General features: G+C 35.0%; 3 protein-coding genes across 3 annotated transcripts in view; 1 reads left to right on the forward strand and 2 right to left on the reverse strand.

Moving 5' to 3' along the window:
* LOC125678528 (ubiquitin carboxyl-terminal hydrolase 20-like) overlaps window positions 1-5,947 on the reverse strand; it is a 26,809-nt gene extending 20,862 nt beyond the window's left edge. Inside the window, exons 1-2 of the mRNA XM_048917051.2 lie at window positions 5,798-5,947; window positions 3,964-4,055 (exon numbers count right to left, since the gene is read on the reverse strand). Coding sequence (XP_048773008.1) covers window positions 3,964-4,044 — 81 coding nt within the window. The 5' untranslated portion in view covers window positions 4,045-4,055; window positions 5,798-5,947. The remainder of the gene's footprint in view (window positions 1-3,963; window positions 4,056-5,797) is intronic.
* Window positions 5,948-12,424: 6,477 nt separating this feature from the next.
* LOC125678535 (delta-aminolevulinic acid dehydratase-like) lies at window positions 12,425-28,725 on the forward strand. Its single transcript, XM_048917075.2, has 7 exons — window positions 12,425-12,621; window positions 16,944-17,091; window positions 19,571-19,706; window positions 19,849-19,932; window positions 20,218-20,362; window positions 21,876-22,050; window positions 27,701-28,725. The coding sequence occupies exons 1-7, from the start codon at window positions 12,509-12,511 to the stop codon at window positions 27,893-27,895; spliced, it is 996 nt and encodes a 331-aa protein (XP_048773032.1). The 5' UTR covers window positions 12,425-12,508; the 3' UTR covers window positions 27,896-28,725.
* A 16,549-nt stretch (window positions 28,726-45,274) lies between these two features.
* LOC125678534 (uncharacterized) lies at window positions 45,275-60,695 on the reverse strand. Its single transcript, XM_056155248.1, has 9 exons — window positions 60,546-60,695; window positions 59,504-59,738; window positions 58,265-58,342; window positions 54,707-54,883; window positions 52,177-52,496; window positions 47,762-47,944; window positions 47,161-47,302; window positions 46,660-46,737; window positions 45,275-45,505 (listed from the first exon to the last, which is right to left on the reverse strand). The coding sequence occupies exons 1-9, from the start codon at window positions 60,684-60,686 to the stop codon at window positions 45,354-45,356; spliced, it is 1,506 nt and encodes a 501-aa protein (XP_056011223.1). The 5' UTR covers window positions 60,687-60,695; the 3' UTR covers window positions 45,275-45,353.
* Between the last annotated feature and the right edge of the window lie 253 nt (window positions 60,696-60,948).

A 60,948-nucleotide genomic window follows, 5' to 3' on the forward strand; every position in this document is an offset into this window, starting at 1 on the left:
CATTAGTAAATAAATCATGATAATGTTAACATTTACATGCATTTCAAAGCTCTAAAATTGAAATATACATGTACGTGTGCAGTGTATTTGCCTATATGCTTACATTGTACAATGTATATGTGTATTAGCACTACAAATAAATATACAAAACTGTGTACCGTATACACTAAAACAAGTAATGAAGCATTGTATGTAACTATAAATAAATCATTAGTAACTAGCATAATCATTTACACTTCAAACATTTCATCACACTTTCACTTCTTAAAGAGGCTGGCCATTTCCATTTGTCACGATTCACGGGTTCGGCGGTCTGTCTAAACAATATTCATCGTCCACAGTTGTTATAAGAATTTCGTGTTTGTCATGTCGGTTGACAACATTCTTTAACCAAAATTCCATCTGCCAGAGTTTATATTTCTCATTCTATAATTATCCAAGCCAATATCGGGAGAACAAAATCATTTAAGCTCATAATATCAAGACCTACTACTGCTTTGATCTAGCCACGCGCACCTATTATTTTCATGATGCAATAATAACGGAACAAAACTTGGGTGAAAACAACATTACGGGTACATACAAAATTTAATTGTCATATTCCTTAAAATGGTAATTTTCTCACTTCTACCCAGAGTTTAAAAAATTGAAAGCAATAAAACTCTACAACATCGCAACAAGAAACAATTGTACACCAGTACATTCTACATGAGTGACATTCTAAACATTAAAAACTTACTACATATACATGTGCATGAACATGCATGTATATTTCACGCCAATCAGCAGTATAAAATCCAGAATCTAGCAGGGATCGAAATTAACTTTTTTCACTACTAGCAAATTTTGGCTAGTGGATTATTTTCCAACTAGCAAAATTGAGATTTTACTAGCATTTTTCAATCGATTGCTGTTTTACATGAATTTAAGAAAACAAGCATGTCTCTTTATCAAAATATTGGGAAAATCTTTTAAAATCTCCTTTAAAGTGCAATACTAAAAATAAGATTGTGAATTCTTTCATTCAAAATTTAATGAATTATCAGACAACATACATGGTGAGGGTCATAGGGTACACTTGTGCGGCGTACTCGCTGTCCAGAGATCTACCACCTATTTACAACATCATGTGGATTGAAATCTTGAAGACTGTTTGCGCCAATTCAAACTATATGTTCAAAACTTTTGGAAATTTAATCTAAAAAATTCTAGTTGAAAAGAAAACCCTGCGAACTCGAAGTATTTGACTATAGAGTACAGAAGGACACCGCGTGAAACGGTGACACCAACACTGTCATGTGTTGTTTTATGTAGACACGGACAAAATCATCATGCTTGCTATTTAAATAAGACGAAATTGAGACGCCTGAAGTGTGCTTGAAGTAGGCCATCTTCGACATCACTGACTGAGATGACCTTGGCCTTAGTTATTTATTCGATCCACGTTTACTTTTTCAATACTTGTATATTCATTCTGTAAAGCGTTTCTATGCTCAAAACAAAATTATTGTAAACTTCAAAGTACAGCCAATAAACCAAGGAAATCCGGGAAAAAGATGGGGGGTTTTTTCACTCGCAAAAAGTTGCAATCACTTGTGATTTTTTACTCGCAATTCCATTTTTCAACTCGCATTTGGCGAGTATTTCCCCTTAATTTCGTTGCCTGTCTAGAAGTATAATCTACACTCTTTAGATTTGAATAAGCCGATATCAATTTACGAATCAGTACAACTGATATGTGTAGCAGTTCAACAGCAAAAATATCATTAAAGCATGATGTTTAATTTATTTTAAAATATTAATAGGTTATTGATCAAGACTATAAAATAATATGCTACAGATTTATTTACAAAATTCAACACTACACGCAATACAGATCTTAGGCCAATTCAACTTAATTAGTAGATTATCATCCAGGGTCAGCAAAAAGTATGGGGCGGGTGGGAGGATTTTATTTTTTTATTTTTATTTTCTGAGAAAAATATTAGACAAACGAGTTTTTTTCCCCAACAGATCCGCATCATTTAATGGCAGATGGATATCAATCTATGCTATTTTCATACACTAATACCAGGTTAAGCTTTAATTTAAGGATATAACAGAAATACACCTAACTTCTTCAAGATTTACATCTGTAAGAACGCGAGAAATTAAGAAAACCATATAAATCTACTTTTTTCACGTGACTTTTCACGTTCCTATACCGGAAATGTAAACAAGAAGTGTAAATACCGGAGTCGGACATGAAAATATTCCGGAAATCACAAATTTCGCAAAACAAAAAAATTTGGGGCGGGCCAATTTTTGAGGGGCAAGCGGGGATGATAATCTATCAATTAAGTTGAATTGGCCTTATGTGCAAAAATTGGCAATACAATGTCTCGATCAGCATGTGCTATCTATAACTGACATATCATCACACTCCACTTAATTAAAGGGAGGTGTTGACGGGGCACATATAATCGCTTCAATTTGACAGTTTGGCTTGTTTTCTTTATAATTTACGCCTAGCTAAAATTGTCCGACACAGACCTTCCCTAAAAATAATTACCGTCCAGATTAATGGTACAAGTTTCAATGTATTTAAACGTTTTGTAGTAAAAAATGACCGTCCAGATCCGGAACGCGAATTTCCGGATTAATGATGCAAAATAACGTATAAAAATTCAGTTCCCTAGAAAAATCGTCTGGAAGGTGAAGCATCCGGATTAATGGCGTCCAGATTACTGAAGTTCCACTGTATATCTTTCAGCGGAATTTTATTCACTGATCTGGTAAACTATTGGTACTGAAAAAGTTTATATTTTACATAGATTGTTTATAATAAAAATAAAATGTTGTCAAGGGCGATAACTCCTATGCTGGTATTTCTTCTACTGCATATCTATTATACAATGATTTCCCTAATATCCACATTCAATTTCTACATATTTATGAATTAGCAGTTTTTTTAAACTGTTGCCATTTAAAATTTGTCTGACATTTCACAAGTTTTTATCTATTCTTATTATTCTGTATAATGAAAATGTGTGATTTTCTTATATTAACATATACTTCTGTTTAATTTGCATGTCTGACATCTTTTAAAACGTGGCAACATACACATTTTCTTTGGTTATTAATAAAATTTAACTACAGTCAACTCTCGATAAACCGCCACCTTTTGTTCTTATGAAATTATGGCATTATAACGAATTTGGCGATGAATTGAATTACTGCCATCTTGAAGAAATAGAGTCACTGTTCTTTTATATGTAAGAGTTATTTTTCCTCTATTTACAATACTTATGAAAGTGAGCGATCCTTTGCTGCTAAGATGTCGCCCACTGTCCTTCTTCTTATATAGCCTTTTCCCATAAAACAGAAAAATGATTTGCAATATCCGGATTGGTACATTTTTGATGATGTCCTTGGTACGTAATGATTCGCTTTTTCTCATCGAAATTTAACAGGACCCTCTTTCGTGGCAAAGCCATAGCTAAATTGAAAAGTCTTTCTTTGATGTATAAACAACTTGACTACAGTTCATCTCGAGTATTTTTCTTGTTTATTCAATACAACAATTACTGGGATCCTTCTGTCCAGGTGTACGCTGGAGAATGATAATGACCAATTTACTGCTTCACTGACCATGTGCACCCATGGCGGTTTATCGAGATAATTAACACATTGAAATAGACTTTTGTAATGAAAACACTGTGGCAAATGGCGAGAGCGAATTTGGCGTTTTAACGAGAGTTTTAAGTAACAGGAAAAATGTTCCTAGAAAACTGCAGCGTTATAATGAAAATGGCGATGAATTGAGTGGCGATAATTCGAGAGTTACCTGTATATTGAGTGGAAATTAATACAGTTTTCCCCCTTTCAACCATTAATATTAATAAGCCACATGAGGATGGAGCTACCTTAACTGCTATATTTGTTAACCTTCGTATATGGTAAACGATATAACAAAACTAAAACCTGCTGTTTTCTCCGCAGTTCCTCCCATGTAACACTGTCCACCACATTCACATGGGAACACGTCGAGTTCTTGGCTGGCATAGTGTATAACACTGAAATCATAACCAAAAAAATATTTTGAAGATAAATGACCTTTTTTTGTAAAGTAGACAGTCATGGATGTAATTATCCTCTGGTCTACCTGAAGCAATCTTTAATGGTGTTTACTATTTGAGGGTAAGTCTTTACAAAGGATGCTGCAGGAAAACTGATGAGTACACAACAAAATGAAGATAATTTATATGAATGTGTAAGTCTGTCATCTTCATTTTGTCAATGTGCTCTTGCCATTACAAACAGCTAACTAATATCTATCCCAATATTAAAGTTTCTCTGCATATATCAACTCATTATCGCTGATTTAGCGATTTTAAAAAATGTTTAAAACGTATTGTACCAAAAGACTGCAGTCCACTACACTTTCACGTCACAATAATCATTTACTTTCTAAATTCAGTTTGCTTATGCCACATGATCATCAATATTTCCAAAATGGGACATTTATCATCTGATTCAGGGAAAAATAAAAATATTAAATAAATAGAAGACAAACAGTTAAAGCTCGATAACTTTTTAATCCAATCCAGATAAATTGTATAATTTTTGCATAAGTGCATAACTTATATTGATGGAAAACGGTTAAACCACACATTTCTATACACATATCAACAGTTTGCAAGTTACATCCCTTGTCCACCATCTCTCAGTGAAAAATCGTATTTGCCTACATTGTAAGTTGGCCTTTGTAATTTTCTGATCTATAGCTTTGACATTTCAAAGTTATTTTTCCATCAATTGCAGTGAACTACACCAATACCCCAGGATAGGACAACCCATTAAATTGTACTGAATTTTGATAATCATATATTACTTGATTGTTATATTCATTATTATGTGTACAAAAACCAATAAAAAAAATGAATTAAAAAATTGGATAATTAGCAATAATTCACAGTAGTAACATCTTACATTTGGTAAAGAGGGAAAACTTGGCTTTTCAGTGATTTACGTTTGGCTGACCCCGCAATGAGATGTAACTTGTGGCAAAATGCTGATATGTGTATTCAGGAGCATAGTAATATCTAATTTTAAATACGGCAAATATAGTTTTCAATTGGGGGGAGGGGGAAAACAGTCAATCTGTATCCTAACAACAAGATATATATAGACAGTTAGACCAATAAATAAATATGTTTTATTTATTTTGTTAACGACAAGACGTACAGGGACAATTAGGCCTATTGAATTTTTCCAAACTTAATTTTAGAACTGAGAGTAAGCCCCTATGCTTCGACTTTGAACTTGCCCTGGGTGACCTGACATCAAAATTCAGCGTTCCATTCACATTTATTTTCACAGACTTCCAGCTTCCTAAGCTATGCTATTGAGCATAGCTTACGAAAATCTATTAAACAAGCTCCTGTGGTTGCATTGGTGCATAGCCTTATATGTACATGCATACGACAGAACATAGACTTTGTGCAGGCCTGCTGTCAAGGGGAGCAGAGATCGGCCTCTATGATAAAGGCCGATCTCTCCTACCCTTGACCACAGGAGTCGGTAATTTTATCAATAAAGTAGAAATGTATGAGAAATGGGCGTAAATACTACCACTGAGCTTCGCGAGCGTCGCTCGCGAAGCTCAGTAGTAGTATTTATGCCCTTTTCTCATACATTTCTACTTTATTGATAAAATTGCCGACTCCTGTGCCTTGACTTGACAGCAGGCCTACACAAAATTTTACAACATATAAGCATATACTGTACTACAAACTAACTGGATATCAAAGGTTACCTAAATCATGTGTGTCTGGCTTCGTAACGAATACTTGGTATCATTTGCAAACCGGTACGACCACTATCATGATGATAATTCAGCTTTGATCATTACAGGAAGCAGCGTCATTGTAAGTTTTAATACAGGGTTACGCAGGGTGGGCGGTAAATCTAGTACTGCCGACTCCCGACTCCCGACTGTCCCGGATTGCGATGTTTTATAGATTATATTAAAACCGGCCAACAGAATAACTTCATATTTCTTGGGAACAATCTTTATGTCCAAATTGATTCATACAATTAAAAAAACAACAATATTAATAGGTATAAATACTTAAACTGGAGATGCAGCATACTCAAAAACGGTAAATCTAGTACTGTGTTTTAAATGCCAAAACCGAAAACGGACATTCTTCATTCTATGCATGATTTTACGATGAGAATGGTGTTTTTTAAACGATATTAAACAAATCTTTGTATCTAACAAGAAGTATTGTTTTCTTTTTCACAGTTATTATACTTACATATACAGGTATTTATGATCAAAGCATGGTACAATCCAATCTAATTAAAATTAGATCTTCCATCCGCTCCCCAGTTTTCGATACGTCGCATGAAACGTATCGAAAACTGGGGAGCGGATGGAAGATCTAATTTTAATTAGATTGGGTACAATCTAAAATAGCAATCACATGTTCAATTAATACTTTTGATATGTGCAATTATCACCTCATGTGCGTCAGTGATATCGACAAGAAAGATAAAATTTAATCAGGATTATTCCAGTGACTGTATACATCTTAATGAAAGTGGACAAAAAAAACAAACAAAAAAAAAACTCTTCTTCTGTGTAAGAACTGCTGTATTGTCCACAAAGTTCCATTAATTCGAGATACCATTAAAATGCAGTTTTTTTAATTAATAAAATTTCTCATTATTAGGCATTGTTTTGTCTCTCTAAATTATGGCAGAACTCTTAGCCACATAAATTACGTGTTTCCAGGCTCTACGACGTGGACGTATAGTTCTACCTCAGAGCCCTTATTTATTTATTTTTATTTATTTTTTTTTTTTAATTTCTGAATTTAATTACACGTGTTACAGAATGTCTATGAAGAAATCCATTTAACATATTACCCGATTTGTTATATTTTTGAAGTCAAAATAAAGTTCTGTTTTTAATGTTCGCAAAAAATAATTACAAAATAATTAGATTAACATAAAAGATACGGCAATCAGTTTTTGACAATAACAGAAAATAGTATGGTTTTGTTGGGAAAGCAAGAAACTTTGAACCTGAATTTAAAAAATGATAAAATATTTGATATTTATTACATCATATGATATCTTGAAAATTAAAAAATCTGTGATTTTTAACAATTTCAGAGCTTTAATATAGATGAATTTCAGTCACTAGAAAAGATGAATTGATAAATTTATATCAATATTAAAGCTCAGAATTTGTTATGTAACTGTTAATTAAATAGTTTTTTAAAATAAAAAATCTTCTTCCCCAACAATATTAAAACCAAATTTTACAAAAATTACGCTATATTTTGTAATTATTTTTTGCGAATATTAAAAACAGAACTTTATTTTGACTTCAAAAATATAACAAATCGGGTAATATGTTAAATGGATTTCTTCATAGACATTCTGTAACACGTGTAATTAAATTCAGAAATTAAAAAAAATAATAAATAAAAATAAATAAATAAGGGCTCTGAGGTAGAACTATACGTCCACGTCGTAGAGCCTGGAAACACATAATTTATGTGGCTAAGAGTTCTGCCATAATTTAGAGAGACAAAACAATGCCTAATAATGAGAAATTTTATTAATTAAAAAAACTTTGCATTTTAATGGTATCTCGAATTAATGGAACTTTGTTGACAATACAGCAGTTCTTACACAGAAGAAGAGTTTTTTTTTTTTTTTTTTTTTTTTGGTCCACTTTCATTAAGATGTACAGTCACTGGAATAATCCTGCTTAAATTTTATCTTTCTTGTCGATATCACTGACGCAGATGAGGTGATAATTGCATATATCAAAAGTATTAATTGAACATGTGATCGCTATTTTAGATTGTACCATGCTTTGATCATAAATACCTGTATATATAAGTATAATAACTGTGAAAAAGAAAACAATACTTCTTGTTAGATACAAAGATTTGTTTAATATCGTTTAAAAAACACCATTCTCTTCGTAAAATCATGCATAGAATGAAGAATGTCCGTTTTCGGTTTTGGCATTTAAAACACAGTACTAGATTTACCGCTTTTGAGTATGCTGCATCTCCAGTTTAAGTATTTATACCTATTAATATTGTTGTTTTTTTTAATTGTATGAATCAATTTGGACATAAAGATTGTTCCCAAGAAATATGAAGTTATTCTGTTGGCCGGTTTTAATATAATCTATAAAACATCGCAATCCGGGACAGTCGGGAGTCGGGAGTCGGCAGTACTAGATTTACCGCCCACCGTTACGCAGGCGCTTTGATGAAGGTGCGTTGGGTGATGTTATAAGGAATACGAGTCTCTTTAAACAGAAAGAAGTGCAAAATGTAAAAATAAGAATAGAAATACTGTTCAAATGCAATATAATAGAAATACTGAATGTAACAGAATATAAAAATAAAAACGGAGCAAAAACAATATGTCTCCGACACTTTGTGTTCGGAGACATAATAATCAATTGTGGCCTAGCTAAGCTGTCATCAAAATTCAGATTTGTCTTGATGCAACTAAAATGGTTCAAATAAGTCAGTGGCGGATTAAGGGAGGCGCAACCGCCCCCCCCCCCTAAAATTTTCATATTTAAGGTAAATCGTGATCTCTTGTTCAGAAGAATGTAAACGATAGAAGAAGCAATGGTTTCTTTCACTCTCGGATAAATAAATGACAAAATCTTTTTATTTATTGAATTACTTTTATTGGGAGAACTTACATTTTTTCCAAAAACCCTTAAAATTTGCGTCATTTTATTAATTTCACCTTATCAAAAATGATAGAAAGTAATAAAAATGATTTCTAGTCAACTCGTACCCTGACCGACTCGTACCCAGGTCAACTCGTACCAAATAGGTCAACTCGTACCAAATAGGTCAACTCGTACCCAAAAGGCAAAAGTCAACTCGTACCCAAGAATCTGCCCAAAATGCAATATACCCATGCGCATATAAGTGACATATCGCTTAGGTACGAGTTGTCATCAATTGAAGAAGAGGAGTCAACTCGTAACCAGATTTTTGGGTACGAGTTGACTTTTGCCTTTTGGGTACGAGTTGACCTATTAGGTACGAGTTGACCTGGGTACGAGTCGGTCAGGGTACGAGTTGACTTGACTCCATAAAAATGACTACATAGGAGACATGTTTCTAGCCCTTTAAAATCTGCAAAATCCAGGAGCTTCCGGGGGCCCACTGGGGACCTCGGTTCATTCTCACTTAGCTAAAATTCTGAATACATTATATATGTAAATATGTTTAGTGTAGACTATATTTATACAGACTATAGGTTACCTGTCATTATTTTCCTTTGTTCTTTGACACTCTTAGCTGTGTACCATTCCCGTCTAGCTAGAACCAGTCATCCGTACAAATTTCAGAATTTTAGCTAAGTCACCGGGGAAGACACCGGGACCTCAAGTCGGGCCCCAGACCCCCTGCCTCAAAAAAGTTGCGCGCCCCCCTTAATTGCAATTTCTGGATCCGCCCCTGGAACTGCTAGTAAATTTGAACTCACCAAGATTTTCCCAAATCAATAGCATCAAAACGTATGACTTTTGAACACTTTACACGAACATTTATCATGATAAATATTGGACAATCATAGACAGCTATTTCTTCATTAAAAATGTAACAAGGATAAAAAAGTTACTTTGTTAAGCTCAAATCTAATTCTTCTCCAGCGTCAACTTCCCAAATAGTCCATGATGTTTATGTCTATCAAGTGAATCGATATGCAAGAACATATTCTGCGTATGGTTACTTTTTAAATCGAGCCAAGCTACTGACAAATAACTTGATATCAGGGGTTTCAACAGACTCGTTTGAAGTCAGCATTTTGCAAATTCTATGGTCATTATATTGGTTCAATTTGCATATATATATATATATATATATACATATATAGCTAGAGATTCTTGACATCTTCACGTGGGATTTTATTATGCCACCTTCCTGGAGGAGAAGAGGTATTTAATTTGATTTGATTTATTCATTTCATTGGCAACCAAATAGTTGAAAGTACATTACATGGTAAATATAGGTTTGGTTCAGATTATTTACTGGTATTTTCATACTATCAGAAAAATTGTAGTAAAAATTACAAACTCAAAGAATATTCATGCATTTTAGTTTCATTTTCTAGATATTTTTTTATTAGAATACTAACTATCAGAAGAGAAAGGAACAATTTGAGGCCGTTCTTTCATGGAAACAAATTTGATCTGTAATGAATTTACACAAGTCAATGGGAAGTGTCTCATTGTTTCATCGATCTTGTTATTCTTTTCTTGCAAATGGACGTGCACGCATGTAAGTACGTGCGAGCCCTATGTCTCTGTACGTTGCATAATCCCCAGTGTACGACTGTTAATAAATGTGAACCTCGGGCATGACATGACTATTCCTTTAACGTAATCAAGAATATTTTCTCTATGTATGCGCAGTTAGCTAGTCATGCAGTGCCGAAATTGTATAACACAGATATAAATAGCACAAAACCACAATTTACACAGGACTATCTCTGGACAATGACAAATTAGGTAAAAAACCATATAGACATATTTCAAGAAATTCATTCATTACACACGGACAACACAGGCATTGTGCAAATAATATTTAAGATATATACTTGTATTTGAATACAAGCTGAATTTCAACACTGCACTCGTTTTCTATATAGGCCTATGTGGACATTAAATTAAATCATCATATTTCTAAGGTTGGTTGTAAAGTTGCATGTCAAAATCATAAAAAGAAACAGGATTTTCTTATTTCAAACTGTTTATTTCATCCTTTGCATCACTAAAAGAGCACTGTTATATGTATCAAATATATATGATAAGATTTTATCAAAACAATTGTTCTGGACCTTTGAAGGCATATAAAGCCACAAAGTAATAAATAAAAGAAATGGACAGGAAATGTCCAAATAGATAGCACCAATTGATACGGAAATACCCCCCCCCCCCACACACACACACAAACACACACACACACACACACACACACACAAAATCAGACAAAGCAAATAATAATAATAATAATAAAATAAATAAATAATTTTTAAAAATACCCAAAAATAAAAAAGAGGGAAAAAAATGGGGATAAAAAAAACCCAACAAACAACAAAAATCCCAACAACACTTTGCCTTGGATCTCTCATTTTTATTTATTTAGTAAAGTTAATTAGCGTGTTAAATATATTACATTAATTTGTTAATCGCACGATAAAGGAATCGTGCGATTGTCTAAAATTAAATCTAAATATACGAGTAGAAGGAAATTAAACCTTGAGTTTAAATGTGGCTATTGATCACATGAGTCGCAAGATGTCCCACTTAGGAACATACATGTATATCATATACTATATTTGTCATCCACCGCTGTAAGAGGTCGAGGTGGGTAAGAAAAAGGGGATGGGGGATCAGTAATACACGATGAGTGAATCACCTCTGCGTTGTTTTGTTTTGTTAAGATATTTTATCAAAATAAAGATTTCGGTTCTATATACATGCACATACATCGTTGCAAGCCATGAGAATTGCACTGATGCTGTGTGTAATTTTGCTTCATTTAAAGCCTCAAAATGGACGAGTTTTCTAACACAAATATCAGTAACAAAAGATTATATATATTTTATTTTTTCTGTCACGGAAATAGTATATAGATAAGATAAGTTTATCCCAATTTTGGGCCCAGAGGGCATAACAACAAGACAGTTTATAATTAGAAGGAAATTTAAAAAAGAAAAAAAGAAGAAGTTTACAACACTAACTACAGATTACATGAACTGTAAACTACATGTGGATGTAGCATGTGGGGGAAATGAGTACATACATATATGAATTGCAAATCAGGTATATACACAAGTAAATGGACAATATCAGTAATATACCAACATATGAATAATAAACTATGATGATTTTTGCACTTTTAAAGCATCACAACTTTTTCTGAAAGTTTAATTTTAACTAAATATTCACTCAATTTGACAATTACTGGTTTGTCTTCATTAACCATCAACCAAGTAAATTTGTCCTTATTTGTTAAATAGATAAAAAAAAAAAATTGTTGAGTTTGTATATATCATGAAAAAACACACTCCTCTTTTCAACATAGAATGGACAATCAGTGAGGAAATGAAATTCATCTTCTACACAATTTAACTAGGTTACATATTCACATATCATATATATCACAATATTTTACAACATAATTTTTCGACGCCATTTAAATGACCAGTTAATATTGCTTTTAAGAAGTACACAAATTTAAATTTTAGGCCCAATCTTATGTCTAATATTTATCTGACCCTGAAAAATTTAGTCATGTGCCGTCCACAATACGGCATAAAAATACATGACGCTCACGTCAATACTCTCACAAAACGCGTCAAGGTCAGATTTCAGCGAATCGAGTAAGCCTCTCAACCGGATGTCAACAAACCTTTTACATTTCTGTCACTTGGCCATATCGCATGGTAGTAGTTGGACATAATGTGTGAGCATGCGATTTTACACAGCGGGTACCACCATCCCGTTTTACGTTCATGGCAAACAACAAACACTCAGATCAAAGCGGAGAATTTAATATATCCATTATTTATTACGTAAGTAATTTTATTGACTTCCTCTTTTTTTAACAGATGTCTAAGGATTAAATGCAAGATGTACGTTGATGTTAGATAGAATGTTCTATCGTTAAAATGATAATGTCCTACGGACCCGATTTAACGATAGAATGCGTCCTATATACCTGCAATGTAGCAAAATGAAAATTGCACACAGTGCATGTTTCGGTAAAATTATGTAACACATCACTCATATGCATTTGGAAAGTTATCTTAACGGCCCACTTGGGCCGTTCTTATTTGCAAATTAGGTAAGCGTTCGTTTTTGGAAAACAGCATGCAGCAGGGTGTTCCGATGGCAGTTTCCGGTAAAATGGCAGTCAGTTCGAATCGAGAAAAGTGACATTTCAAAGTGTTGAGTTTACAATATTATTATACGATTTTTTACAGTGTTAAGGACTTACAAATTACCAATGAGGTTAGTTGTATATAAATTTAACTTTAAATGTACGCGTTTATTCTTTGATAAGTTTAAAATCGTTTTGGAGCGATTCCGCAATTTTCTGCTACATTACGGGTATATGGGAGGTATTCTAACTGTGGTGAGGGCCTGTCCCGAGACACAGTTAGATTATTCTAACTACGTTGATGTTTTCTTTATATGTTATTCCCTACCAGCATTTTATTTTTTGAGACATATACTTCTTCAACTTTATCTTGGATATTTACTCCCTCCCCCTTCACGAAGCACGGAAAGTGTGGAGCGTATGATTTTACCTGACTAACCCCATTGAAACATTAAATTGATAACAAGCTTTTAAAAGTTTTCACCGTAAATGGATGTTGTTGTTGTTTTTATCATCATTATTTTTGGTGTTAACACTATTTTGAGATATGAATCTTCCATTTTTTAAAAATGTTAGATTAAAATTTTCAGTTCTGATGAGTTTGTTGAGTTTTCCCCCCACTTGCATACTACTCTATATTCTAAGAAATATATATATATCGGAGATTTATTAATCAGTTGCAAATTTAAATAGAAATTATAAGTGCTAATTGACTGGATTCTTAAGTTTTTTTTACACAGATTGACATTCAAAACATTGTCCTTTTGAGTGTGGTAAGCTCAGAAATTTCATGTTCAGAAGTTTGTTAAGCATTTCCTTTAACTGTAAGAGACAGAAAAAACCCATACTCCAGAGAGAAAACTACAAGATTGATGGTTTTACTTACTGAAGACTAACTTGAGAATTGTCATGGAAAGTTGTAATATAGCCATGATAGCCTTTTGTGATTAAATCAATCTGTTTGGATGGTTAAAAAATACAAAGTGATTTGCTCTCCTCCAACTCTATCAAAATAGTAAATAGGTTCATTTCTTGAAGAACTTACCATTTACATTCAACTGGTGCTTGTGGGCTCTAGATTAGGAAGGAAAAAATGTTTTGAGATTTATTTCTGTCAGTAGGGTAATGACAAATAAACAACTTTATGATTTTGTCTTAGCTGAATTAATCATTGTGAATGTTACGATAGTGGTTATGTGCAGAGTTATTTTCCCCCCAGGAAATTGTTTCTCTAAATTCATTGAGAGGTAATATAAAATAAGACACTGGTTGTAATATCTGATGAATAATTTGATTAAGATTGTTCATGATGGATGGTTTCTGGCGTGAAGATCATAATCACTGCATTTCTGTCAAAAAGTAAATTTTCATCTGGATGTAAAAATATTTTGCCGCAAGCATTCATTTTCCCATCAATAATCACATACATATCAATCACAATCGCGGTACGCATCTAGTCAATATAATTTTTCTTAATTTTTGTTTTTGTATACATGTATTAAAGGTAAATTCTTAGGTGTGTTCATTTCTTTTTTTATTTAGAATTTTAGGTTGTCTAGAATAAATTGACATAATTTGGTAAAATGAATGTTATTTAAGATATTTGAATGAGGTATTAAAAGTGTTCATGTATGTATTTATGTATGCACTATGCAAGAAAATTAACTTTTAACACTTTGAAAACAAAATAAACATAATGAAAATCAGGACATTGTAAAATAGATTATCTTTATTCTAGTTTGTTAGTGATTACAGAATTGACACAATAGCTATGAATATCAATATTTGGAAACATTCTATTATTTTGCTCAGGTCTGAAGATGAATTTTAATGCTTTTTGTCAGTTATAGCTTTCACATTTTGTAAAATAACATGTAAACCAACTTGACTGAGCCTGTGATGTAATTCATTACATGTTCATGTATATATTAAAGAAGAAATGGGACTTTAAAATATCTTGTCACATGACTTTAACAACTACAAAATCACCTAACACACTTATCAGTGGGTCATACCAGATCCTGTCCAACTGTAAACATTCTTAAAAGCCAGCTTATAAGATAATGAGTACAGTGATACTGTGTAAAATTTAACAAACAGAATATTTTGCTAGAACTTGGTAAAAAGTCTGTGTACTAGATATATTTTTGAGTGTCATTTGATCATTCACGTGATGCAACAACCTTGAGGATTGATCAAGTTAAAACATTGCATGTACGAAGGGGGGGGGGGGATATCAAAAGATAATGTGATATAAGCTTAAACGTTCTACATATTACATTTTAAAGACAATAATATGCCAGAGAAGAGATTTTAAGGTCTCGATTGAATTCTTTTATGAAACCGTATATTGAAGGTCACTTGTTGCGCTGATCATGTGAGTCCATGAAGTAATGTGGACTCGGTCTTATGACTTTTTTAAGGTTAATTTCTTATAGATACCTGTAAGCATAGATCTGTCATATGATGTGGTCTAACATATACCCAGTGAGAAAGATCATTTAAAGGCTATATATAGCTACTATGTTAAGGAATTTGATGTGATATAATCGCTAAAGATACATATTATTCTTTAGTATATTTCTTATCATACTTGGTTGATATTTTAAAACTGGAAATTGGAAAGAATCTATTCATATTTATTATGTTTAAAACTGATTTAAAATAAAAATTCAAGGTCTAAATTTTGACTCTTTTATAGCATGAATAAAATTGAATGTTAATTGCATATCATCATGTGGGGTTCTAGAATAGTGTGGACATGGTCTTGTGACTTTTGTAAGTTTTTCATATAAATACCGGTACATGGACATGCATGTATAAATAAACAGGACAATAATAACAATTGACCTGTTGCCCAAAACCTATACTATATTGCCTGTTAGGCCAAAATAAAATATATGTGTGTATACAGATTTCTCGACCCTACCTACTTTTTTGCTGCCAACCCTAAATATTTTATTGACAATATATATAAATAAAATGAAAGTCTGCAATTTTCAAACTGAATTTTTTTTCCTTTTAGCATTCAAGTTTCTTTGATTTACATTTTTACTACTATTGATCTAAAATGTTTGAAAAGTAATTGTAATATATATAGACTTGTACTCAAAGTGTATCAAAAACTAAGATTTCTAATAGAATGTTTCAATAAAATAAATGTTTTACCTACCTACCCACCCTACCAAATTTTTGAGGGAGTGAAATGGGAAACACACATGTATATTTTATATTGGTCTTACCCAAAACCTGTATTGTCTGTTACCCAAAACTTGTATTGCCTGTTACCCAAAATTCGTATTGCCTGTTATCCAAAACTTGAATTGCCTGTTACCCAAAACTTGTATTGCCTGTTACCCAAAATTCGTATTGCCTGTTATCCAAAACTTGAATTGCCTGTTACGCAAAACTTGTATTGCCTGTTACCCAAAACTTGTATTGCCTGTTACCCATAACTTGTATTGCCTGTTATCCAAAACTTGTATTGCCTGTTATCCAAAACTTGTATTGCCTGTTACCCAAAACTCGTATTGCCTGATATCCAAAACTTGACATATTGCTTGTTATGCAAGACTGGTGCTGCTTGTAACCTAAGACTAGCTTTGCTTGTACATGTAAATTTAAGGCTGGTGTTATTGGTAACCTAAGGCTGGTATTGTAACCTAAAACTAGTGTTGTAACCCAAGTGTGATATTGTAACCTAAGATTGGTATTGTTACTTAAGTTTGGTATTGTAGCCAAAGTGTGGTATTGTAACTTAAGTGTGGTATTGTAACCTAAGTGTGGTATTGTAATGTAAAGCTGGCATTGTAACCTAAGACTGGTGTTGTAACTTGAAACTGATATTGTTTGTAACCTAAGACTGGTGTTGTAATTTAAAACTGATATTGTTTGTAACCTAAGACTGGTGTTGTAATGTAATGCTGATATTGTAACCTAAGGCTGATGTTGCTTGTAAAATCTTTAATATACATGAGTTTTGTTGATGTATAAAAATCAAATTTCTGTTTACAGAGATGAGGATGATGAGGTACAGCCAGTTGCCAGTATGCCAGGTGTTGCCAGATATGGCATCAACACATTGCGAGAAGCATTGGAACCAATGGTGAAAAATGGCCTGAAATGTGTGCTGATCTTTGGTGTGCCCAGTAAATTACCAAAGGCAAGTAGTACGAGTGCCATGGATGGCCACAAGAGTTCCTGACTACATCTGATGATGTTTAAAGTAACTTTTTACTGATTGTGTGCACTTGTTGAACATGTTTAGAAAAACGATCTTAATTTTTCAAATCTTTATGAGCTGGTCATGTAAACCACTCCATAAAACATACTGATACATGTATTGGTAAACATCACAGATTACAAAGAAAGTTCCTTGTACATTTCTAGATGACAATTAGAAAAACACTTAATGATCTTCCACAGGTGACCTTAGTCTTGAATCTGTTGCATCAAGGAAGTATTTCTCTATTATTTAAATTAAATTTTAAGAAATTTTGGTCAGTAAGTGTGACCCAGGTAGTGTTCCTCAGACCTTGGCACATATATTGATTTAAAGACTTAATAGTTACAAGTGTGTCAAAAACCTGTGGAATTTTTATGATGTGTGAGTAAATTTTAGTGTACCAGGTATTTTGATGAACAAACTTCAAATGCATACAATAATTTGCACACCATTTAAAGTATTACATAACTTGGGAATGTAATTAAGAGTACCAACATCTAGTCAATGCCCTGTAGTTCTCTCACCATTATCTACGTATGTTAGTCCAGGAGATACATGTACAGAGAGTGTATAGACTGAAAGAAAGATCTGTAGTTCTCTCACCATTATCTACATGCAAGGTGAAGATAACGAACAGTGATCAATCTCATAACTCCTACAAGCAATACAAAATAGATAGTTGGGCAAACACGGACCCCTGGACACACCAGAGGTGGGATCAGGTGCCTAGGAGGAGTAAGCATCCCCTGTTGACCGGTCACACCCACCATGAGACCCATATCCCGATCAGGTAAACGGAGCTATCCGCAGTCAAAATCAGTGTGTCAAGAACGGCTTAACAATCGGTATGAAACACGTCAGACAGCATTTGACCCAATACGAGGTTGTATTGACGAACTAGATCATTATAACAACCATAGAATTTGCGAAATGCTGACTTCAATCGAGACTGTTGAAATCCTTGTACCATCAACTTGTTTGTCAGTAGCTTACCTCGATTTAAGAACTGACTATACCCAGAACAAGCTCTTGCATATCAAATCAGTTGAGATATATAAACACCATATGCAGGTGATAATATGTTAGTCCAGGAGACACAGAGATTGTATAGACTGAAAGAAAGATCTGTAGTTCTCTCACCATTATCTACATATGTTACTCCAGGAGACACAGAGAGTGTATAGACTGAAAGAAAGATCTGTAGTTCTCTCACCATTATCTACATATGTTAGTCCAGGAGACACAGAGAGTGTATAGACTGAAAGAAAGATCTGTTAGTGCAAGAAAGCAGTGTCTTATCAAGATATGATACAAGTCAAATGCTAGACTGTACTATATTTAATACACATGTAGAAATTAAATGATCTATAATATGAATTAGTGTAATAAGAAAGGAGAAAATTTATGGCTGGACTGGGAATTGAACCTGGGACCCCTGTATTACTAGTCCGGTGCTCATACCATTAAACTAACCAAGCTGATGTCCACAGTTCGTATAGCCCAAACCAATAGAAAGACGTATACACCAGTGTGTTCACATATAGACGTGTGAGGATATACTGCTTTCATGCTTACTTTATGCATATCTCTATCAGTTTTTTGTGAGCACTTTAGTAAAATTAATTGCTCTAAGTTACATAAATCTTTTTAATTACATAATGCGGATTGTAATGTTGGAATCCTTAACCTGTTAACACAGTGATAATAGTAGAACTGATGTCATGGTTGGTAGTAAGTCGTCAATATTGATCGTGTTAAGGAACACTTCCATATGGGCTTATCAGGTGCACTATTAAGTCTTGATCAAAAATGACGTTCATGACAATACCAGTTTTGACTTAAGATGTCAGAGATAGCTTCAAATGTTGTTGGCTGAAGAATTCATTAGTTCACGTAGGTGAGAAAGAAATGGAATAAAACTGAAAAAAAATATTTATTGATGAACTTGTGCATTGACTATTCTCCATCTCGCTCACTAACACTGAGAAATCTTGCATTTACTGAAATACAGTCAAACCTTGTTATCTCAAACTCAGCAGGGCTAAGAAAAACCGAAGGCTCAAGATTTTGAGGTTAAAATACATGAAGAAAATGTAGTTGGAACTTCTAACTCACTTTGACATATTCATGGGAATCGAGATATCAATATTTGAGATTTCCAGGTTCAACTGTATCACCAACCTCAAATTAGGTTATGTGTACTTTAAAGAATTCATTTTCAACCTTTGTGTTGTAGGTTATGTGTACTTTAAAGAATTCATTTTTATCCTTTGTGTTGTAGGTTATGTGTACTTTAAAGAATGCATTTTTAACCTTTGTGTTGTAGGTTATGTGTACTTTAAAGAATGCATTTTTAACCTTTGTGTTGTAGGTTATGTGTACTTTAAAGAATTCATTTTTAACCTTTGTGTTGTAGGATAACAATGGCACGGCTGCAGACACGCCCGACACACCTGCTATCCTGGCCATCAAAATGCTGAGAAGCTGGTTCCCTGATTTACTGGTGGCCTGTGATGTGTGTCTCTGTCCGTACACCTGCCATGGACACTGTGGTATGTTTAGTTTTAGTGTCAAAATATTAGAAATATAGTGACTACGTTTTATGGATTATTTTGAATTTTATAAGGGATGGTACTTTAGTTTTGTCTTTTTCTGTGAAAGGACATGTTTGGATTGATATGAAATATTTTGCAGGCATTTTACGTGAAGATGGTAGTATTCAAAATGATGCAAGCATAAAGAGACTTGCAGAGATCTCTGTAAACTATGCTAAAGCTGGTAAGTTGTTATTCCGAATAATAGATATGTCATTGTCTGCTGATTCCTAAGTTCATACTATATTGTTACTGACCTATATTTACAAATAAAACATTTGTCGCAAACAGTGTCTTTCAACTGAAATCAAAGGAATAAATATTTGGTAACTACTCTCTGATCAGAGGAGGTAGTTGTTTGAGGGATTAATACAAATCTTGAAAAAACTGTATGGGGAATGTATAGCATATTTTCAGGATAACATCAGTGATTTTCTTTAGTTTAGATCTTGTCTACACATATTTTCAGGATGCCAGATCATAGCCCCATCAGACATGATGGATGGAAGAATTGGTGCTATCAAAACAGCTCTGACTGAGGCAGGTTATGGAAATAGGGTGGCTGTGATGAGTTACAGCGCAAAATTTGCCTCATCATTCTATGGACCATTCAGGTGGGTTCTGCTACCTGGCATGTACCAGTGTTCTCCAGAGGGTCAAGGTCAACCATTTGAAATTTTGGCAGATCTGATATTTTGACTGTTGATAAATCTCAGCAACAAACTGTTCATTTGATACTTCATTTAAGATGTGTAAAAAAGCCTGAATACTGATCACAGCATTTTTTAGCTCACCTGAGCTAAAAACTCAAGTGAGCTTTTTTGATAACCCTTATTCCGGCGTCCGTCCGTCTGTAAACTTTTAACATTTTTGACTTCTTCTCAAAAACCACTGGGCCAATTTCAACCAAAGTTGGCACAAAACATCCTTAGGTAAAGGGAATTTTAAATTTTTAAAATAAAGGGCCAGGCCACCTTCCAAGGGGAGATAATCAAGAAAAGGTAAAAATAGGGTAGGGTCATTGAAAAATCTTCTTCTCAAGAACCACTGGGCCAGAATAGATGAAATTTATAGATAAGCTTTATTAGGTAGTGCAGATTCTAAATTGTTAAAATCATGGCCCCCGGGGGTCGGATGGGGCCACAATAGGGGATCAAAGTTTTACATACAAATATATAGGAAAAATCTTTTAAAATCTTCTTCTCGAGAACCACTGAGCCAGAAAAGCTGAGATTTATATGAAAGCTTCCTGATATAGTGCATATTCTAAATTGTTAAAATCATGGCCCCCAGGGGTCGGATGGGGCCACAATAGAGGATCAAACTTTTACATACAAATATATAGGGACATTCTTTAAAAATCTTCTTCTCAAGAACCACTGGGCCAGAAAAGCTGATATTTACATGAAAGCTTCCTGATATAGTGCAAATTCAAGTTTGTTAAAATGATGGCCACCGGGGGTAGGATGCCCCGGGGCCACAAGGGGGGATCAAAGTTTTACATACAAATATATAGAGAAAATCTTTAAAAATCTTTTTCTCAAGTACCACTGAGCCAGAAAGGTGATATTTACATGAAAGCTTCCTGATATAGTGCAAATTCAAGTTTGTCAAAATGATGGCCCCCGGTGGTAGGATGGGGCCACAATAGGAGTTCAAAGTTTTACATACAAATATATAGGAAAAATCTTTAAAAATCTTCTTCTCAAGAACCACTGAACCAGAAAAGCTGATATTTACATGAAAACTTTCTGATATAGTGCAGATTCAAGTTGTTCAAATCATGGCCCCTGGGGGTAGGATGGGGCCACAAGGGGGGATCAAAGTTTCACATACAAATATATAGGAAATATCTTTAAATATCTTCTTCTCAAGAAACATTGGGCCACAGAAGTTCACATTTACATGAAAGCTTTCTGACATAGTGTAGATTCAAGTTTGTAAAAACTATGGCCTCCAGGGATAGGTTGGGGCCATAATAAGGACTAAGGTTTTACATGCAAATATATATAGAAAGTCTTCTGATATGGACCAAGGTGACTCAGGTGAGCGATGTGGCCCATGGGCCTCTTGTTATGCGTAAGTAATAGAAATGTGATTCATTGTTTTTGATTTTCTGTATTACAGAGATGCTGCCAAATCAGCACCTTCCTTTGGTGACAGGAAGGCTTACCAGCTGCCCTCGGGTGCCATTGGTTTAGCCGAGCGTGCAGTGGACCGTGACGTGAAGGAAGGTGCAGACATGTTGATGGTCAAACCGGGTCTGGCTTACCTGGATGTGGTCAAAATGACCAAAGAAAAGGTCAGTCTGAGATGTACATTTAATACTAGCAATAAGAGATAGAAAGTGTTTTAAAGGAAGTCATTGTTTTCCAACAATATTTTCAAATTGATTGATTTTGATGTACAGATAATTTAATGGGTTGAAAATGGATCTCCCTGAGGTCTCCGTCCCAGTTTGTTTTCTGGTATTCTTTCCCTATATGTTATACTAATTGATGCCCTGTTTTATACTTTTAGTAAAATTTACTCGTGATGTTTATAAGGGTGACCGCCCAGTTTTCCGACAGTCCGGTAGTCCGACGGTCCGATAGTCCGAAACTCCGATAGTCCGACGGTACGGTAGTCCGACGGTCCGATAGTCCGAAACTCAAATAATTTTTGGCCACATATAAGTGATCGCTATGTAATAGGCAGCAGAAAACAAGATTAAGTGCCGTGTGCAAGAGCGATTTTTTATGTCACAAGAGCAAAACATCACACAGTGGGAAAACTTTGAACGGGTTCGACCTACATCTGGTACCTCAAAAGTGCAAAACGAAACGAAATCTAACGAAACGTAACCCACCGAAACGAGACGAAATAGATTGTATAACCGAACTCTATTAATTATAATAATTAAAAATGGTGTATAACTGAACTCTATTAATTATAATATTAAAAATGGTATCTTAAGCCCCTGTTAAAGTTACCACATATAAATAAAATTCGCCTCCCCATTGTGGTAAGCTTTCGGCTTGACAGACACAAAGTTTTAAAAGTTGGAAGAGGGTGAGTAAGCACAAAGTTCACATCCAAAGTTGATTGAATACCCTGTGCAATTAGTTTCGGATCCATAAATTTCAAAACAGAGGGTTACAGTTCCGCATAAATACACGTTTCAGTATTTTTTGCTCTAAAGACAAATTTATGTATACATGTGGATATTGTGTATTTGTATGTAGTATATCAAACGGTGGATTCTGAGTATGTCTTCCCGTTCTCTTTGTAATTTCTGCTTCCCTTGTTCATAAGCCTTTTGAGTTTACAAAATGCTGACCTCCTCCTGCTATTATTGCATAAAAAATTCTGTTTTCCGTCCCGTTTTCAATTCCCCGTCATAGCAACACCACAAATGTATAGAGTTATATTAAGACTCACTACATATCAATAATACTTTTTAATAACACATGTATATATATTTTACCGAATTGCATTCATATAATATGGTATATTATCTAACTTTTTCCATTATTGAAAGTACTCGCACCTCAGCAGTTAGAGATAAAATAAAAGGTTAAGAGCTCTTCCTTTATAATCTGTAATTGGTGCTGTTTTTCTAAAATAAACAGTGCAATCATTATTTATTTTTGGATTAGATAAATTATGATAGTTAAATTGTTGACAACTAGGCCCTATGCCAAGCTATTGTCACGCGTGCATTTCGGAAAGAAAGAAAAAGACAACACACACACAAATCAATAAAAATATTCAAATTTATAGTGGTAATCACATTATTTTATTTTGATAAAGCAATCTTGTTACTATTTTTGAATTGTGATCTGCACGTCTTTAGGAAGTACGAAGTCGAAGCACGGCGTTATAGCCTACTGAGGCACTCAAGATGCTACGAGTTCAATAAAGAAATAATTTTATAATTCAATTTAAAGTTAGGAAATACAATATTCTATTATTTGTATAATTAAAAGTTCAATTATTTTGTATCTTTATTTTTTGTTGTTGTAAATCTACCAGTTGGTAGAAGTTACATTGTATCGTCGATATATGTTGTTACAAGGTGAAGGTCAGTTGATCCGAGTGTGTATTGAATTTGAAGAGCAAAACAGAATGTATGCTATAGGCCTACCAGTACTTATAGCTTCGATATATCCATTTTCTCGCAGTTTATCAGGGTCTCTGTCCAATCGATGTTTGAAAAGGTGACTGGGTGTGTTTTTTAAGGTAAAGTTCTTGCTCCAACAACAAAATTATCCACGTCTTTTTTCTCGTACCTTCCTTCGAAAAATTGAAAAATACTCAGTCTAAATCCTTTCTACCGACAACTAGTACACCCGAGCACGGCAAAAAACATCTTAATGCATTTGTATTGTCGTGCATTCATCTTATAAATTTTATAACTGCATTTCATTCGGGTTTTTTATGCACTGACAAATATATTAGGTTTGGAATAGCTGAATCAATTGTTCATTGTTTGTATTGTTTTTATAATCATATTATCACGCTTGATTTTAGTGCACTGACCATTAGCTCGCATCTGCTGTTTATGTTAAAGTCAAATTTGCTGCGTTATGTTTATTTAACTTGGGTAGGGTCTGCATTTTGATATTTATCTTAATTATGAACCAATGCGGGTTCCTGTGTAAGTTTGGCTATTTATGTGTGCTTTACACGTACAAAATTCATTCCTGTAAAAGACTCTCGATCAACTGTACAAACGTTAAAATTTAGGAAAACAGTGGCCGATCACGATGTAAGTTTTACAAGTTCTAATATCTTTATTTTTTAGAGCTGCAATTTAAATACCAGTGTAAAGTTCATGTGTACTTTAAGGTAGTGAATTACATGCATCTAATTTTATAGTAGCAATGTAACCTAACTTAATTTACTTTTTCATTATGACTTTGTACGTATTTCATTTCATTTATAGACTTGATTTGTTTATTGTAGCTTTTTACCATATACGCACACACATACGTATACACACATACGTATACCCACTAAAACAGGGACACACACGCGCTATTTAGGATCCGCGCCTATATGTGAACTGTTTGTGGCAAATAAACTGCAACTGGTTATCTCACTGTAATCCGTGTTGTGTTTTTAATAAAAGTGACATGGAAGGCAGTACAGCATTATTATTTACAAGCCGTTAACGTGACAATTTGTTTTTTGTCGATTAAATCTAAACGTCACACAAAATGGCGCGTAAACTAGCGAAAGAAAATATGCATATCGCAAGATTTGAATTTCATCGCTTTCAAACTCGAAAACTACGCAAAATATTTCATTTAAAACACATTTAAAGTAGTTTTAGGCATAAAAAGAGTTAATTTTGCTGAAAAAATTAAAAAGTTTAGAAACATGCGTTGTGTCCTTTAAGAGCTCTTCCTGCTTTCAAATTTCTCAGACACCAGTTTCTTAAAACAATGTATCTATACCCAAAGGCGGATCCAACGCCAGCGACCCCACTTCTTGTTTAGTGTGTTTCGCCAGACCTCTGAGACTGTAACTTTCCTTTCTGAAATTTATTGATCTGAAACTATTTGCACATGTTATTTAATCAACTTCGGATATGTTCATCTTGCTTACCACCTCCCCCCTTTCCAGCTTTTAAAACTGTGTATCAGTCAAGCTGAAAGCCTACATCAAAGGGGAGCGAATTTCATTTATATGTGGTAATTTTCACAGGAGCCTAAGATACCATTTCTAATCAAAGAGTTCGGTTATACAATCTGTTTCGTTTCATTTCGATGGGTTTTCGTTTCGGTTCGCACTTTACAGGTACCCACCTACATCTACATGTACATGTATATATTTCGGCATCGTCGGAAGCCCACGGTTGATTACGCTTCATTCCTTTTTCCACCACCCGTGGGTTCATTCATACCTACTCGCTGTGTGTGTGTCTGTATGTATGTCTGTGTCTGTATGTATGCTGAATTTAAGGAACATTTTCATCGTGTCTTTATAGACAGCTATGTAGATACATGTAGGTATACATATACATGTATATACAGATATATATATAGGCTTGTAGGGAGGGCTGCCAGCGGATACTCGTCAGGGACGTAGCAAAAGAGGGGGGGGGGGGCTGATCCTTTCCTCACTTTTTAAAATTTTTCCCTTTCTTTTTTTTTTTACATGTTAAAACCCTTTCTGGCTGGTCCCCAGCTTTCCCCTTTCAAAAACGATGCCACGCGCCTGCTCGTGTCCCCTTAACACTTTCAAAAGTAGGGAGTGGCGACAAGAGTATGTATGTGCCCCCTCCTTACACTTCTGGGACCCCAAACGAGATCCTCATCTTTATATGAAATGTTGTTTGATAACATCCTCCCCTTAATTCTAGTGCAAGAAATTTCTGTTCAAAAATTGTTATTTGCTGTAAAGAAAGGTATACCATAAAATTGTTTTAAAATTCGGATATACAGATTTGCGTTGAAAAAGTTAGATAGGCTCTGATTGGCGCATAATTGCATTATTGTCGTCCCATACAAAAAATGATTTCCTTATTGATTGTGTTATGCCCCGTTATACAGAAAATTTTCATTTGAAAAACTTTTGCCCGTGGATGGGGGGGGGGGGGGGGGGGGGGGGGGGGGACTTGAGGCCTACTTCAAACTTTTAAGACTGAGCAGGGTGTAGGGATTCCTACCATTTTTAGCTTGTTATTTCAGGGGTTGGGGTGATTATGTAGGTTACCATCGCCATCTTCATGACGTTTATGTGGAAAATTTTGGAATTGAATCCCAATCTAAGTTTTGTGCTCTCCTACCAACACTTTACGGTATTTGACTACGGCATTGGCGTTGCCTTATAGCTAATAACAAATTCGTCCGAACAAATTGCTAATTCGTCCGAAAAAATAGCTAATCCGTCCGAACGAATTACTAATTTGTCCGAACAAATAGCTAATTCGTCCGAACAAATTGCTAATTTGTCCGAACGAATGTCTATTTCGTCCGAACAAATCCATAATTCGTCCGAACGAATTACTAATTTGTCCGAACGAATTACTAATTTGTCCGAACGAATTACTAATAAGTCCGAACAAATAGCTAATCCGTCCGAACGAATTACTAATTTGTCCGAACAAATAGCTAATTCGTCCGAACAAATTGCTAATTTGTCCGAACGAATGTCTATTTCGTCCGAACAAATCCATAATTCGTCCGAACGAATTACTAATTTGTCCGAACGAATTACTAATTTGTCCGAACGAATTACTAATTTGTCCGAACGAATTACTAATAAGTCCGAACAAATAGCTAATTCGTCCGAACAAATTGCTAATTTGTCCCAACGATTTTCTATTTCGTCCGAACAAATCGGTAATTCGTGTGAACGAACTACTAATTTGTCCGAACGAATTACTAATATGTCCGAACAAATCGCTAATTCGTCGGAACAAATTGCTAATTTGTCCGAAGAAATAGCTAATTCGTCCGAACAAATTGCTAATTTGTCCGAACGATTTTCTATTTCGTCCGAACAAATTGCTAATTCGTCCGAACGAATAATATATTTATATATGGCCTTTCTACGCCGCCGTAAGTTCACACTTGAATGATTTTGGGCAGAAATTGATTGTCTGATTTATAATCAGGCCGTGTCGATTTTGGCGGCTTCTGGTAATTTCCTTAAAATAATGCCTGACATGAATAAATTTTAACTCTATTAATTCACATTTTTGGTGATGGTCAACATGTCGGACTATCGGAATATTGAACCGTTGGACTACCGGCCCGTCGGACTATCGGACCGTCGGAATACTGGGCTTGAACCGTTTATAAGTTGGTGACCAGTTTTATGCTTCATTTCAAAGATGCTTGTAATGTTTATAAGTTTGTGCCATGTTTCATACTCGTGATAATGTTTATAAGTGGGTGCCCTGTTTTATACTTCAATAAAATTTACTTGTAATATTTATTATTTGGTGCCCTGTTTTTCAGTACCCCACACATCCTCTGGCTATTTATCAAGTGTCTGGAGAATATGCCATGCTGTACCATGGAGCTAAAGCCGGTGCGTTCGATTTGAAGACTACTCTTATGGAGGTATTGAGCAGCATGAGACGAGCAGGAGCAGACATTATCATCTCATACTTCACGCCTCAGGTGCTCGAGTGGCTGAAAGCAGCGGACTGAAATGTCAGAGGAAGCTTAACTTCACGAAAGGAAAATCTAAAACAGAAATTTTTAATGATTTCATGCAGGAATTGTAAATACAATAATGGAAAATAATGATATTTATTTTTCAAGATGCTCTAATTTGGATATATAATTCTATGTCTGTTTTTCAAAAATCAGAATTGTTGACCAAGTGACAGCAGTTTCAGTTTATTTTTTTTTTTAAACAATTTGATTTTAGACTGTCAAGTTTTAGATTATACATGTATAACATCATAATTTTTGATTGTGTATTTAGAAATTTGAACTTTGCATGATTTTGATAGAATAGTATTTTAATTAGATAATTCATTGTGGTGAAGAGTTTGTGAAAAAGGAGAAGTGAAAGTAATCCATGAAAAGTTTACTTTCTGTTTCATAACAAGTTTATACTTTCTTTATACTTGAAAATGAATGTGATACATAGATTTAAATTTCATAAAATTGGAGGGTGAGTTGGTGAACTATGATTTTAGAGTATATCATAATACAAGTTTGTGTTCAATATAATATATCACATGGCTGCATCTTGTACACTGCCCATTATCAAGACAGAGGAAGATCTGAGTGAACTGTGCGTTTGTGGTGGTATGAATTTATAAAAGTGATTTTAATGTGGTGGCATTACAATGGCACATATCCTAAAGACTTCTAGTGTCTGAATTATGTGTTTTGTTCACTAATTACAGGTAGAAGGTCTAGTTTGTATTCCTTCTTACGGGAATATTAAACAAAGTTAATAATGTATGTGAAAATTTTAAAACAAATAAATTGTTGATAATTGAAAATAAATTATATAAATGTTCCAATAATTGTTGTGTTATATTCTTCATGATAAGACCTTATAATACTTTGGTGTTTGATCCTGTGACCTTGACCTGGAAGTTTGGCCTACTTTTGATAAAAATCTGACCTATTCAATATTTTAAATAGATTTTATATTTTGTATATAGATTTCCTATGGCTAGACCTTGTGACCTTGGTCTTATCAAGAACAGCAAGATCATGTTTTTATGAAATGAATTTGGTGTTGAGGTGAATTCATATTTCGTTAGGTTGGGATCTTTGGGCTAGGTTGAGGCCACAATGTCATGAAGTATGGCACTGTTATTACCAATACTCGTGAAAAGTACTCAGAGTTGCCAAAATTACTCAAATAAACACATCTAAGTCCAATTTCAATAAACAAAAACATTTAATTACAAGGGGAATATATACAATAGAAATAAAGAAAAAATTAAATACTGGTGAAAATAACAAACCTAGAGTTGACTCAAAATTGAATCAATCTTTCAGAATATATTAAACACTTATGCTAATACTTTCTAGTTTTAGAACCGGTTTTGAATAAATTTTCTGCCATCTTCTTGTGAGTATCAGACGATATCTGTTCTTGATCCTGCTGGTATGAATTTTACGACATGGAACACAGTGACACGCACCACAGTATCGACTTTTACAAAACAGGTGACGCACAGTACAACAGGTAAGACATGACGTTGTTTCCTGATCCCGGTTATTACTATACCAACACCGTCATTTCTGACTCCAACGGGCCACCATATCTTGCGCCACATGGATATCAAGTGATGGACTGGTCCGGGTCTCCGTACTTAGTCTCGTCCCGTCAGTAGTGTTATAAGACAAACCCCTATGATGATCGACACAAAAGTGACAAAATAACAAGCAACATATAATTTTCAACATAACAAAATAGCGCAAGTTGACATGTCGAACTCGTGTTACTAAATTTGAAGAACAATCCCGTGTACTTGTATAATGTTATGATAAACACAATTTAAGAAACAAAATACATACCTTGAAATTGGTCTTAATATTTCAAACTGGGGAGAATTAAAAAAACGGGTTGTGTCAGCATATAGAGTGCGTGAAAATATAAAACCAACCATTATCAAGTACGTTATATGGGGTCAACGTTTTCATGGTATAAAAAATGATAACAAAAATCACAACAGCTGAACAACGACAGGACCAAGGTAACTCACGTGAGCTAAGTGGCCTCTTGCTTCCCCTGAAACTCGAATTTCTTAATTTTCTAAATATTCAAGAGACATGAAACGTGTTATGTGTCTTTTGAAAATTTAGAATATGACGGAACGAGAGTTTGGGATGACTGGTTACTAACTAATTAGAATAATCTAACTAAGTTTCGGGACAGGCCAGGTCCGTAGGACATTGTCACTATAACCTATGACTAACTCGCACTGGTTATGGAACCATATTTATCAAACCGTACTAAGTAAACAGTGAGAGAGAGAGAGAGAGAGAGAGAGAGCACACACAAAATAATAAACAAGCAGTGCATGTATAGCAAAACACTGCTGATTTAATGATAAACTTTGGAATAACATGCTTGGTTGCAACACATTTCTCAATATAAAATGTAAATTCACAAAAGATGTAAAGAGCCGTACACATGTTAACAGGATATCAAACACTGAGGTATGCTCTGCAAAGTTCTTCTGTTCGCTGTACAATGGACACGTATTATTCTTAGGTTTGATATGAAAAAAAAATAATTCTAATGTAATCTATATTAACAACATTATGATATTTCGCTTCTAAAATGTACAGATTTAAAATGGTTTGTATATTAAATATAAATAAAGATATAGGCAAGTTTCTGCAGATGTCACTCCACCTGAGATCTATTGTTAGATGTTTGATTGACAGACGGCTAACAATTTGGGGTGTTAATGTTGCAAAGATACAAATTTTATACTCCCCATTTCAGAAACAATAACGTTTAAAAGTTATAGATTGCTACCATTCTCATTATTATCAAAATATATTATTTTTATTCTAAATTCTCTGATCATCGTGATGCGAGAGAATTGGGACTTGTAAACGTTTTACAATTAAAACGCAGACATAGGAAAATAGAGTTGGAAGTGTCTAAACTCGATAACCACGTCACAATCAACAGATTGTGAGACATCTTCAAAACATTCTGCCCATCAAATTATGGAAGAACATGTGCCATCCAAGTTGACATCATCTCGCTTTAGCCCGTCCTAAATCAACTGATGTCCAGAAGAAAAGCAGGGAATACAAAAACCGTCCTTGTTTTTCATATTGCCCCAAACAGTAAAACAGTAGTTAAAATGACTACTGTATAATGGCATGTACCATAACAGTAAAACAGTAGTTAAAATGACTAATGTATAATGGCATGTACCATAACAGTAAAACAGTAGTTAAAATGACTACTGTATAATGGCATGTACCATAACAGTAAAACAGTAGTTAAAATGACTACTGTATAATGGCATGTACCATAACAGTAAAACAGTAGTTAAAATGACTAATGTATAATGGCATGTACCATAACAGTAAAACAGTAGTTAAAATGACTAATGTATAATGGCATGTACCATAACAGTAAAACAGTAGTTAAAATGACTAATGTATAATGGCATGTACCATAACAGTAAAACAGTAGTTAAAATGACTAATGTATAATGGCATGTATCATGCAAAGTGGTAAAACTTGTTGTAGGCGACTACAAGCAGTACTAGTCAAATGATTCATGACCTAGAATGGCTTACCCTACAATGGCGACCGCAAGGTAGTTACGATATATATTCATTACAACACCCCCGTGGATACTCTTTCCGTCTTGCTATACCGTCCTGAAGAACATACCTCTTCGGCATAAGAGTATTGAACATATGGAGCGCCAAATTCACATAAACTCGAATATTTGAAGATATCTTTATTTGATGCGCAAACAATTCAGTTCAAGATCTCTTCATACATATGTATAATTGAATTGATGCGCACTATAATGCAATTGGAAAGAGCAATAATTCAATTAATGCCGGCATAAATTCAATAATGAGCGCAATAACTAAATTATTGCTCTCTTCAATTGAATTAATGATATAATTAATTCAATTGATGAGCGCTATGATTCTTTTAGAGAGAGCAACTATATAATTAGAAATATCTTCATTTCAACATATCCACAATTGTTTTAATGATCTCTTTTAATTGAATTGTTGCTCTCTTTAAAACAATTGATGAGCGCATTAATTCCTTATACAAAGCGTTGTAAATGATTAAAAATCATCGAACTTCTCATGTACAAACGGATTATTGAAAGGTGAGGGGTTGTCCCCCTTTTTGTTCTCTCTCTTTGTGGGTGATTTTGAGAATACATTAATCAATAGCTTATGAGATGGAGTTCACTTTTTTTGATAATGTATGCTGATGATCCTGTACTTTGTTCTGTATCAGCTACAGGTTTTCAAAATATGTTAAATACTTTATCAGAGTATTGTAACAAATGGGACCTAAAGGTTAACATTAAAAAAAGCCAAAAGTTCTTGTCTTTCGTAACGGAGGGAAAATAAACCCACCAGCAAATGGTTTTACAATGGTAGCGAACTAGAAGTTGTTGACAGCTTCAATTATCTTGGTCTTACTTTAAATTTTAATGGTAAATTTATAAAATCTCAGTGTATTATCGCTGAACAGGGTAGAAAATGTATATACCATATTCTTCGAATTTGTAATAATCTGTCACTGAATATTGTGAATAAACTTCATGTATTTGATGCTTGTGTTTTGAATTATTGTAGTGAAATTTGGGGGTTTTAACCCAGGTAACGATGTTGAAAAGGTGCATGAGAGGTGAAGATAACGAACAGTGATCAATTTCATCAATCCCATAAGCCATACAAAATATATAATTGGGAAAACACGGACCCCTGGACACACCAGAGGTGGGACCAGGTGCCTAGGAGGAGTAAGCATCCCTGTCGACTGGTGACACCTGCCATGAGCCCTATATCTTGATCAGGTAAATCAGAGTTATCCTTAGTCAAAATCAGTGTGCCACGAACGATCTAACAATTGGTATGAAACATGTCAGACAGCATTTGACCCAATGATATGTTGTATCGGCAAACTAGATCGTTGTAACGACCATAGAATTTGCGAAATGCTTACTTTAAACGAGACTGTTGAAACCCCTGTGCCATCAACTTGTTTGTCAGTAGCTTGCATCGATTTAAAAAGGGATCATACGCAGAACAAGCTCTTGCGTATCGAATCAGTTGAGATAAGTTTTCAACCGACAAATGTTCATAGATAGTTGCAGGATGTAGTTGTCTATTGCATTGCAAATAATATTCGTGTATAATGAGCGCTCAGTGGGCCATTTTAAGTAAACTAAACGGGTAGTTTTTCTTCGAATATCTCGGGAAGTGCTTAAAGGTTATGAAGGATTTAGTGACAATCTAGATGAGTTCATCATCGGATACCTGGTCTCATCTTCTGCTCGGGTAGATCAGCCGTGGGTATATCCGACGATGAGATAAGTTATACTTGCAAGTCAAAAGCTACAGAATACAGTATAACATGCCTTTATTTGAATGTTTTCTCACTCTCCGACATTGAATATTCTGTAATAAAAGGCCTTTCTCTATTACGCATGTACATAATTAGGGCACCCAGACGCTTGGAGATCATGTGGTACTGCATAAAATTCACTGATCTGACCTATCAATAAATGTGTTCAGGAATCTGAGTAAGAAGTCTGGAATGCAAAGAAGTACACATGATTGTATTCAAGAAAATCTTCCAAATTATAACTCTTCAGAGACCATTAGGAAAGTTACACGACTTCAAGGTGAAAATCTTTCTCGTCTGGAGATAATACCGATAACTCTAACAATGACCATGACTACAGAACCTAAAATTGCTTATCTACCAGAAAACCATGCAAAATGTGGCAGAAGCAAGGTTGTCGGATTAACAGCATATTTTGTGTGCAATAATGTACATCGATATGAAATACTTAAATTGACATATTTTTTTTCGGCGGCGTATTCATTGAATAGAACATAGAACATATTTTATTTTCCAATCAAGGGCCCTCAAGGGGCAGCATGAAAATATATACAAATACTTTACATATACATATACAAGTAAAGAAAGAAGTGATTACATAACACATAGTTGCATGCAAATACAGTGTCATAATAAATTTTCCAGTTATATTTAGAATAGATGGCTCTTCAGAACGTAGTATGTAAATGAATTTTTGTTCATCATTGAGATTAGTAAAAAAAAAATTAATTGTTTTTCTATAGCACCACAAAGGATTTTCTTTCATCAACAAACTTTTCACATTTAATCAAAAAATGAATCTCATCACCTAATGAACCGGAGTTGCATTTGTTACATATTCGTTCATTCCTAGTAATACCAGAATATCTACCAACTTCAGTCATTAATTTATGAGCTGATATCCGTAACTTAATAGATCTTCTAATATCATAATTTTTAATTTTATTAAGATAGTTCTCAAAACCAAAGTGCCCCTTAAGTTTGAAATAAGTGCACAGTTTCCCATCAAATAATTTATTTTGATTATTGTACCAGGTTTCAGTGTATTTATCACAGAGTAGTTTCTTTACAATTTTCTTAAATCTATACTGACTAAAATCTCTGAACAGATATCCAATTTTATTATAATCTAACGCTTTTTCTACTAGTGAGTACAATGACAGTTTGTTGTTGAAATGCAAAGATTTACTACATAGATAAGCATCCTGAAGTAGTTTAAATTCACTTAGGTTTTCAAGCCTGTACCAATAACAAATGATTGATTTCAAAATATCAGCCATGCTACTAATTAACAACATCCCTTTTGTTCTGGGAAATGTATATCTTATCCTTTCTATTTCAACAAGAAATGTTAGTAAAACATATATTACCCCCCCCCCCCCCCCCGTGCAAAATTGAAAAGGGTTATACACATGCATCATTCAATTGATAGTAGCTCCAAAACAATTCAAGATATTGAGCGTACAATATCATCCTATGTGCAGAAGGGATTGACCGTTCACTGTATAACCTAAAAAGTAATAGGGATCATCTACTCCTTGGGAATTACCAGTGTATCAAGTTTGGTGTCAATCAAGAAAATGATTCTTAAAATATAGGGGACAATACTAGTATATTACCATGTCCAGTTTGACCCTTGACTATGTGCACCCAAAATGAATAGCGGCCATATACTAAATATGATGTACCAGTATACATTATGTACCATGTTTGATGTCTGTCAAGCAAAGGGTTCTCAAAATATTGATGTCCAAAGTGGATTGACCCTTGACCTAAAATCAATAGTGGTAACCTGCTCCTTAGGATGCACCAGTGTTCCAAGTTTGATGTTTGTCAAGCAAAGGGTTCTCAAGATATTGAGCGGACAGTATTTTCCTATGTCCAGTTTGATTCTCGACCATGACGAACACAAGCCTAGCGTCTGAAAAGCTCTTGTACAAAAAATGACAGATTGTAATGTCCCTGATAATCTCCAGGTGTATGTGACCGGACACAAAAATACACAATCCCTGAACAAGGTGCCCACAAAGTGTTTCTATAGTGTAGCATGTACAAATTCAACAAAGTTTCATAACTCCTGTAAAATTTATTGAATCAAAATGACAGCGATATATGATCAACTACATATGGTGACTAACAATCCTACAAAAATTGAATAGAATCCAGTGAGCTGTTTCTTGGGAGTTGCGTCCACAAAGTGTTCCTATAGTGTAGCACGTTCAAATTCAACAAAGTCCCATAACTCCTGTAAAATTTTCGAATAAAAAAGGCGGCATAATATGATCAACTACACATGGTGACTAACAATCCTACAAAATATGAAAAAATCCATTGAGCAGTTTCTGAGCAGTTGCGTCCACAAAGTGTTCCTATAGTGTAGCACGTACAAATTCAACAAAGTCCCATACCTCCTGTAAAAATTGTCGGATCAAAATGGCAGCGCAATATGATCAACTATACATACAATCCTACAAAATATGAACAAAACCCGTAGAGCGGTTTCTGAGGAGTTGCGTCCACAAAGTGAAGTGGGACGGACGGACGCACGGACACCGATATTTCTATGTCCCCTTCCGCGTTGCGGTGGGGTACAAAAAAGAAAGACCCCCCAAATTAGAGGGAAAAAAACCCCAAACAAAATACCCCCCCCCCCAAAAAAAAACACCATCGCAATGATCTGGCCATTTAACACTGTCACCATAGTGATTCCCGCCATCACCTGTCTCCATGGTGATTCCAGCCATAACCACCGCGATTCTCGCCACCACTACCACACATTCTCACAACCACCGACAGATAATCATGGTTTGGTTTGTCGTTAGCACGACTGATGATTTCACAATCGATGATTATCGCCGGATATGGAGATTGATTTTGCTGTATTGTATTTTGCTTAACGTCTCGCTCGAGAATCTTTCACTCACATGGAGACGTCACCAAGACCGGTGAAGGGCTTCAAATTTAGTCCTATGCTCGGCGCTTAAGGCCATTGAGCAGTGAGGGTTCTTTAGCGTGCCACACCTACTGTGACACGGGACATTCGTTTTTAACAGGCCCGTAGGAAGCAATTTCACTTGGGGGGGGGGGGGGCACAACACCAGAGTAATTTACGACAAAAAAGGGATATCGACAAAACCATTAGTAAAAAGATAACTGCATAAATATATGTGCAATCATTGAGGTGTACGTCATGTACATAAATCTAATTATGTACATAGAATCTAATTAGTTTCTCAGAAAACCCCTCAACTTTAATTTTAATTTTTTGGGGGTTTTTTGGAGGGGGGGGGGTTGTTGGGGATTTTTTATTTGTTTATATCTTTATCATTTTGTTATCAATCATTTCTGAGTCATAAGGTATTTAGTATTCGGTAAACTTTCCAAAAATCGCCAGTCTGTGTTCCTTTCACTTATGAACTCCTCAACTATTTTTTCTGGATTCAGATCATCAGTCTCATTTTTATGAACATGCAATAAAAGCAAATTGTTTGTTCGTATTTGGCTCATTGTTGATCTCAGTGATGTTTTCAATCTTTTCAAGGTGCTGAATGAGCGCTCACTGGTAGCGTTAGTTGCAGGAAGTACCAAAATTAGTTTGAGAATTTTGAGGATCTCGGCAAACAGACTTTTTTCATTTGAATGTCTGAAAAATTCAACCACACTTGGTATATCTGATGTAAAATCTTTTGGCAAAACAGTCTTTAACATTATAAGCTGGCAGTGAAGATCCTTTGGCTTCAAATCTGTAAGCTGGCAGTGAAGATCTTTTGGCTTCAAATCTGTATCATATAGGGTCGTGACAAAATTGAATTCTTCTTCAAACGTTTGACCTGTACAAACCTTAATTAAGAGGTTTTCAAGATTAACATAAGCTTTGTAACCTGGTTGGTCAAATCTAGATTTTATGCCAGCTAAAATCAGATCTAATGCCTCGTAAAAATCTTTCCTATACATATCTGCACACGATGAAAAAGTATGTGCTGCTGTCCCATCATCAAGTTTACGAGGAATTTTGCGTTTTCTAGTAATAACAGGATCATCGATGTTCATCTGTTTTGCTTTTTCAACAACTTCCTCGTAAAACTGAGTGAAGATTGTCTCATCTCGGAGACTTTGCAAAGCATTCATTGTCGTTGATGCCATTTTTTGACCATCACTCGCCGAGAGATTTGGAGCCTGCAGAGCCCTTGCCAAATTATCACTATAACGTAAAAGTTTTTCACTCAGTAAACACCCAAAGAAGAAATCAAACCTGCACATATAAGCAGCCACTCCCCTAATTCTGTTTCTCATTTCTACCTCACGCACGTATTGGAGGCTTTCATGTAAAACTTATACGGTACCAATTTTGATGCACCAGATGCGCATTTCGACAAATAATGTCTCTTCAGTGATGCTCAACCGACATGTTTGAAATCCGAAATAACAATGAAGTTTTAGAACTAATATAGCCAAAAACAGCGTGCCAAAAAAAAATAAAAAAAATAGAGTCAAATACGTCTAAGGATAAGAGCTATGCGTGAGGGAGATAATCCATAATTTTGAAATGAATTTCTAAATTTTATGACAGCAATTAAATATATATCCGTAATTTCGAGCTAGTAACGAAGTACTTAGCTACTGGGCTGTAGAGACCCTCGGGGACTAACAGTCGACCAGCAGAGGCCTCGACCCAGGGGTCATAATATAAAACTTATACGTTACCAATTTTGATGCACCAGATGGGCATTTCGACAAATAATGTCTCTTCAGTAATGCTCAACCGAAATGTTTGAAATCCGAAATAACAAGAGGTACTGTGAGCAATGCTCACTAAGAATACCCCCCGCTTACCCCAATCTCCCAAAGGGTGTTGGTAATAGGTAAAACTTCAGTATTATGATCCAAAAGGTATCTAGGAACACAGCATCTCCATGCGATGAAAAAAGCCATTAAAGAATTTAAATGGAAACCATATTGCTACTTCGATGTCCAGTGCGCGTGACCTTTGACCTTTTGACCCCAAAATCGATAGGGAACATCTTCATCCCATGGGTAGTCCATATATATGATATGGTGACGGTAGGTGGAAAGGATAATGCTTTAGAGCCCGGAAACCATTGCGTCTACAGACGGACGGACGGACAACCCGATTCCAGTATACCCCCCACAACTTGTTGCGGGGGTACAACAATGAAGTTTTAGAGCTATTATAGCCAAAAACAGCGTGCCAAAAAAGGAGGAGTCAAATTCGTCAAACATTTCTTAGAATTTCGTAGTTTGACAAAATGCTCAAAAATGTGTCGGCTTTTATTGTCCATCTTGTGGGACACAAAACCCTTATTCCCGCTGACGTTTTTTCTAGATTTTGGGCATTTTTTAATGTATTGAAAATCATCTCCCTTCTTGGAGATTCTTTAATCAACTTTGTTATATCCTTTGCAATGTCCAGGGTGTCTCTAAGCAACTTACATCCCTTAATAGAATCACTGCAAGCTAGGTTAAGAGCATGACCATAACAGTGTATGTAAAGGGCTCTGGGTTCAAGTGCATGAATTTATGTTGCAACACCTGTCTTTGAACCAGCCATAGAAACAGCCATGTCATAACACTGGCCTTGTACTTTGTTGATAGGTAGATCGAACCTCAAAAGGGCATCTTTAATTGCTAGGGTTATTGAATTAGCCCCAATGCCAGAAAGACAGTACATCCCTAATAAATCTTCATGAGCGGTAAAATTTTGATCAACCCATAGAATGCATAAAACAAGTTGCTCTTTGTTAGAAATATCTCGTGTTTCGTCTGCCATTATTGAAAAGAATTCAGACGATTTGATGAAAGCAACAATTTGTCGCAAAACCTGCAACCCCATCACCTGCAAAATTTCACTTTGTATATCTGGAGCAACATACTTATTTGTCTTGCGTTGTAGCCATTCCTGAAGCTGGGGATCACGTTTAACCTCTAGCATGAGAAGTTGATTAAAGTTCGAGTTTTTCTCGTCTGTGTCACCCCGAAGAGCAATTCCTTGTCGAGCAAGAAACTTCAAAATGTTTGTGATTTTAAGCAAATTCTCTCTGTTAGACTTCTTCTCGACCGTGCGTCTTTGAAAGACATTCTCCAACATCTTTAACCTCCTCCTTTATCGTAAACTCTCTTTCCATTGCCTCTTTATGGCAATCACTTTTCTCGTGTGCGGCGAATTTTGTGGTTGCTTTTTTTCAGTTTAACCACTTGATATGAAAGCTTTTTCTTTCTTGTGACAACTGAGTCTTCTGATGAAATGATTTTATGCAAGGAAAACAGAATACAACATCTTTGATTTCTACATAATGTAACCAAGACCACCGATCAAACCAGGAGGCATTGAAAGATCTCATCTTTTACCAAACTTTTTTGCTGGAAAGAAAATATTCCGTGGCTGATTTGGGGTACTACCGATCTCTGGTGTATGCCATTTTTCATGTACTACCTGGGCCTTTTGAACTGGTATTTCTGAGATATCATCTTCTGAAGAAGAAGAAGAAGAATCAATAAAGGAACAACCTTAACATGTTTGTCTGTTTCTTTGTTTGCAGTTTTCCTCCAATTTACCTGTTTCAATAGACTCCTCATTTCTGTTAGACTCCAAGAGTGAGGAAGGACTATCTTGTGATTGTTTTGGTTCAAATGAGCGATGAGGTTCAGAATCCTCAAAGGATAACCTCGAACGCTTTGAAAGAGGTTCCTCATGCTTGTGAATACAGGCAACAAAATGATTAGGTGTCCAACCATCTATTTTTGTAGCAATTGTTTGAGTCCACATGATGTGGATAGCATCCTGATATTCTTTAGCATCAGCACGGTCAAGAGGAACAATAAGCTGATTATGATCTTGTCTGTTTACACCAGGGTTTTGCACCTCGGGGAAAATCGACATGATTGGTTTCTGCAAAACGTTAGAAGCTACGAACATATGTAAAAGGCTTTAATAGTAACCGTTCTGGGTTGTTTTTATTGTTCCTTTTGTAACGAAGCAATCAAATCACCAGTAATTAAACACTCTTCTGACAGGGAACTTTCAAAGACATATTGAAGTGAACTTTTGTTTGTGGACATGGTCACAAAAGTGTTTTCATTCGTGTAGCGCTTCAGTTTTGAAACAAGTTCAAACACAATTCGTACCCTCATTTCCTTAAAATTGTCCTCATGTCCAAACACAAAAATGAGAGAGTTCTGAATAAACAATTCCCATCACCATATATCTGAATCGGGATAAGCTCAGAAGGAGCATCATTTGAATAAAGCTCTGAGGAAACAGCATCTTTTCGAATATTCGAAGTTGAGATATTAGGTATGCTTGTTGGAAGAGGATATTTCTTTAAAAAGTTGCCCTTTGAGTCTAACAAGAAAACTTAGTGCTCCCCATCCCTTTTTTCCTGCATTCCTTGCTTCTTCGTGCACTTTTTCGAAAAATGCCTTTCTTTCGTCCGTCTGGGCATATATTGTGAAATATAATCAAAGTTAAAACTGTGCCGAAGGTTGATCTTACACTGATACGATAGTGTTTACTCTTGGACCAAGAATGAAACAGGTCTTGACAGCCTGAGACTTTACAAGCTTTGAAAAAGTTGTTACACGTCATGACCTACGTCACATTGGGGTGTTACGTCACTGATAAATAGACTTCACACATTGTCGGGTTTACCTTTACCATAAAAACTGTGATGATAAAAAGTCAACAATTCATCATATTAGCTTTACAAAGAGATTTTAAATATTACAAACGTTGAACTGGTATTAGGGCCGTTGGGCATAGACATTTTTATATCAAGACGAAGTTTCTATGAACAAGCTATCTAATGAATTATTAGACCTTGAAAGTTAGTCAAGGTCACACATATTAGATACCTTTTGATCAGTCGTCCCTTGCGAGATTTTTTCACTCGTATGAGTCGTCAACAAATACCGGTAAAGGACTTTAAACGACACTAGTGTCGGGCACTTGGCAAAGGAACAGTCACTACATATCGTAGGTTTGACGCCAGATGCGGAGCTGGGAATGAGAACCGAACCATTACTTCATGATTACGACCTTTTGGATGATGCCCTAAGAACTGTTAAGGCATTAAGTGCTTTTCATAATTTTTTTTTTATATTTAAGCTAAAGGACACAGTCATACTGATTGACTCTGAGTCTCATTGAATTAAATGAACTTTCTGCTTAAAAATAATTATACATTACACTATATGTGAATTTTACTATATGAATTGGGGGGGGGGGGGGGGGGGGGGGACACAGGCCTAAATTTTGCAGCCCTTCATCGACAATGGTGACGTCTTCATCAATCTAATTAAAATTAGATGTTAGATCCGCTCGCGTACTCGCATACATAAATGTATGCGAGTACGCGAGCGGATCTAACATCTAATTTTAATTAGATTGCGTCTTCATGTGCGTGAAAAATTCTCGAGCGAGACGTTAAACATAGAACCAACCAAAACGGGTTTCCACTTTTTATATAAAAATGAGTCTCGATTTCATTTTCAGAAAAATAAAACTACCAAAAAAAGTATGACGAATCAACATCTATATAGTGATATTTAGTAAATACATACTACTGTCCTTTCTTTCAACTAATTCCTGAATCTAAAAGCTTTATACATCTTGTTTTATATTTAGGAACAATTTTAAATTATTTTAGAGTTCACAAACTAGCTTCCTCTACTGTTTGGGGTAGTTGGAAAATTAATGACGACAGCTTCAATTAATTTCACAAGACTTTGCAACGGTACTATTTTCAAAGAGACCAAATACTTGCGTAAATCTTGCCGAATCTTCATTGTGTTTTGACGTTTTGTTTGTTCATGACGTTTACTCAAGATTACTACCGGTAGTTTTGGTCAGATCTATTGTCCAAGTTGTCAATACCATTCCTATTTTAAGTGAGGGGTTGAATAAAAACGCAGTGTTGATAGTGATATTTGATGGTAAAGACTATGATGATAAGAATATCAGTAAAACTGATGGATGCTCCCCGAAATCTGATGGATGCTCCCCGAAATACATCTAACCAATGAACTACTTCATGAGGAATGACTCGCACAATGATCAATAACTGTTGAAATATTGTTGAAATGAAGGTTTTCCCCCTTATATAAGGTATAATTATGTTGAGTGACTTTGACCTTTCCGAAATGACCTCGAGAGACCTTGGCCCAAAAAATCACTAATTGTTGAAATGAATTTGTTTTTCATATGTAAGGTATTTGTTCTGAGTGACCTTGGCTTTTACAAAATGACCTTGAGTCTTAAAGCCCATTTGCATATTTCAGTCATTCCAGCGAAATGACACTTTTTACTAGTAGCAAATGATAAAAAATGAATCTTAAAATCCACTAACCATTAATTATTTTACATTTTCCTGATAGGAGTCCATCACCTGAAACTAATTGCAAATTTTCATTCGTAAAAGTTTTCTCATCAAAAAGTTATGATTGCTTGATCATGGGTATGTATTTGGAAGTAACGGAGGTTAGATTTGATGTTCAGAACACTGAATGTAACATTTTCTGTCAGATAACCTTGTCATGGTGGTAAATTTGCTGCTAATTTGTGACCTACAACAATTTATTGTCCGTAAAGAACATTCACACTTATCAACAACACATTTTCCCCCCGAAAAGCTGTTTATTCAAAGTAGCTATAGTTGACAAAATTTGGAACCATATTTTGGTTCAACAACAAACTGAATCATGGGGAAAATATGTCTCACAATGACGAAATATATATTATACTTCAAACTTTAGGTCGTATCAAATTTATCTGAACAATGTTTTTCTTCACGGAACAATTTTGGTATCAAATGCTCACACTTTGAAATGAACACATCAAAGTCACGAAAGTTAATATTCAAATTAGGGGATAGAATTATCTCTTCAAAAGTTCCTTTTTCGTCTCGAGTCGATGAAATGGTTGATTTCCAACGTAGTTTATACAAGTCCACGGGAAGAATTATTTATTTTCATCAATTTTCTACATTTTGGATTTTGTAACGGAAGTTATCAAAGAACCTTTTGTTTATCAAATGTATTCTCTAAACAGTTTGATCAGAAACAAAACAATAGCATTATCTATGATTTCCTTTCTCTGTTATAATGCTATTGACAAATTAATCATGAAATGATCACACTGTAAAGGTAAACTGGAATATCTTATATATGTGGTAACTTCCGTTACCAAGCCTGGAGGATAGTATCATTTGTAAAATGATATATGTTACATACTCGCTGGCTTTAGAATGGTTAATCATACTTATGCTTTATCATCTGAATCATGTGACTTCATATGATCGCCAAAGTAATCAATTGTATTCATTAACTTCCGATACAATTTTTATAAACCTACAACTAGTCTGTTTCCATTTTAAATTTAGAATGCAATGAAAAGTACATATGCTTTGTTTCACGTTATACATGTTTTCTCGTTTGAATTCACATAAATCAGTATTCTAGACCTATTCTATGTCATAAGATGGTTTAACTTTCAAAAATTAAAATACTTACTTTCCCTGGAAATGATGGACCTCTGGTATCTCGAAGGATTTATCTGTCCAGTCTTTGTTTTTGCCGCGTGTACAAACTTTTGTAAGCGCAATATAGATAATAACGCGTAACTGTAATGTGTAACCATACAGTTTTCTGGAACTCGGACCAGAAACTGTGGAATCGGAAGTCAATGATCTCGGAGGTTAAAAATTTCAAGCCATTTGTGCAAAAGTTCTCTCTTTGATTCGAGCCTAAATGCAAAAAATCATTTTGTTTTGCAGGGAAGAGACACCTCTTACTAATTATACAGCAAACTAAACTTATTCAATAAATTAGGTACAAATGTATGGTCTTGGAAGTTAATTCCTTATCTGTCCCAGAACAATCAGCTGTCAACATGAGAACCCAAGTCTTCAAATAATGAAATTTATTCAACTTTCCGTACTTTTTGATACTTAATGTACCCTTAACTTGAAAGTGAAGTGTTTTGAGGGCATAGGCGTAGCTTGGGTTCGAATATTACCCAGAAGCTATCGACATTTTAACAACGTAAAAGGTGGGTTTTGTTTTTTTTTTACCGAGGCAGCTGCCTCGGTTGCCTCAATGAAAGCTACGCCACTGGAGGGTCGGTGACACATGCATTGCTCTATCTACGAGCATTTGAATTTCGGTATCAGAGGATAAGTATTATCTGGGGACAACGTATTCAGCCATAATGATTTTATTTCAAAGTGAAATTTCCAAGAATTGAAACTGATGCAATGACAAGTTGTCTTGCGACATGCGGTTTTTAAGCATTTATGTGTATAACATCCTTATGTAGCGGCAATTTAGTGTAACTAAACCTTTTAAATTGTATATACATGTATTTTTAATCTTTATTTAACTGCCTTGAAATAGAGACACAGTTTTTTCTTTTTCATTGGTTCTATTTTCTTCTGTATCTTATCCGGCGACACTGATTTTGTTCAAAATGCACTTTTTTCTGGAATGAGTGTTTTGTGTAATATAAGATCAATACCTGTTCAAAAACTGTAGAATTAAAGAACTTTTTACTTATATATGAGATATGTTCTGAGTGACTTTGACCTTTCGAAAATGACCTTGGTCCAAAAGTCCCTGTCTTAAGGAATATTTGTAATCAATTGTGATCAATTTCTGGTGAAAGGTTTATGAAATGGAAACTTTTATATTAACAAGCTGTTGAAATAAGGAACTTTTATATGTTCTGGGTGACCTTGACGTTTCCAAAATGACTTTCACAGACCTTGGTCCAAAAGTCCTTATCCCAAGGAACATTCGTGATCAATTGTGAAAGACGAAGATAACGAACAGTGATCAATCTCATAACTACTGAGATACGTTTCTAATGAAAGGTTTAAAAGTTATGAGCTCGGACGGACGGTCGGACGGACATGACGGCGACTATATGCTCCCCCGAAATTTTTCGAGGATTATAGAAATTCTGCACATGCTTTTGAATGATATGAATTTATTGATTTATGTACATAGCAGTTATAATACATGATTATCTAGCAAGTGTTTAGAAATAGATTAGTGTGGCTGAGAGACGTTTTCCCGGAACGATCCCACCAGATTTCCTGCCGGACGGTAGCTGGCTACTACAATGACTTTCCCACCAGAGGTTTTGGCTTTTCCGACTCCTATTTCTTTACTTCCTTTCCAAACCATTTGTGTAAAGTGTCCTGCAGAGATAATGGTAAAAGTGATAGGGTTCTTCAGGAATTACTTAATTAAGAGAGCATTAGATTTTTATGGTAAAAACAAAACCCCACAGGCTCCGTCACGTTACTTTATTCTTTTCAATTTCGGTGTGAAGGGATATAATAAAACACAATATTGAATGTCATTCGTCCTTTTCCATTACCGAAAATTTCCAATTACGGAAATAACCGAGTAGTTACGACTGGGGATAACACAGAGAAGTACTCCTGACTAAATCACCATAAAATGAGACTCGAATAAAAATCTCAACTTAAATCTATAAGATGATATAATAATGTAATACATGATATCTGCTTGTGAAACACTGATGCCCCCGCACTGCTGCAAAGTCATTCTGGTACCCCAAAAATGATCTCGTCACATGGAATACGCATATGGAATTAGCTGCAGATCTGTAGATCTCTGGGAAAACATTGGGACAGACCAGAGAGCTACAGATCCACGCGATACAAAAACCTGCAAATTACGGCGCAGAAAAAAATTCACACGGTTAAGGTCTTACATCGCCGTATCTCCGTACAACATCTAGTTTTTGACCCAAGTCTCCGTGTATGGTCGTGGAGCAGAGCTTATACATTACTGCTTACCTGAGTCTAGGACCTTGGTTCGTTGTTGAGTTTGCCTGACAGCTTACCTGAGCCTAAGGATCTTCGTTCGTTGTTGAGTTTGCCTGACAGCTTACCTGAGCCTAAGGATCTTCGTTCGTTGTTGAGTTTGCCTGACAGCTTACCTGAGCCTAAGGATCTTCGTTTGTTGTTGAGTTTGCCTTACAGCTTACCTGAGCCTAAGGATCTTGGTTCGTTGTTGAGTTTGCCTTACAGCTTACCTGAGCCTAAGGATCTTGGTTCGTTGTTGAGTTTGCCTTACAGCTTACCTGAGCCTAAGGATCTTGGTTCGTTGTTGAGTTTGCCTTACAGCTTACCTGAGCCTAAGGATCTTGGTTCGTTGTTGAGTTTGCCTTACAGCTTACCTGAGCCTAAGGATCTTGGTTCGTTGTTGAGTTTGCCTTACAGCTTACCTGAGCCTAAGGATCTTCGTTCGTTGTTGAGTTTGCCTTACAGCTTACCTGAGCCTAAGGATCTTCGTTCGATGTTGAGTTTGCCTTACAGCTTACCTGAGCCTAAGGATCTTGGTTCGTTGTTGAAGTCGTGTTTACTGATTTCACTGTACCACTGATCACAGACTTCTTTTCCTGATGAACAAAATCGCACAATACACTACATCTATTTTTGTATTTCAAAAAACTTTTCAAAATGAACACAAAGCTTTGATAACATGATGCTAAAGTGGCGATCATGGTAAGCGTTTGTGATTGAAGAGTCTTACGGGTCAATCTGTCATGAAAGGTATCTTTCGATGATTTAAAAATGATTTTGGTATATTAACAAAATCATTTTAAAACTGAGTGTTGTTACATGTATATTAGCAAAAATCATTTTAAAACTGAGTGAGTGTTGTTATATTAATAAAATCATTTGTACATGTATTTTTAAACTGATTATTATATCAACAAAATCATTTGTACATGCATTTTTAAACTGATCGTTATATTAACAAATTTTTTTGAATTTTTTAAACTGATTGTTGTTATATCAACAAAAACCATTTGCAGTACCGGAGTAGTCTCCCCCTGATGAGGACCATTTGCAGGCGATATTCTCTCCCAGTCGTTCTCCTTTGTGCATACAGTCGCTGTGCTTAAAGGCATTGGTTGATACTAACTGTTCCGCCCAATTCTGAGCAAATGCGCTCAGATCCTACAGAAACAAAATGCCAACATTTTGAAAGCAGACAGAGGTTCAATAATTTAACACTTATTACATGGAATAGATCTGTATGGCGCAGGGCATATAAATGTATATCTAACGTTGGTAATGTTATGATACCCATATACTTTTTAATTTTTCTTAAAAAGAGAAAACTTGACAAATCATTTTATGAAATACATGTAATCAACAACACTAAGGAAGAGATCAATGTTGCTTTGTGAAACGCCCGAAGCCACCCACATAGACTGAAACATGTTATAGCTTTGTTTTAGTTTGATGGGACCCCCCGGGACCTTACCTTGGAGTGGCTTAGAGACGAAGCTCCGTGGGGACCCCCGGGACCTTACCTTGGCGTGACTGAGAGACGAAGCTCCGTGAGGGACTCCCGGAATCTTACCTTGGCGTGACTGAGAGACGAAGCTCCGTGAGGGACTCCCGGAACCTTACCTTGGCGTGGCTTAGAGACGAAGCTCCGTGCTTCTTTCTGTATTTGTTGTGGACTTTTACGCATTCATCAATAAACTGTTTGATGGATTGTGGTTTCTTGGATCTTTCTTGCGATGACCCCGAGCTGGAGCTGGATGAATCCCTCTTCTTTTTATCCTTTTTATCCTTAAGTCCTTGGAAAAACTGTGAACAACAGCAACCCATTTTTGAATTCTTAAACAAATTCACTTTTCAAAAATTATCTTCATTCGTGCTGCTTCATAGACGTTATAATTTATATAATCCTAAATTGACGATCCGAAACGAGCTGCAAGTTCTCAAAAAGATATAATCGCGTAGAAAATTTTCTGTTTTCTTATCAAGAGCTTTCACTGAAGTGCAGAATTGCGGAGGCCTTGATATGACGAAATTGTCAATAAAAACAAGATGTTCGAGTAATACACAGAAGGGGTTGTATTGCATATAACCAGCGAGACGTGAGGGAATGTATTTATATATAATAAGTTGGGCTGTCTTCGTGGTCACACTATATAACACAAGAGATGGAAGCAAGATTTATTAGAACAGTGGGAGAAGAATTCAGGTGATCTCGCGGTACCCAGTATATATTTATCTAACCAGCTCAAAGATTAAAGAGATCACGTTATCTGAAATCTTTAAGGCTGGTAATGAAGAGAAAACTTTCAACAGTTGCTGTATCTGTCATCATACACACGAAATTTACCGTGCCCCGTGAATGAGTCATGTTTACTGAGGATCTATATCCCCGTATGTAACATATCGTCTCTCGACAATCAATTATTGAAGAGTCGACTGTAGTACTATATAATAAATTTTTTAGGGGATTTTAGCTTCCCAGAAACTGGTGGGGGGGGGGGGTATAAGAAACTAAAACTAAAAATGCATAAGAAAATAAACTACCTGAGGTTAAACCGATACATATGTAAGCTTCTTCAAATTCTGTTTACTGAATAAAATGATTTTAATAATGATAGCAGAAAACACAGAGAGACATCTGTTTCGCTAACGAGAGGCGAATCAGCCGTTACAACCCTTGTGAACAGCATTCATTGTCAGGCATAAATTGTAACAAGACAATAATCAATTACCCTTTTCTCTATTAATGACCAAAATACCCGTGTTTTTTTCTGTTTGCCTTAAATCGTACTTTGATAAATCAGTGACCACGGTCAGTTTTATTATTATTAATTTGTTTTACTACCCCGTTCTCAAACAACAAAAGATTTCCCTAGTTTAATTCACGTCATTAACGGTTGTACCAACTCATATCATACATTGTAATTCGTTGATTCCTAGGCCTGCATCGATTTAAGAAATGTATACTGTACATAACGACGGCGTTTAGGCAATACAAGAGCGATAACTCTACTTCAGTATATTGATGGATTTTGAGATTGATTTAGATAAGATAAGATAAGATAAGTTTATTCCAATTTTGGGCCCAGAGGGCATAACAGTAAGACAGTTTATAAAGAAGGAAATTCAAAAAAGAAAGAAAGTTTACAACATTAACTACAGGTTACAGAGACTGCAAACTGCGTGTGGATGCAGCATGTTGGGGAAACAAGTACATACATATATGAATTGCTAATCATGTATATATACAAGTAGATGGACAGTATCAGTATTATACCAATATATGAATAATAAACTATAATGATTTTTGCAGTTTTAAAGCATGACTTCTTTTTCTGAAAGTTTGCACTAAATATTCACTCAATTTGACAATTACTGATTTATAAAAGATGGCGTCCTTATATTTGGGATTGTTGACAGTTGTTGTGTTATACACATTAGTGGACATTATTAATTTTCGCTTGGTAATAGTCATTTCATATAAATAATTTTTATTTTTTTTTGAATATGCATTTTAGTAATTCCATAAGATTTTTCAGTAAAGAAACACGCTTATCAATTAAATTTAAATCCAAATGTGATTTATTTCTCTCATCTGAGGGACTAAAACTAAAAATGCATAAGAAAATAAACTACCTGAGGTTAAACCGATACATATGTAAGCTTCTTCAAATTCTGTTTACTGAATAAAATGATTTTAATAATGATAGCAGAAAACACAGAGAGACATCTGTTTCGCTAATGAGAGGCGAATCAGCCGTTAACGTTACAACCCTTGTGAACAGCATTCATTGTCAGGCATAAATTGTAACAAGGCAATAATCAATTACCCTTTTCTCTATCAATGACCAAAAAACCCGTGTTTTTTTCTGTTTGCCTTAAATCGTACTTTGATACATTGTAAATCAGTGACCACGGTCAGTTTTTATTATTATTAATTTGTTTTACTACCCCGTTCTCAAACAACAAAAGATTTCCCTATTTTAATTCACGTCATTAACGGTTGTACCAACTCACATCATACATTGTAATTCGTTGATTCCTAGGCCTGCATCGATTTAAGAACAGAGACATATAAAATGTATACTGTACTTAACGACGACGTGTAGGCAATACAAGAGCGATAACTCTACTTTAGTATATTGATGGATTTTGAGATTGATTTGTAAAAGATGGTGTCCTTATATTTGGGATTGTTGACAGTTGTTGTGTTATACACATTAGTGGACATTATTAATTTTCACTTGGTAATAGTCATTTCGTATAAATAATTTTTTAATTTTTTTTTTTGAATATGCATTTTAGTAATTCCATAAGATTTTTCAGTAAAGAAACACACTTATCAATCAAATTTAAATCCTAATGTGATTTATTTCTCTCATCTGAGGGACTACACCCCCCCTCCCCCCACCCTCGTGATTTCTTGTTAACAGGTAGTATACATTCATGATGCTATCTTCTTTAGTTTATAAAATGTCTCTGAAACTCAGAACCAGAGTGGACATCATCAGTGTTGATGAATTATGATTAAGGATTAGTAGTGATAATACCAAATGATTTAAAGCTTTGCGTGTATAGAAAACAATATTGTATCAGGTCTACTTCCAATATACGGAAATTCAGGAGGAGATAATATAATTTAGCATAAAAAAAGATGACAAGACTTGTGCATACATGTACTTCATTGACAAATCTTAAGACGCTATCTACATTTCTTTTAAATGCAAACGGAGAAAAATACAACTCGCCTTTTAACTGTTCCGTTCTTGCACAGGATGATATAATTTGATTAAACGCCCAATATATATACATTGTTCACACATGATTTTAAATGAAAGTTTAGCACATTATAAAGTTTGGACCCCATCTGTTTTTATTTAAAACCTTGTTAGAACACGGTGCCTCGAAAAGTATATTTTCTTAACTTAACTGCAAATAATTTCGAAAAATTATGAACTAAACCGAAAAAACTATACAAAAAATACAATACAAAAATAAGAAATACAAAAAAAATCCAAAAAACCAACAAAAAAACCCAAAAAACAACAAACAAACAAAACGCCGCTTCATATCTTATAATTTGTGAAGCAAAATTACCCATTTTCCAACAGGAAGACGGCGTGACGTACTAGAAGAAAAGAGAATTTGTAAATTAATTGTGCACCAAAATGAGACTAGTGATTGAATTTCATTATCTGTGTGATATCATTGGGACAAATATAAAATCAAACTATCAACACATATTAAACTTTTGTTTTATATCATATAGAATGTAGAATTTAACAATTAAACATTGATTGTAAATTTATGAATATTGTTACGGAGACAGCCAATTTTCACTCGTGTTTACATGTCCTTGTCTACTTTTTTGTATATTCTCCTCAACACTGAAATGCATTCAATGAGATTAAAGAATAACTTTGTTGCGGAGATCGAAAATTACATGAATGCACATCCATGCGATAACGATTATATATGGTCAACAAGATTTGAAGAGTGAAGAAATTGATTTATTCCTCACTATAGTGATAAAAGTATCAGGCGTGTTGTTTTAAATAGGAAATTTATTGCTATATGGTTTTATAAATGCACAACAAGCATGCCCAGAATTCGTAAGACTCTTACAGCGACTGGTAGAAATTAAATTAGTCTAGATACCCCGGTCTAATACAGTGTACATGTATTTGAATACGTATATGTATTTTTCTAAGAAAGCTTCAAATTTAATCGAATATAATGAGGTCATTATCAAATATTTTAATGGGTAAAAGGACTCATGATTTCTGAAGTAAATCGTTTACTTTCAGTATTTTTTTCTAACGGCAGGTACTTGAGAAATAATTATGTGATATAAGGAAAATGTATATAAAACATTTTTTTTCATCTAATGGCAGGTAGGCCTACATGACATGAATGTTAAATAAGGAAAACGTATAAATCATCTAAGGGCAGGTACTTGAAATGTATAAATGTATAAAACATAATATACCTGTGGTTTCCATATAATAGTAGCAGTTAATTGAAATGAGAATACCTACCCCTGACACACCGCCTCCTTTCTCCTTCTTACTATCTTTTTCTTTTTCCCTTCCTCTCTCTATCATCAGTGGTCCAGAAGCGGTGGCCCCGCCCTGTTCTCCGTGTGTTACGGTTTCCTTCCGATTGGTTACTTTTGAACCGTCAGCTTTGATAATGGTCTCTTCCACTACAGTTTTTGTAATCTTATTGGCACCACTTCCGGTGGTTTCTGTAAAGGTTCTCGTAGATTTTGATTCCATTCTTCCACTTCTGTTTTTACCAGCAGTTAATCTGTTGAAATCCTGTGCCAATGGACTCGTTTCCCTTTTGATGATGGGTTCTGAAATTATGCCATATTGGGAGATTGGTTTCTTCATCATTTATTTGGCACATGGTTCCATATGTAATGATCACTTCTTTTGTATCTATTAGTCATAATCAATCATTTCTTCATTATCTTTGTACTTCATTTGCTTAATCAATATACAGCCTCCTATTTTATACATTCTCGTATAATGCAGTTTCATCAATAATCTTGTAGCGTATATACATGTACATGTAGTTCGCATGCGTTTAATACTCAAATCACAATTCTCGTTCATTTCAAGTTGTTAACGAGATCTCGACCTTCTTTTTTAGCATTTAAAAATTTTTCTCATACACTTACAAAGCATCACCAACAAACAAAATTTCAATTTTAGATTCAATCTAATTTGCGTACAAGTCTTTAAAACTAATTTACGGCTTAACAACAGAAGTAACGCACCGGTCTTCACTACGTATTTGAAGGTGGGGGAGTTTTTAATGAAATCCTGGTGACGTGAAGTGCAGATACACGATACTAGTAAAATCGATGGCCAATAAAATTCTTAACTGTTTAGGGACTTGTTGACAAAGTGTTATCACTGACGCCACCTTTCACCCGTCAACACGCACTGTCTCTCTCAGTGTGAAATAATATAGCAAGATAGTAACTCTAACACAGAATAAGACACCCAATGCTCGAAAGGTTTGCGTGTATAGAAAAGTATATTGTATCAGGTCTAGTTCAAATACACAAATGTACTTGTTATGATGATAAATGGAGCAAATATGTCCAGTAAAACAATTAAAATTTACAATTATCTTAATTATAGTAAAATGAAAAACGAAGAGCGTTGTTTTTTCGACAGTTAACCTCAAATTATATTCATGTTCAAAACAATTTACACTTAATCATACTTACATCTATTCGTGGTACATACGACACTGTGAAAGGGGAAATCCACAAAGATGAAAAATGGAGATTTTATGTTATGGTTTATAGCGAATGAGAAGCAAATAATAAACTGACTTTGAAGGAGAATAAAATAATGTCCGTAAATATGAGATTCGTTGAAACGTGAAACGGTGGCTTGAATTCAAAATTTTAAAAAACCTATTTAAATGGGTACATGTACATTAATGTGATAGGAAATTTGAAAAACATATTAAACGGTAGTACTCAAGGTAATGGAATTTTAACAAAAGTGATTTTTAAGAATTGTACGACTCACCTATTTGATTTTGTACAGTCCTATGATAGCAAAAGTGAGACCAAGAATCGATCTCCTCCGAGAATTTAAATCGCCGGCGGACGGCCGCCGCCCTTCAATCCCACGCAAATAATTATGATATAAAAATGGGTCAAGAGAGGAAAAGCCTAAACTACCCGGGTAGTTAAACATAGAGCAATGAAGGCTTCCACGATTAGGACAAAGCAAACAATTGCTTTATAGATTTTTTATGCATACTTTTCAGATATGTTAAATGTATTATGTTTGATCGTCCAGAACTTTCAAACTTTTATTAACTATTGGAGTTGACACAGGGATTAAATGCGATGTGTGCATCATTCATTTGGTGTACTCCTCTCTGATAGTAAGCGATTTATTTGAATGGAGTAAAACCTTTGTAATCAACAAATCTAAAAAATAAAAAATCAATGAAAGCGTATAATGTCTAAAAGGAAAATGAAGGCCTTTAAAAGCTGGTTTTCTTGATATGTATTTATGGCCTTTCTTGTTGTAAAATGTGGAGATTCAATAAATACCTGATTCCTGAACTTTAACACGCCTGTATTGAATACAAACAAGGGTGTCAGCTCGCTCGAGATACTATCACAGATAAAGATTTGAATTAATCCCTTACTTAGTTAATTTTAAAACATTCAGATCATTTCAGCAAGTGATGATGTCGAGCTGGGAAACACGAAGTACTATTTTGTTTCTATTTTGAACATTTCCGTATACGACACTATCTATAGTGTGCAATGTAAAACCAAAAGATGTAGGCATTATATATCTATATATACTGTGAGAAAGAGAGAGCGCTAGAGAAAACGAGAGAGAAAGAGAGATGAAAACACAACAAAATACAAGTTACTCACCGGTTTGAAAGAGATAAAATGTATTAATTTATAATTTTCACTTTATTTCCGCTTAATAATGTGCACATCTGTATATATCTGAAATCGATTTTTTAACAATGAGCTGGTCAGATCACTACGTAACGCGTTACTCTGTGTGGTACCTGTCATTCGGTGTGGACTTTTCTGGTCACCTGGCGCCAGTACGTTGTCTCGGAATCTACCGACGACATTACCAGCGGGCCTATAGTTAGCCACGATGATGATTCTGCCATCTCTCGAACGGGCTCTTCCGATACCGATTTCCCGACTTCCTTTCCAGATTAATTGTGTAAAATGTCCTTGAAAAGAAATAGAGCATTTTGTAACTTAGCAAAAGAAGCTTTGTATTTCTAAGATACACGTACTTTATACTACATAAGTGATGATAGCATGACTTCATTAAAAATAGCAGTATGACACTCTCTACATGACACACAAGAGAACAAATATGTATTCATTTTCAGAGGAAATATTTGGTAACTGATTTTAAAACAGACTGGCAAATTGTTCATATTGAGCTTCCATGTTCATGAAATTTTTGATGATTCAAAATTTGCCAATACGATTTTATCAAGTATAAGCTATATTATACATTGGATGCAAAACTGTTAAAACCGGAAGGCCACACAATTCATTACTAATCTATAAAACAGTGTGCTACATCAATCCTGTAAACATCACCATCTGCTTAGTACAATGTACAAGGAAATCGAATTTGTCTCGTGAATGTTAGGTCAATATGCCCGTGTTTAACGATCATTTGTGAGTGTGCAACGGGAAATACTGTAACCCAATAGATAATGAAAAAAGTGAAGATAACGAACATCGAGAAATCTCATAGATCCTGTTAAAAATGCAAAATTAAGAGGACAAGCACGGACCCCTGGACACACCAGAGATGGGATCACATGCATAGACACACCAGAGATGGGACCAGGTACCTAGTCCTATAAAGAATACACAATTAAGAGAAGGACAAACACGAACCCCGGAATATACCAAAGGTGACATCAGGTACCTAGGGGAGTAAGCATCCCCTGTCAACCGGTCGAGCCGCTGTACGCCCTATGTGTATATCTTGATTTAGGTAAATAAAGCAATCTGTAGTCAAAATCAATTATTTAAAGAACGGTCTAACAATTGGTATGAAACACGTCAGAGAGAATTCGACATAGTGGTAGCTTGTATTTGCAGATTAGATCATTATAACGACCATAGATTTTGCGAAATACTGAATTTAATCGATATTGTTGAACCCCCAAATCAGCAGAGAGAAACACCATATGCAGATAATACTGGAAAATTACTATACAAATCTGGGAAGTTGACGATTGAGAAGCTGAAGTTATCTCATTTGTCATAAAGTTGTGTTGTTGGTTTGCCGGTGACATATACGTTGTATGTTCAATGAAATATCCCCAATATGAAACAGATATGGAACACTTTGAGTTGTCCGAGTTCACTGGAAAATATCGAATCGACATATGACTGAAAATGAGTATTCTTAACAGATAAAACGTCGTCAATATATCTAAATTTCGAGTTGAAGACCACAGCAAGAGATTGTTTCTTCTCATGTAGAAGCTTGTGAATAATTTTGCCTCCTAAGAATGCAAAAACAGGTAAGCTAATAATGGAGCACAGTTTGTGCCCATGGCAATTCTAATAGACTGTTGTCAGAAGATCGACTACTTTAATATATCAATGAGGAACTCCTGCATCTTTTTAGAATTCAGATTGGGATATCTTTTTATATGAAATATAATGTTCGGCATTCTTCCAAAGAAAGGTATTTCATTTTTTTATTCCTATTTTTCTGTATTTTTTTTATATTGATACTTTTAAATACGTAAAATATAGATATTATTGACTAGCCGTGAGTTATCTAAACGTAACAGACCCTGACTTGTCTCCATATTTGGTAATGATTTCCATATTTGGACGTAGTTGCAGAACTGTAGCTCTCTAGATGAGAAAATATTGGGACAGATCTGTCTCAATATTTTCTCAGAGCTACAGTTCTGCAGCTAATTTGAACGATGGTAATTGGAAATAGTCCAACAAGGTCAAACTCTAAACTCATAAAATAAACCATTATATAATAAAGGCAAGCGTTACATGTATTTATTTTTCAAAATTCTAATTAAAAGAAAAAAAAAACCAAAAAAAAAAAAAAAAAACCCTAAACAAACAAAAACAAAAAAGGACCAAAAAAAAAAAAAAATTAAAAAGACAACAAAAAAAAAAAAAAAAAAAAAAAAAAAAGAAAGAAAGGACAAAACAAAGAAAATAAAAAAAACACCAATCCCCCCCCCCCAAAAAAAAAACCCAAAGAAAAAAACCCCAATATTAAAAAAGAAAGGAAAAAAACCACACCCAGAAAACATATTTTCCATCAATTTCAACAAAGCCACGAAATAAGTCGCGGATTTCGTGGAATGAGTATACAAACGGCACTGAAAACCCTCATCTAACTACATTGAAACAAAATGTGTCTTCATAGTTGTAAATAAGAAGCAATGGACTTCAATAGAAACAAGATGTACTGTGAGCAATGCTCACTAAGAATACCCCCCGCTTACCCCAATCTCCCAAAGGGTGTTGTTAATAGGTATAAATTACCTCTTTCCTGAGTGTAAAAATATGGTATGCATTTGTAGAAGAAAATGGAAGATATAGTCCGAATACAAATCCATGGTATAAACCTATAATTTTGACCTTGAGATCAAAGGTCAAGGTCATAAAGAGGTCATGAATGTACATGACACATCGTCTCATGGTGATACACTCATGTGTCAAATATGGTATGCCTATGTCAAAGAACAAAGAAGTTATGGCTTGGACACGAATCCATTGTAAAAAAAAAACCCTTTAATTTTGACCTTGAGGTCAAGGATCAAGGTCATATAGAGGTCATGAAGGTACTTGACACATTGTCTCATGGTGATACACCCATGTGTCAAATATGGTATGCCTATGTCAAAGAACAAAGAAGTTATGGCCCGGACACGAATCCATTGTAAAAAAACCCTTTAATTTTGACCTTGAGGTCAAGGGCCAAGGTCATATGGAGGTCATGAAGGTACATGACACATCGTCTCATGGTGATACACTCATGTGTCAAATATGGTATGCCTATGTCAAAGAACAAAGAAGTTATGGCCCGGACACGAATCCATTGTAAAAAAAACCCTTTAATTTTGACCTTGAGGTCAAGGGTCAAGGTCATATAGAGGTCATGAAGGTACTTGACACATCGTCTCATGGTGATCTACCTGTGTGCCAAATATGGTATGCCTAAGTCAAAGAACAAAGAAGTTATGGCCCGGACACGAATCTGCACAGACAGACAGACGGACGGACGGACAGACAGACAGAGTGATTCCTATATACCCCCCAGAAATTCGTTCGGGGGTTATAATTATACAGAACATACACACGGTGAATGTAAATTAAGTACTTTCTTTGCAAATTACAAGGACATTATCAATCCTATAAACTTAGTATAAAATTTAAATTAAATTAAATGATTTTAGTTAACACATATCTTTTTTACATTCAAACAAGTACAAATCTGTTCATGTGAGAGAATTCTCTTTTAAGATGTAGGCTATATTCTAAAGAGAATAGTGTGATAGGACCCTTATTTACGTAGTGCATGTTTAACCGTTTCTGGTTACCTGCCGACAGATTCCTGGGTTCCACGCCAAACCGGTAGAGCTTTATCTCGCTATACCACTGGTCTGTCGCCTCCTGGCCTGTAGGTAAAGATTGTGACTTTTGATAAGTGAAAAGCGAACATAACGAACAGTGATCAATCTCATAACTCTTAAAAGCAATACAAAATAGAGTTAGGTAAACACGGACCCCTGGATATACCAGGGGTGGGATCAGGTGCCTAGAAGGAGTAAGCATCCCTTGTAAAAAGAACATAAAATTTTTCATTATCATTTTCTATCGCTTCCTGTCGTTTAGTCTGCAGATTATTTTATTTTCGCGAGGTCATTTTATCGTGAAAAAGATTGTTGTACATGTAGTCTTAGTTTCGTGGTATTCTGATGGTGGAGAATTTGAACACCCCCCCCCCCCTTACATACACAATTACATCACATGTATCACATCAATGTTGCACAAAAGTCATGAACGGATTTTGTGAATTTGGCAGAGAAAATGTAACCAGGACCCAGGACCATTATGAGAACTGACAAGTCAAAAATAAAATTTTGTATTTACCCATGGATTGTTAAAATCCCACAAATGCTTTATTGACATTTTGAATCTAATTTAAAATACAATCTCAAAATGAATTTCATGAACTTTTAAATATCAATATTTCATGAATAAGATCAATCTGAAAATTCATTTGAAGTATATTCTCAGTCTTTGGTATAATATATATATATATATATATATATATATATATATATATATATATATATAATCCAAATAGAAAGAGTTGATATCACACAGTCAAAATAACTCAATAAAAAAGCAGGAAAATATACAGTTCCAAAATATATTTAAATCACTAGCGCTTTTTGGATTTTAACATCCATCCTCAGGTGAATACAAATTAATAAATCTATATATATATATATATTATGTTGTTGCTAAATATAGTAAAAGTGTCCGTAAAAGGAGAGCGAAATGAACAATCCACGAAACTGATATCGTCACTAGGCACGCTGAGTCCGGGATCGGAGCACCCAACCCTAGGCAAGCCTACCTATGACGCTGTGTGAACCGAGACAATAGGCATGATTTACAACGAATCAAAACTGACTACTAGAATTCAATCTAAAAGATATTCTATTCAATACACTTACAACTGTATAAATATAACCATAATAAACTATTCTTCAAGAACACAATGAAATTTTATCACTTAATTTTGAATATCCTCCCCCTCGTTTAATTACCGGTATACGAGTCTTGTGGATCAGAAGACCACTTCATGGCTATATTTTCTCCCACTCCCTCCCCCCGTACCGAGGCGTTGCTGTGTCTGAGGGTGCTGGATTGCGCTAGAACCTCCGCCCATCTCTGTGCCTGCGTCGATAAATCGGGAGCGTGTTTCAGAGGCTGGACGCCATGTTTGTGTCTGTATACATTGTGTTGTCGAATCACGTCCTCGGTAAGTTGGGCATCGCCTCTCTGTAAGACGTAATGCAGATCTGTATACTTTAAGTTTGGAGATTGATGAATACTAAAGTTATTGAATGTGTTTCATTGTTTATTTCTCCATGATAACTCACTTATCGGTCGGTGTATAAAGTATCGAACACTAGATACTAGTAGCTTTTCTATGCAGACAGTATAGATCCCTTTTACAGGGGTGGGGGTTGATTTCACAATCGTCAAAAGTTATTGACATAAAAAAAAATTAAAAGATTTTCTTCTGCCCAAAATTCAAAATCCGGATGGTATGCGAGCGTTCGTCCCGCAATTCATCTGTACAAGCATACATTCTTACCATCCAATACTACTATAAAAAAGTTAAGACCGATCACCCAATAAAATCGGTAACTAAACTTATTTCCAGGGGTGGATCACCCAAGTTTGCACCTCCTCCCTCAAAATGAAGAAGGTTGAAGATCCCAAAATGACAAAAAAGACCTTTTATGTAATAAATGTTCAATGAATGGGAGGGGGTGCAATCCCCATAATCCCCCTCTAGATCAGTCAAAGATGTACGTTACAGAATTGTTACAGGTAGACCGTGTGTAAGTCTGAAACATCAGCTGTGTCACGCACTCTTCCAAGTTTGACTTGCCGAAAAATGACTGATATATCTTCAACCAGGCGAACAATATCAAGTTTTTATCATAAGGCCCTATGTTGCGTTGACACTAAAAATTCACTTCTAGTGATTCATCAATGTGTGATATATTTGAAGGAACAATACAGACTGCCTTAGTTCACGGAGATTTTTTAATTAGAACAATTAACGACATATCCTACCTGATTGGTGATCCCTGCCTGCCTGACCTGAACGCGGTAGCTGGTGGAAAACATTCGGTGATTTTTTTGTTTGTTTGTGTTAATTTGACATAAAGTTTCGGCCCACTTAAAGTAAAACGGAAGTACATTGCGGAAAATCATTAGTATTAATATGTCGAGGACCGTTAACGTCTCCGTGAAACCTGAAAGATTGGGATAGGACGTCAAGAGGCTCGCAGGCTTTAACAGTCACATGAGAACCATACACGACGATTCAGACGCGAAACCTTGAAGTGCTACTAATTTCTTGTTCACAAACTGGGCTCTTCTTTTGGAAACTGGGGATATCATTTCCTCATAATCAGAAGTAGCAATCCTAATATCATATTACTATTATTTCAATAATCTAAAAAAAAATTAACTT

This window comes from Ostrea edulis, chromosome 2 (assembly GCF_947568905.1).
Source record: "Ostrea edulis chromosome 2, xbOstEdul1.1, whole genome shotgun sequence".
NCBI lineage: Eukaryota > Metazoa > Mollusca > Bivalvia > Ostreida > Ostreidae > Ostrea > Ostrea edulis.

Excerpts from the sequence above, each read along its gene's own strand:
- LOC125678534 (XM_056155248.1), bottom strand. The coding sequence starts at position 60,686 with ATGATTTTCCGCAATGTACTTCCGTTTTACTTTAAGTGGGCCGAAACT. Across the intron at positions 58,343-59,503 it reads TCCACAAGACTCGTATACCG|GCCAGGAGGCGACAGACCAG; the intron begins GTAATTAAACGA and ends CTTTACCTACAG. Across the intron at positions 46,738-47,160 it reads ATCAGGGGGAGACTACTCCG|GAAAAGAAGTCTGTGATCAG; the intron begins GTACTGCAAATG and ends TTTGTTCATCAG.
- LOC125678535 (XM_048917075.2), top strand. The coding sequence starts at position 12,509 with ATGTGTGAGCATGCGATTTTACACAGCGGGTACCACCATCCCGTTTTA. Across the intron at positions 19,707-19,848 it reads CACCTGCCATGGACACTGTG|GCATTTTACGTGAAGATGGT; the intron begins GTATGTTTAGTT and ends AATATTTTGCAG. Across the intron at positions 20,363-21,875 it reads TCATTCTATGGACCATTCAG|AGATGCTGCCAAATCAGCAC; the intron begins GTGGGTTCTGCT and ends TCTGTATTACAG.